Source organism: Camellia sinensis, chromosome 5 (genome assembly GCF_055761805.1).
Source record: "Camellia sinensis isolate YWXY chromosome 5, ASM5576180v1, whole genome shotgun sequence".
In the NCBI taxonomy this organism is placed as follows: domain Eukaryota; kingdom Viridiplantae; phylum Streptophyta; class Magnoliopsida; order Ericales; family Theaceae; genus Camellia; species Camellia sinensis.
The window spans coordinates 69589519-69661607 of record NC_138965.1 but is presented as its reverse complement, the minus strand read 5'-3'; the positions used below and the strand labels follow the sequence as shown (position 1 = coordinate 69661607).

The 72089-nt window shown below is 37.5% G+C and overlaps 2 protein-coding genes across 2 annotated transcripts; both read right to left on the bottom strand.

Annotated features, from left to right (window-relative positions):
* Positions 1 to 39228: 39228 nt before the first annotated feature.
* ELF8 (binding protein) lies at positions 39229 to 69724 on the bottom strand. The gene is made up of 25 exons (XM_082869054.1): positions 69325 to 69724; positions 68949 to 69015; positions 68610 to 68804; positions 64350 to 64450; positions 63512 to 63565; positions 63198 to 63314; positions 63021 to 63084; positions 62614 to 62828; positions 60924 to 61008; positions 60104 to 60204; positions 59888 to 59980; positions 58727 to 58795; positions 52132 to 52224; positions 51713 to 51979; positions 50898 to 50978; positions 50642 to 50800; positions 50312 to 50407; positions 49496 to 49597; positions 49300 to 49407; positions 48950 to 49174; positions 45252 to 45518; positions 45097 to 45168; positions 43127 to 43450; positions 42378 to 42624; positions 39229 to 39507 (listed from the first exon to the last, which is right to left on the bottom strand). The coding sequence occupies exons 1-24, from the start codon at positions 69463 to 69465 to the stop codon at positions 42430 to 42432; spliced, it is 3291 nt and encodes a 1096-aa protein (XP_082725180.1). The 5' UTR covers positions 69466 to 69724; the 3' UTR covers positions 39229 to 39507; positions 42378 to 42429.
* LOC145790684 (cinnamoyl-CoA reductase-like SNL6) lies at positions 54807 to 56284 on the bottom strand. The gene has a single exon (XM_082869053.1). It carries the CDS (start codon positions 55605 to 55607, stop codon positions 55029 to 55031), a length of 579 nt encoding a protein of 192 aa, XP_082725179.1. The 5' UTR covers positions 55608 to 56284; the 3' UTR covers positions 54807 to 55028.
* Positions 69725 to 72089: the final 2365 nt, after the last annotated feature.

Sequence of the window (72089 nt, the reverse complement as noted above, 5' to 3'; positions counted from 1 at the left end):
ACCCAAAATAACATCGAAACCCCTCATAGGCATAACGACAAAGTAAAATGGGATTCTATGATAATCAACCTCTATATCACAACCCCTAACACCTTGTTTCAAAATCAATTCACCCCCAAGAGGTGACACTACACATATAGGAGATGCTAACTGTGCTAACTCCAATTCCAAAACAGATGCAAATGCAGCAGACACAAAGGAATGAGATGCACCCGTATCAATCAAAACATTAGCAACCGAGTTGCAAAACAAGAAGGTACCTCTCACAACTGATGGAGTCGGTACAAGATCCTGCGCGGTAACAGCGTACACGCGCCCAGACGACCTCTGATCAACCTGCTCACCCCTAGGAGCATAAGATTGCTGCACTGTCTGGGACGATGAAGCCCCCTGATTAGCCCTCGAGGCCTGACCCGACTGAGCTGGCTGCTGACCCTGAATCGGCCTCAAACCAGATGCACCAGGTGTGCCACCCAACTGTGGGCAATACCTCTTCATGTGCCCTGGCTGACCACACTGATAACACGAGAGTGGCTGACCTCTACCCTGACTCTGGCTCTGAGATCGAGCCGAAGATGATGCTGCTCTCTGCACTCCTCCCCTCTGAGGACAAACTGGAGACTTGTGGCCCAGCTGGCCACACTTGAAACAGGTAATGTCTCCCTGACTGCCTTTCCCCGAACTAGCACTCGGTACAGGAAAAGTCGATCTCGAAAAGCTACCCTGAGACTGCTGGGGATTAAAACCCTTTTGTCTCCTACCATCACTCTGACTATCCTGACTCCTCTTGGAGCCCTTCTGCCCTTCCTCCTCCTCCTGCATCATGATCTCCATATGGGCTGCAGCATCAACCATACGCCCATAATCCCGAATCATAGTTCCCCCAACTCTCAGCTTGAGGCCACGCCTCAACTTCTTCTCAAACTCAATACAACGGCGTTCCTCAGACGCCACCAACTCAGGTGCAAACCTGGACAAACTAGTAAATGTAGCCTCAAACTCGGCCACTGAAGAACTCGCCTGCATAAGCTGACAAAACTGGTCTCGCAGTTTCTCCTTGACTGCCGGAGATAAAAACTTCTCTTGGAAAGCATTCACAAAAGCCTCCCACGTACCTCCTATACGCCCCTTAGTAAACTTCCACCACTGACCCGCATCCCCCTTCAGCTGGAAAGATGCCAAGGTCACTTTCAACCCCTCGTCTTCGATGCCAAGCATCTCAAACGTCTTCGTTGTCTGTTCGAGCCATTCATCTGCCTTAAGTGGCTCTTTAGGATCACCCACAAATTCATCCGGATTAGACCGGAAGAACTCCCTCTTCAGAAAGGAAGGTCCTGCATCCGCAATAACAGCCTGAGCTTGATTCTCAGCTCTGAGAATGCCTACTGACTCTCTGAATGCCCCTGCTATCTCTCGGGCTAGAGCGCCCATAGCCTGCTGGCCTACTGGCTCGGCCACATTGGCCTGGCCAATTCCCTCTTGAACTGCCGGAATCTCTTCTGGCACAGGCAACTCCTGCCTACCCGGCCTACCACGCCTACCGCGTCCTCGTCCTCGTCCTGACATCCTAATAAAGGAAACAAAGACATTAGCACATTAATAAATGTGCCGAAGCTAAACACTCGCGTCCTAATACAATGGACAACAATAATTCATTCCACATAAGCACATAATCACATAAGCACCTACGAATTTCATTCCCGGATAATGATAGCCCCAATGCGTTACTATAGTTCCGGTTGGAAGCAGCAGTGATCAAGTGCCTTTCCAACAAGACTACTAGAAACTCAAGGGTCCAATCAACATCCAAGAAACTACATTCCATACTCACATAATCACATAAACATGTTATCACGTAAGCATAGAACATTACACTAAGTCTCTATCAAACGAGACGAACCCAATGTGATACTAATCACTTCCCACGTACCCAAAGTATTCAAACCCGGTACGCTCTGATACCAAGTTGTAACGCCCTCAAATTTAACCCATTATATATCATTGACATGCATTATTTTAAGAAGACATTTTATTAATTCATTCATCAGAGTATTACTAAATAATCGAATAAAATGCCCTACAGGCTTACATCTTTCCAAGCCAACACTTGGATACAAAAATACGAGTTCTAACTCAATACAAGAAAAGCCCTAGGCTTGAGTGTTTACATGTACTAACAAATAAAAGCAAACAACAGAAAAAAAAAATAGTCTTCAGAATCCAAGTCCTTCCAAGCTAAGTCCTTGGAGGTAGCTTATCCCCTGAACCTGAAAATGATGTTCCCATAAAGGGTGAGCCACAGCCCAGTAGAAATATACTAAACCACATATAAGTAATGAATAAAGCAATAGCATTCAACAGATGGTTAACCAGGATAATCAATTACTTCATTTTACAGTCTCGTGACACAATTGTCTAAGATACGTTTTACTTCCCAGTTTTATCAACATGGCTCAGAACCTGGCCAAACTTACAACAGTGAATTACATATATCGTATTCACAACCTTCCAATATCAAAAAACAAATGAGACTCAAGCTCAAATAAATCAAAACACTTCATACTTCCAGATTGATACACATTTTAGTGCTGTATCAATAAAACACTTCTATATAAATAAGCACACATAAAAGTGATGCTAATGGAGTCCATCCCCTATCTCCTCCCAAACAAAATCCGGTTTAGAGGTCCATCCCCTATCTTCCCCTAAACCGTGGAGTACATCCCCTATCTCCTCTCACACACAAAACAATGTATGCAAATGCAATGCTCAATCAATACACGTATTTTCTATCAATGCAACAGTCAAAATTTATGACTTAACCAATGTGATTAGTTTCAGTTATTCCTAATCCACATGCAATGTCTACAACAATCACGACTATCCTCCACCGATAGCCCAAAACAGTTATTTCTAAACTGAAAATAACTATGTAAACAATTCAATAGACAAATGATATCAATTACCCAATTACGCCATTTAATCAATGAATTCCCCAATTCCATGAATTTAACCCTCTTTTCCTAATTCCATGAATTACCTATACAAATTAATTCAATAATATAACTAGGGTTTTTTCCCAAAATTTACCAAAGTATCCCCAACATATCAAAATACCAAAACTTAGAACAAAACCTATAAAATGGAGTAGGAAATCCCTACCTCAGAGAAAACAACCCAAATGGTGAAGACAGAGATGAGTGCCCAAAGACCAAAATGCTCCAAATTGCCAAATGTTCAGATTAAATGAAAGCTCTCGACTCCCTCTATCTTTTTAATAAAGCAACTAAGGTTGAAACACTCTCTAAACAGATCAAACCTAAGAGAGAAGGTGAGTAGGGAGAGAGAGAGGTCGAACCTAGGGTTTGGAATCAAAAGAATATGAAAAAGACTGATCAAATCCCGCTGCTGTGTATTTAAACTGGACAGGCTCGCTCGAGCGAAGACTTGGTCGCTCGAGCGACCAGACACAGAGAATCTACGCTCGAGCCAAGGAAGCCTTGCTCGAACCAACAACCCAAAAGCTCGCTCGAGCGAAAGAAAGCTCGATCGAGCGAAGAACTCAAACCCTCAGGTCTGAAACCAGACTCACGCTCGAGCGAAGGAACTATTGCTCGAGCGAAGAACAAACTAACTCGCTCGAGCGAAGAAAAGCTCGCTCGAGCCAAGAATGCAAAGCTACAGGTCCAACCCAGACGCAAACTCTCGCTCGAGCTACCAAACCGCGGCTCGAGCGAAGAACCAAAACAACATCTCGCTCGAGCGACAAACTCCTCGCTCGAGCGAATAACCAAAATTCTGGACAGCAACACTTGGTTTCTAAACCCAACCAACCTGAACAAACCTGCCCAACACATCCTATAATTCCAAATGAGAAAATAAGGAACAACAACAACAACAATTATACATTGACAGAATCTACGGAACAGTCCGGATACAATAATCAAATGGGAAAAGACCTGGGTCGCTATATGCTGGGTAGCTCGAATTTTCCTTAGCCCGAATAGCTCGAAGTGCCAAAACGATGTCCTTTTTTTTTTTCTTGTTGTTTTTTTCCCCTTCCATCTCTTTTCTTCCTCTGTTCTTTCTGAAACCAAACTCAGAATCAAAATCAATTTTTTTTCTTTTTCCTTCCCTCTCTCTTCTTCCTCTTCTTCCTTCCCCCTCTCTTTTTCCTTCCTCTTCTTCCTTTGTTCTTTTCTGAATCCAAATCAAAACCCAAAATCAAAACCAAACCCACAGCCACAGTCGAAGATCTAGCTTCGGCCTCTCCGTCCATGGTAGTGGGTTGGGTTGTGGTGGTTTGACGCAACATGGTTCCTCTATTCCCCAATTCTTCTTCTCAACTCTTTCTCTCTCTCTCTCTCTCTCTCTCTCTCTCTCTCTCTCTCTCCTCTTTATTTCTCTCTCTTTCTCTCAAACTAGTTTCAAAGAGAAAAGGAAGGGGGAAGGAGGAAGGAAAAAGAAAAAAATAAAAATAAAAAAGTGCCAAAACGGTGTCGTTCTGGCACTACCAGGATTTGGGGCATTCGAGCCCCCTCCAATTTCAAGCTACCATGCATTTTTCTTTATACAAGCAATGACAAGTAGATTGCACAAAAACAAATAGAGTTAATTGCCTAAAAGTTTTATTTACAAATGTTATGGCAACTCCGGTCTATCTAAGATTTTTTTGAACCAATAAGTCCTATTTAGTAAAACTGAGAATATTATCAATTTTTCTCAATTTTTAAAATTAAGAACATTATTAATTTTTTATAGTAATGTTTCAGATAATTATTTCACTAACTGATGAAAAAAAAGAGCATGAGATTAAACGCTTTTGTCTTTCTACTTATTGGTTTGATTCAACTATCCAATAAAACTGAGAACATTATCAGTTTTTTCGTTTTTAAAAAAATTTTTTCTTGTTTTGCACATCAATGTTCCATCATCATGCTCCTTTATAGACATAAAATTTTTAGTTTTTCCCAAAAAAATAATTCAGTTTTTTCCAAAAAAAATATTAAATTTTTTTTTTTAGTTTTTTCAATTTGAAAGTTAATGTTTTAAAATTTTGAAAATCAAAATAAATGTCAAATCATCATAAGATAATCATAAATGATGAAAAATCATTATTTGAAGGGTAATTCAGACTATTAAAAATTTAATGGGACTTGAAAATCCAAAAAATCTTCCTTAAGACTTAATAGAATATAAGTTCATAAATTAGGACTTTTATGTAAATGCCCCAAACAAATATTATAACTAAATCACTTTTAATAATTAAAAAGATATACACAATCAGTCATAATCAAGTCCTTGTTCAGGCATAATTAAAAATATTTTGGATAATAATCAAAATAGGTCGTAACTAACACCAAAAATAGGTCATTTGAGGCATAACCAAAACGTCGTACAGTGAATTATTATCCAGTCATAACAAATATCACTGGTAACTAGCAAATGATACACCTCTTTATTTGGAGTTTGTATTATAGAATGTGCATCGCACTAGGGCAGTTGAAGCTTCACTTCTATATTTGATACTCTTTCTATCTATCTATATCTTACACGATGTGCTTCATCTTTAAGCTTAAGAAATTAAGGTTTGGGTTTTGTTCTTGCAAATAGTTTGACAGATTTTGACTTTTTTTTTTTTTTTTGGAGGTCTTGGTTTGAGAGAAGCCTCTGGTGCTTTGTTTTCCTCAGATGAGTTTTTGGTGCTTGTTTCAAATTTATGTTCAATTTATGTCTTTTATATATTTGACAAAATGTCAAAACCAAACATCATATACATGTTCCTCTTGGCCCTACACTCAACAAAGATGATAGAGGGGTGTTACTTGTAACCCAATTTGTGAAAGTAATGATACAACATTATTTATTGGGGGTTTTCCATTTTTTGAAAGGATGATGTGCTCTATGATGATAGGTGATTCTTACAATCATGGAGAAAGAACAGGCACTTCTTAATTTTGGGGCTAATCTGAACTTGCCAACAGAAGAGGTCTCCTATGATATAGCGATCCCGGTTTTCCCTTTCTGTATTGGTTGTATTCCGGACCTTGGTTCCGTGGAGTTGGTGGTTGTATGTTTTCTTGTTATCCTTTAATTCTATGTAGTTTTAGGAAGTGTTGGGCGTGTTTCAAACAGGTAAGTTGAACTTTGGTCTCAAGTGTAGTTGCCCAGGTTTTTGGTGTTACGCTCGAGCGGGTAATTCTACACTCGAGCGGAGTTTGGTTTTTGGTTGTACGCTCGAGCGGGTATTCTTGCGCTCGAGCGGGGTTTTTCACACTCCCAGTATTTCGTGCCTCTGCAAAACTTCTGCAAGTGTGTTTTTCACACTCGAGCGGGTTTGTTTACGCTCGAGCGGGTATGTTAGAGCTTGAGCGGGTAGTGCTTTGTCTGTGAAAGTTCTGGGAGGGGGAAATCTACGCTCGAGCGGACTGGTTTTCGCGCTCGAGCGGATGTACTTCATTCTTGTGTCTTGGCGCTCGAGCGGGCCTTCTTGCGCTCGAGCGTGTTCAGATTTTTGTGCTTGACGCTCGAGCGTTATATTCTCCGCTCGAACGGGAATGTCGTATATCAGATGGCAGCTAGGCATTTTTGAATCACTTTTTACACTCACACTCTCTCTCTTACTTTCTAAAAACCGATTTTGAGAGCTCCTCTCTCTAGAAAATACCTTCTCTCTAGGGATTGATCTAGTTAGAGTGTTCTCCTATCCATCGGCCTTTGTAAAAAGTGTGTTTATCGTTGAGGGCTTTGTTTTGATCCAAAAAGTTTGGAGTTTGGAGCATTTTGGTTTTGGTCTTCTTCTCCATCTGAGCTCTAACTTCGAGGTAGGGATATCCTACTCCATCTTATGAGCTTTGTCTTTAAATTTTAGCATTTTGATATGTTGGGGGTTGTTGGGAAATTTTGAGAAGGTTTTGGGGCATTTGTGAAATTTTCAAAAGATGGGGTTTCAAACATATAAACCTTTATGTATGTAATACATTGGAAAATGGACTTGATGTTGGATTATTGATGGAAAATGGAACCTTAGGGTTGGTGTTGTGAATATGGGAAAAAGCCCTAAATGTTATGATAAATTAATTTGTGTAATTAATTTAGGGAAATGAGAAATTAAATAGGAAATATTGAAATTGGAAAGGTACGGGATCAAAGGGCGTTGTTGGATTAATTTATCGCTCACCTAGATAAAATGTTGATACTTTATCCATTTGGTGCATTTATTTTCTGTTTAGAAATAACTGCTTTGGGCTATCGGTGGAGGATAGTCTTGTGTGTTGTAGACAATGCATGATGATTAGGCAAACTAAAACTAATCCATTGGGGATGCTATCGAATATAGCGGTTGGTATAATACATCAAATGTTGTCTTGGTTGATTGAACTTGTATATGATAATTGTTTATATACATTGTATTGTGTGGGAGGAGATGGGGGATGTACTCCACAGTTTATTGGAAGATGGGGGATGGACCTCTAAACCGGGTTTTGTTTGAGGTTGATGCAGCACTACAATGTGTATCATTTGCGAATTATAGAAGTGTTTTGTTTGACATTGATATAGTACTAAAATGTGTATCACTTGTCTTGATTGATTAAAATTGTATATGATAATTGCTTATATACATTGTATTGTGTGGGAGGAGATGGGGGATATACTCCACGGTTTATTGGAAGATGGGGGATGGACCTCTAAACCGGATTTTGTTTGAGATCGATACAGCACTAAAATGTGTATCATTTGTGAAGTATAAAAGTGTTTGTTTGATTTGATATAGCACTAAAATGTATATCATTATCATTTGTGAAGTATGAAAGTGGTTTTATGTGTTATTGATACAGCACCAAAATGTGTATCCATAATGAATTTTCGAAAGCATTTTAGTGATGAGTTATAATCTCATTAAATTATTTGGCCAGACTCTGAGCCTTGTTTTCAAACTTAATGTCGAATAAGGAATGGAAGATGAAATATAACATGGACATGATTGTCATGAAACAGTAATATGGCATACGTTGGAATATAAGTGTGGACCATCTATTGAATGCTATTATTTTAGTCATTGTTTATAGTTGGTTTAGTATGTTTCTACTGGGCTGTGGCTCACCCTTTATGGGACATCATTTTCAGGTACAGGTAGCATGCCACCTCCAAGGACATAGTTTGGGAGGCTAGAGGCAGACAGATTTTTTTCTGTTGTTTTGTTTTCTTTTGATGTATTACATGTATATCAAGCCAAGGCCTTTCTTTGTATAGAGTTAGTACTCTCTTTTTGTAACCAAGTGTTGACTTGGAAAGTTGTAAGCCCATAGGGCATTTACTTTTGTTGTCAACATGTAATACATTTTGTAACGATTACTCTGATGGGATATATTTATGTTTTATTCTCTTATGTTTAAGCATGCTATTGTTGAATGATTTATGGGTTTTTTTTTTTAGGGCATTACATATGAGGTGGGAACATCTGGAAATAAAGGAATAGTTTCTAGTCCTGCACATCATTGCAAGAAATGCCGGAGAGTTGTTACATTGCAGGAGAATATTGTGGATCATGTTTCAGGAGAATCACAAATCCTTTGGGTGGCATAAGAAGAAAAGTAGCAACCCTTTCAACAAGTGTTATGAGATTGAGTGCTCATCCATCTTTTGTTGAGACTCTACATTTGATGACAACAGGTACAAAACTTTTTAGACCATTCCCTTCTGTTTTGTCTAGAATAAAGATGTAGAATAAATAAACAAATTATGACAAGTGGTCAAAGATTTGGAGTCTTTGGGCCCACATTTGATGGGTATATCCAAGAATCACGTTGATCAGTGGTGCAGCTTGTGAATGATGGTGTTTATGGTTTTGCTAATAGAACATCATTCCTTTTATCCTATTCCCATTATCAATGCTATTCATATTTGTTCAAATGAGAGGCCCATTTCAGGTTCATCTATTGCTGCAGCTCAAAGTCCCTATCTTTTTATTGGTTTTTTTTTTTTTTTTTGTGTCAACTCTATACTATAAACTGTATTCACATGATTTTAAGTTTTAGCTTTTGATTCTTGTTACCCCTTGGCACCAGTTGAAGAAGGTGCCTTAGAGGAGAAGCTTTTATATGTCCATTGTGAAGCTCTCTTGGATTACTTCAATGTCAGGCATCCAATGCAGTTGTGGCAGTTGGATCACCCCAGACTTTTAGCTCTATAAAAGCTGAGTTGACATTAGTAATGTCTGATATTTTTTGAGGCAGAAGAGGTATACCTATCACATTGCTAGAAGATAGAAGATAGTAAAGAGGGGGCTTAAATGAACCAAACATCTACCTAGTAATAAACCTAAATTGTGGTACCAATAATATGAGAGCACAATTTTTGAGTTGAGGGCTGGATGTTTGAGAACTTGCTTACAAGGAACTCCTGTTATACCAATCACGTAACATTTGCGAAGTTCTCTTATGGTGGGAAGGTCAATGTTTTAGGAGGTTAGAGAGAAAGATTTGGAGAGGTGTACCTCTGGTTATGTTATGGTCTATCTAGAAGCACATGAATGATTGTGTGTTCAATGCATCTGTTCCTAATTTGGTGGAGCTGTGTGAAGTGATAAAGGTGAGGATTGCATTATGGATGAAACCTAGTCACTCTAAGTATCATTTTTCAGTGCAAGACTTACTGTTTAATCTAAGGCAAGTGAGATGTTGCCTTAGAGGGAGTAGTGTGTAACACTCAGTTATTTTGAGTTTTGTTCCCTTTGTTGCCTGGGTTTTCTTTTTTTGTTGGGCTCTCTCCAACTTTGGGTGGTGCTAGCATATGATTGGGCTAGCTAGCTTGTGCCAACCTAGTTGGGATTGGCTAGTATAGCTTTGATGCTTTTTGCACCCTCGATCTTTGTTAATGTTCGTCTCGGTAATTGTATTGTTTGATTTTCATCAATAAAGGTTTTTTGGTTGTTTCAAAAAAGAAAAATAAAAAACGTAACGTCTGCAAATTTGTTTTCTTCCTTGAACTGGAATCGGACCTTTGCCTTTGGGGGAGTGATAAGCTGCGAAGGATCCAACTTCCGCTTTCTAATGGGCAAGCGAGACTAGTTGTGTTGAAATGCCATTTCTTTCATCTTCTCAATTGCCATTTCCCTCATTCGTTGCATTATGAAAGGATCGATTGCTTGCATTTTGTATGATGTCTTTGACAATCACCAGCTAGGTAGTGATGCTGTAAGTGCCTGGCCTTCTGTTCATAATATGTGGTTTAAGTGGTTGGTAAGAAAATCTCTTTAGTGAGATTTTGAGTGTCACTTAAACTATTAAAGTTGTTAAAAGTATTTTTATGGTTGTTATATTGTTATTCTATTAATTTCGTTATTTTCTCTTAATTGTCATGATTATTAATCTGATTATTTTCTTTTAAAAAGAATGGTAGGTTTGTTATGTTTCGTACGATGTTGCAAAACTAATGACATATATTTTGTTGCTCTAACGTTTTATGCCAAATTTTGACGAGGAAGGAGTGGAAGTTGAAATTGGAGCCGCTACTAATATAGAGCCTTGGCTAACTTGAAACCATGACTTTAGCAAAATAAAATTTTAATATCTTATGTATTAATGATTAAGGATATTATAATGTTGCTTAATGTTGTATTTGGACTTTTAAATTTTTTTTATTTTTTTTAATTTAGTGTTGTTAACTTTTGGTTGTGTGAGAATTGAAATTTTCCTATTAAGATGTTAAATTTTCAATTTAATAAGCTATTTTGTTATTTAATTTCCTATGATGTTCCAAAAAAAAAAATAAAATAAAATAATTTGGAGTGTCACATTAAATTTCTAGAAGTAGTGTGAGTTCATATATAGGGAGGATCGTTCTCCATTTTTGTTATTGATATTCTATTCAGAACAGGTAGTGAAATGTTACTATCAATTGCCAAATTAACATATTACTGTAAAACAGAATAACATGTTACTGTTTATGTCAATTTCGACAGTAAATATATATATATATTTTTTAAGAATGCCATAGTGAACCTAAATCTTATTTGATAGATCTTAATGAGAAGATTCTAAAAATACTAATTTTATTAAAAACCAATATTTAGATCAAAGGTATATCATTTTAAAGTTTAAAATATTAAATTAGTCATTAGGGATATTTTGTTAATAGTAGTATGTGCTGGACATTTCAAATAAAGTTTTTGTGCTTGTCCTTAATAAATTAAAGTTTTATTATGAGAGGGTTTTGATCAAATCCGCCTTTTTTAAAATAATTTTTAAATTTATAATTCGAATTTTTAAAAATCTTTTAATTAATATTTTTTACTTTTTAGATCCACTTAAGTCTCGTTTTGCATTTGGCTAAAAAAAAAAAATCGACAAGTCACTAAGTTATCATATCATTCTATCTATTTTTTCTACATGTCCATGTGAAAAATCAAAAAATTAATTAAAATAATCAATTATCAAACGAGGCCTTAATTTAAATACACTTAAAAGAATAAAATTTATTTAAAAAATTAAAAATTTACTAAATACTAACAAATATTAAAAAATACAATAACATTGTACATTTTTGTTTTTTTTTTTGTATTTATTGATTTTTTAAAAATATTTATTTACAATTTTTTACTTTTTAATTACATTTACATTAAATTCATTTAACAAATAAAAAAAATGATCAAAATATAAATAAAAAAAATATGAATTTAAAATTCAAAACTAAACAAAATGATTACTGCGGTAATTTGTGCTCTCATATTATTGGTATCATGATTTGTGACAAACACGATTAAATTAATAAATTATAATTAAATGATTATATTTTTTATTTTTATGAATGATATATACAAAAAAAATTTACAAAATGAACGGTTAAAATTATCAAAATGAAATTCATAAGAGTATCTTCAACTGAGTATCTTTTTTTTTTTTTTTTAATACCAAATTTGAGTAAAAACTCCATTTGATATCGAGTGCTCCAACAGAGGATTTTGAACTTGCATTGAAACACCGGTCGACCGAGAGGATGACCAGGCGGATGTTCGGCCGGTCGACCGGCTAGTGTATTTTTTTCACAAATTTTTGCAAAGAGATGGTCATCCAGAGAGACATCTTGTGACACCTGAGTTTTTTGCCCCGCTCGAGCATGGATTATCCTGCTCGACCGTAGATCTTCAGCTCCCAGTAATTGGCATTTTTACAAGCGGGCTGCTTGAGCGTTGCCGCTCGAGCGTGAAGTGCATGCTCCCAGTAGTTCCTCTGTAGCTCTGTAAAAGTTCTGCGACATGTCCTTTTCCGCTCGAGCGAGGGAATCTACACTCAAGCAAGACCACTTAATTGTGCCTTACGCTCGAGCGGCAAAACTCACGCTCGAGCTGCCGGTCTAGGATAGCAGATTTTAAAATAGCGATCCCAAGTCTTTTTCTAGCCACTTTTCCATCCACTCTCTCTCTCTCTAACTCTACTTTTTCTTAGACCCTAGCTCACAAGGACATAGATTTCCATAGATTTGCCCAATCTTAACTCAAGATCTACCTAAGATCTTTCAAGATTAGTTGCAAGAGAAGCCAGATCAACACTCTCCTCGGTTGTTTTGCTAAATCAACGAAGTACAAGCATGTGTGGCAACTCTGGCATCCCAACTTGAGGTAGCGGTGTCTTTAACTCTTTATATCTTTGATTTGAGTAGCTTGTGTGGTATTTTCTCAATCTATTCATGTAAATAGATTTATAAACATATATATATATATATATATATATATATATATATTTGCTTGAGCTTGATGACTATATATTGAGAATGATGATGGTGAAATGTTGTGATTGTTGAAAGATTTGCACTTACCATGGATGAAAATCATTGTTTATGATGGATAATGAACTCAATTTCATAAAAGAGAGAAAAGCCCCACTTTGACTCAAACCCTAGTTTCCAAATTTAATATATAAAAAGGGGTTTTGCTTAATTGATTTCTAAAGCATGAAATTGAGTGTAAATACTTGATTTTGAGATTGAAATATGAGATTGGAGATTCCTTCTTAACGTAAACCTTGAGAAGAGGGTGATGATTGCTTGATGGTAGATCCTTGGATTATGAAATGTGAAGAGGTGGATTTATTATGAATTAACATCATCTTAGGAAAGCAATGTACTGTATATAAATTCATGCATCATATGCATTAATTATTTCTTCTTGGTTCCACCTCGTATAAATGGTTGAAAGTTAGAAGTGGGTAAATAATCTATGAGTCTGGTTAGTGAGTCGGGTTGGCATTGAGTTGTGTATTGAATTTGGTATCCACGTGGGGAGTCAAGGTGCCTAATTGCCCTGTCTGCACTTATCGCTGGACGAATGTGGGAAAGTATTTTGGGGTGTCCACGAGCCCGCCATTTCTGGAGTCGGCAAATGTAGAAACAGGGATGATTTGGGTGTCCACGTCCTCGCCGTTTATGGAGCCGGCAAATATGGAAGGCTATGATGTTTTGGGTGTGCATCGCCCCACTGTTTTTGGAGCCAGCAAATGTGGAATTAATTTCTATATATGTCTACAATTATCTATGTATGTTTGATTTGAACGTTTAACTGTGGATGTCATGGTAGAGTTGTTTTCCCATGAGAATGTGGAAAAGAACGAGTTTTGTTCAATGCATTTGCATTCCATCAATGGCATACTCTAACCTTGTTTTATAGACTTGTCATGCGTACCCATGCATTTGCATTACATAAGCATAAGCTTTTCAAATGATCATATAATTGGTTAAATGCATCACGTACTGAGCTTAAGCTCACCTGAAAAGCTAACAATTTTTCAGGGAATGAGGACAATTTACCATTCAAGCGATGATGTCTATACAGCTAGCATGTTTTTGTTGAAGTTATTCTTGGGGCGTGGGGTTGCTGATTTGTAATTTGTTTTTTTTGGAACTTGATGTCTGTAGTTTTGTCTACGATGGAGTATTGTGATAGGGAAGATGTCCTTATGAGCCTCATGCGTTAACTTCTATCTCTTCCCTTTTGAACTGATTTCCTTATTTTGTATTCCTATTTTGAGGAGTGTAATTGAATACATTTGTAAAACTCCATTTTGGGATTAGTTCAAGAGAAAAGAAAGTTGTGTGTAATTGACTCTATTGTTCTATCTGTTTGGATTATGATTGTTAACAATCCTGGTGGTGTGATTGCATGAGTCGAACTTTTCAGGACGTAACACATCTGGTGGTGAAAATCCAATGTTTATTAACAATGATTTGATAAAAGCTCACAGGCATCCTCAATTTAATGAAAGATTTTTTATATCCTCGATTTGATACTCATTTGATGAAACTATTGGAGCAGGCAAAATTTTGTTTTTTCATCAAATTTAAATTTGATGAAAGAATTGATAAACCATTGGAGATGGTCTAAGAGCATCTCCAACGCTTCATCAAATTTGAATAAAAATTTGTTGAAAATTTTGATCCGATATAATGCACTCCAATAATAAACTTAAAATTTTCATCAAATCTTGTTATAAGTCATGTTGTCCCCGAGGATGTCCTGGCAGACATCCGACCATGAATGAAAATTAATATTCAAATAAAGAAAATTCGATTGTCCGAGAGGACATCAGGTAGACGTCCGGCTCAACGGTCACCTATAAAATTTGATGAAAGATAAAGTTCCTTTGATTTGATGAAAAATTTAATTCTCCGATTATTTGATATCAATTTGATGAAATAATTGAAGCACAGTTTTAACTAATTTTTCATCAAATTTAAATTTGGTAAAACATCTGATGAAAAATTAGAGATGACGTAATAGGTCTCACAAACCTGAATCTGTACTACCATACCGAATCTATGTATGCACTTGTAAATTTCCATGCACTAGTCTTTATAACGTGTTATCTTTAAAGTTTTTCTAGTAGGCACTAAGAGCTTCTCTTTGTAGCAATTTTCAAGGCCTTTCCAACAAGTTTTAAAAATACTTTTATAGTTGAGTTTCCAACAAGTTTAAAAATACTTTTATAGTGTAGATATGGTTTGAGAGTTTCACTTTTCATTTCCTGTATGAATGTTTAGATTTTTTTCAACACCTACAAAATAGTCCCCACTTCAAAGCAACATAAGTATTTAAGGGCAAATAACTGTTCAGTAGTGATTGGAAAAAAATAATTATAAATAAATGGTAAATATTATAAATATTAATAACTATAATTATATTTTTTTATGAATTTGTAATAATTTTTAAAAACTATCACTAAACAGTAATTTTTTCAATATTTAAAGGGGAAATGAACGGGTCTAGTTGAAAAAACAACAAAAAAACACAAAAACAAAAAAACAAAAAAGAGCGGGCAATTTAAATTCTTTTGAAGAGGGGCATTCTGCCTTCCCCATCCATCCCTGATCATGGGAGATATTAGAATTTTAATATAAAATAGAGGTACAGAAAGTAAAATCATACTTCATTCTAATAGAAGAAATCACAAATGTATAAACCAAACGCACAAGAAATCACAAACACTCACATAACACATTTATATTTAAGTTTGCAGGTTAACTTAATAATCACTACACTTATTTTGAAAACACATTCACTCTCGCTCAAATTGACGCAAATATAGAAACTATCTACATATGTGTAGACACCCCATTTTTGACCGACCTTAAGACTCAGACGTCACCAGTTGAGCGTTAGGTGATATTGCATAATATGCTTGTTCAGAAGTTTCAGAGTTGCGGCCGTGAGCCCTGCCTCGGACTTCCGAACCCTCTTTTGTACCTTGTCTCGGTTTGCGAACCAGACTCGGTTTTCTCTGTTTCTTTTCCTGAGGGGAGGGAGAGGTCCAGTAGACCATCTCTCAATGTCCGTAGGCTACATTTGGTGGCCGTAGGCCATTTTTCCCATTTCGGAGTCCGGTTTCTGGTTTTCGGAGCCGTTAGGCCGTGTGCCTCGGTTCGGGACCGCTTAACCATCTCCTATTGCTCTGATTTTTGGCATACATCTTATTTCATCCCTTTTGAGGGACACTGGCGGCTAAGAAACCCATTTCGAGGTCGAATACCATTTTCGGTGCTTAACAGCCCATTTTCGGGACCCCGAACTGCGTGTTTTGGCCCCGGAACGTCCGTTTTGCAACGGTTTTCGTTCATTTTTGGCAGGTACCTCTGTTTTATCACAGGGAAGGTCACTGAAGGGTGAGAGGCCAGCAATTGTTGCAGCAACCAGTTATCTCTCTTCCGGAGCCTCCCGGCGCCCGTTTTTCGCACTTCCGGGCTAATGTTGAATACCTTAGAGCTAGTGTTGCCAACTTTAAACCACATATCTGTGATCTACACATCTGAGAGGCCGCTAAAATTTCATGGCCGGCCATTAAGGTCACCTGACCCTTTTGACCCCTTTCTTCCGGGCTAATGTTGAACCCCTTGGACCTTTTTTCTTGAACTTTGAACCACATATCTGTGATCTACACATCTGAGAGGCCCCTAAAAGTTCATGGCCGGCCAGTAAGTCAACTTGACCCTTTTGACCCCCTCTTTCCGAGCCATTGTTGAACCCCTTGGGCCCACTTTCTTGGAATTTCAACTACATGGTTGTGTTGTACACACATAGGGGTACCTCTCCAATATCTGGCCGGCCAGAAAAGCTCCTTGACCCTTTTGACCCCTAGCCGGCCGGCTAGGGGGTGTGGCCGGCCGGCCACCTCCAGCAAAAGTATGAGGCCGGCCTGCTTCCTTGCACTGTACCCTTTCCAGCTGTGGGGCAATATCCCCCAGATATTTTCTGTATCCGGGGGATATTTTGTGGGGGAGTTTTGCTCTCCATCTCCCCCACCTTTTACACCCCCTTTTGGCCCTTTTAACCAGCTGATGGCCTCCTCTACAAGGGTTAGAAAAATTATCCTTCAAAGCTCCATAGCCATCTCCATCTTCTTCTCTCTCAATTCTCCAAAAAACCCTAACCCCCTAACCATCATTCCTTCTACACCACCAAGCTCTACCACCACCATCTCATTTCCAGCAACAAGGGAGGATTCTTGAAGGCTAAAGAAGCTGCAAATCAACCCAAGAAGCAACAAAAGTTTGGATCTTCAAGGGTAAGTTACACTTTGATCCTTTTGACCCTTTTCCTTGATCTATTTCTAAGCCTCATTTCTTTTTGGTTTCAAGCTTCGGCCCTAACTGAAAAGGACCATATTTTGAGCTCATCTTCACTTCTCATTAAGGGCTCAACCATGTTTGAGCCCTCCATAATACACTTGCTTCATTGATCATCTTGTATGTCATGATTTTGCATGCTATCTTTGGACCATGAGCAATCTGTTTTCGAGCATGTTATAAACTGATATTAGGATTATTTTGAGCCCCTCTTCAACATTGGAGAAGGGCTCAACATTGTTTGGTGTCTCCATGTGTCACTTGTAGTTCAATCCCTTATTTGGCCTCATTTTTGCATAAGTTGATAGCCCTCTTTGCTTCTGTTTTTGGACCTTGGTCCGAACTGAAAGTGGCCTTGTTTTGGCCTATACTTCATGTTTCATTCACATTTTGTTCCTGTTTGGTGATTATTTTGTATACTTCATGTTTTAGCATCTTTTGAGCCTTATTTTGCATCATATTTTTAGCATGTTTGTATACTGATTTTGAGGCTTCTATATACTGTAAATGTTCATATTTTTGGTCCATCTTCAGTGTTGTAGAAGGAAATTTTTCAGTTTGGGTTTTGCTTATACCCCTTACTTCATTACCCCTCTTTTGGCCCCTATCTTGCATGCTACTTTTTCCATGTCTATACTTGCTGTTTGGCCATGTTTATAACTGTAAAAGTGCATCTTTTGGGACTGTATAGCTTCTGTCTTTGCATTGCATGTCCATATTGTGCCTGTTTAGCATAGCTATAGGCCATTTCGGGTGCCTAATGTTGCATTTCGGGACATTTCCTTGCATTTTATGTCATTTCGTTTCGTTTCGGGACTGTTTTCCCCCATATTTTGTTGCTGAAATTCCATTAGTATGCTTGCATATCATTTTTGCCACATTTCATCACATTTTATCATTGCCTCGGTTTGCGTGCCCGTGTGCACGCATTTCGAGGCACTCCATTTTTCTGCCATCGGCATCCTATGTGAGTGTGGCTGAGGCCCTCTCATGTTGGTATAAGCCCATTTGTCATTTCCATGTCATTTCATGCCATTTTATCATTGCCTCGGTTTGCGTGCCCGTGTGCACGCATTTCGAGGCACTCCATTTTTCTGCCATCGGCATCCTATGTGAGTGTGGCTGAGGCCCTCTCATGTTGGTATAAGCCCATTTGTCATTTCCATGTCATTTCATGCCATTTTGTCATCGCCTCGGTTTGCGTGCCCGTGTGCACACATTTCGAGGCACTCCATTTTTCTGCCATCGGCATCCTATGTGAGTGTGGCTGAGGCCCTCTCATGTTGGTATAAGCCCATTTGTCATTTCCATGTCATTTCATGCCATTTTGTCATCGCCTCGGTTTGCGTGCCCGTGTGCACGCATTTCGAGGCACTTCATTTTTCTGCCATCGGCATCCTATGTGAGTGTGGCTGAGGCCCTCTCATGTTGGTATAAGCCCATTTGTCATTTCCATGTCATTTCATGCCATTTTGTCATCGCCTCGGTTTGCGTGCCCGTGTGCACGCATTTCGAGGCACTCCATTTTTCTGCCATCGGCATCCTATGTGAGTGTGGCTGAGGCCCTCTCATGTTGGTATAAGCCCATTTGTCATTTCCATGTCGTTTCATGCCATTTTATCATTGCCTCGGTTTGCGTGCCCGTGTGCACGCATTTCGAGGCACTCCATTTTTCTGCCATCGACATCCTATGTGAGTGTGGCTGAGGCCCTCTCATGTTGGTATAAGCCCATTTGTCATTTCCATGTCATTTCATGCCATTTTGTCATCGCCTCGGTTTGCGTGCCCGCGTGCACGTATTTCGAGACACATATTATCGCCTCGGTTTGCGTGCCCGCGTGCACGCATTTCGAGGCATCTTATTTTCATAGCATTCTGTGTGTTAGGATTGCATCTTAGTTGCATTTCATGCATATCATGCATATTGCATCGTGTCCGGAATATGAGTTAGCCTGGGCGCGGGAAACGAGGTACATTTCGTACTCCGAGTGACGGAATGTGTCTCAATTCCCCAGTCACCGACACTCCAGATTACCCATGGTGGAGTTAGGTTTTTTTAGCTGTAGTTTCATGTGCATTCATCCTATATTGAGTTGTGCATTTCGACTCCTCGGCCATCATGCCTCGGTATGCTTGATTGGTGGCACGAGGATCGAGACATGCATATATTTGTGCAAATACATTGCTATGCCCCTTTTCTGCTCTCTGTTGCAGCAAAACGAGGAATCAGCAACTTTTTGAAACTTGGCACGCACTTCAAGAACAGGTGTAAACAGAGGCTAATTGGGGCATTCCGGTGGATTTCCGCGCAAGACAGTCCGGACATGCATCATCCATCAGGAGCAAGGCAGTCCCTGGCTTGCACACCAGTTTTATTTGCTTTCTAGTTAATTCATTAATTAATCAGAGTTTTGTAATATTTTTGGACTGTAATATTCTTTTATTTGGGGACTGTAATATTTGGACTGTATATTTATTCGGACCCTCCGAGTGAGGGCGCAACTGTAATAAGTGTGGGTGAGTGTGATGTATGTCTTCCAACCCCACGTCTTTCTCCCTTTTATTTATCCGCTTACGATGGTTAGATTAGGGCATATTTCAATTAGCATACAGTATGACAGCATGTTTGCATCATTCATCTGTATTGCATGCATCGGGCTCGGCACATCATACTAACTGCATTGTACTTTCAATTCCAAATTGAATACATGGTAGTTATAGCATTCCATATGCCATCTTAGAATAACCGAGCCTGCTATAGTTGCATTTTGCATGTGTTGCATTAGGCATTTCTGTACACTTAGGATCATGCATGATTTCTAATATAGTTTCTATTTTGGCTTGGAGTACTCGGTGAGTTTTATGCTTTAGCATCCTTGCATGCGTGTGAGTGAATGCCATGATAGCATGCTTACCATGAGGCTATGTGCTTATATGATATAACTGCCTGAATGCCTGTGGGTGAAGGTCGGGTTATCTGAATTGGAGTAAATCATCAAATGTTTCAAGCCTACCTGCGGGTAGCAAAACCTCTTTCAAAAAAGGCAAACACGAAATGTTTTGTTCCAATTCGGGCGACCCGGTCTATACTTATATGCTGTGCGCATCACATAGTAACCTAGGCTAATAACCGGAATAAGAACTCACAATGTTTTCAAAAATTGATATCACGGTTAGTAGAGGCCGGTCTATGACCGGGCGAGCGGGGGTGCTCACGAAGTGACCTTCCCCAATCGTACCCAAGTTCCCGAGCCGAGGCAACTTTGGTGATGACGGACACGTGGCCTTTTGGCACCGAGTCAGGGTTTCCTAAATTTCCCAAAATAAAATATTTAGGTGGCGACTCTGTATCTGGCAAAGCAGTCCATGTTTGGCACTTCTATCAAAAATCTGTTTTCTTAAAACGATTTGCCGGATTTGGACTCTTTGGTTCAGATTTAGAACCGTGACTACAACAAAGTCGAGTCCAAGCTGTAGCGAGGTCCCCCGCGGGCTTGTCTACAATATGCATATACAAAATATTTTGTTGAAATAAAAATAGTGGATGACAGGGTGGTGGCCTAAGCAAATAACATCAGATCAGTGTCGGGATGGAGTGAAATAATAATTGTAATTAGGGCAATGACAGTCTGTGTAAGAGTGAGAAGAAGGAGAAAAGCAGCTGCAATAGTGGCAACAGTGACCCATATATTTGTGAAGTAATCACGCTTCAATGAAGCTACTCCTCTGTTCCACCTTCTCTTGCAATGAGCGTTCACTTTGCGGCACTATTCAGCGTAGTAGAACTTGTCCGAAACGAACACTCCTTTACCCAGGTTGTTGAACATAAGTGCTACCTCTTCGTCATCACCAAGCCAGTTGTCAAGAACTTCATTGCGACAAAGTTCGTTCACATCTTCTTTGGTGTTGATAAGTTTATCCATGAAATGTGTATAATCACTGAAATATTTGGGTTCATTATCTGTAAAGACCCCAAAATGCGTATAAGAAATCATTGGTATTTAATTATGAGATGAGGTGTTTAATTTAATTATATCTTTTGGAATTGAAGCATTATCTAATGAGTTACGGATTTAAAATTGAAATTACCGACCTATATGGGTTCAGAAATCAAAATTAAGTACTTGAATATGTTAATGGGAATTTTTGGAACTATATGGGACAATTAATTGGAAATCTAATTTGTCTGATTCGTTAATGCACGTTTGGGTAGTTAACTTTATACTACAAATTGAAGGCATTAGAGGCTTCAGAAACCAGAACATGGGACATATTTATGATCCTCATAATTTTTAGAGTTATCTGAGAAGTTTAATTGAAATTTGATTTCGTACGAATCGTAAGGCCATGTTTGGCTCTCTCTATTGTGTTATGTTGGTGTGTATATTTATACTTATATTATAGGCGCCTTATGAGTGGATGGACTCATCTCTTAGAATCAAAAAAAAAATATCTAGAGGAAAGGGGGAGCCACGTGAGAGAGGGAGAGATAGAGAACTCAAGGAGAAGAAGGAAGGAAGAGCTTGAGAATGAAGAGGAAAGATGGGAAAAATGATGGAATTACTTTAAGAGATTGGCTCTAGGTATGTGAAATCAACTTAACCCCTTAAGATTGATCTATTACTAGTTTAAATTCATGATCTCAAATGAAGAGAAACCACCTAATTGAGTTGGGGTTGATAGATATAAGTTTAGATGAACTCTTTTCATGAATTGAACCTTGATTCCTTAAGAGTTGGTTAATTGAAGAATTAAAGTCATTAAATTTGTTTATTTTGAGGTTATGATGTTTGATGGAGAATAATAATGTGAAATTGGTCATGTATTAAAGGGTTTTGGGCTTTGATTTACATGTAATTAAGGTTTGATTTTGAAAATGAGAAGTCCCAAATTTTCAGCCATTTTCGGACTGCAAACTGTCCAGGGCCGCACGTGCGGCACTGTTTCCCCGCACGTGCGAAGACAGCTCTGTCCAGCCAACTTTGAACAAGCATATTTTTGCATCCGGACTCCGTTTTGAGTGATTCTTGAGCCTAAAATCAAGCCCCGGAAGTCTAGCTTCCAATGGTGGTGGTCTCACTCCCAAATTCTAAATACAAAAATAGTTATGCCCAAATTAGTGATGACTGTTCACTTTCTGTTTACCGGTTTGTACCGTTTCTTCGTCTGAACCTTTCTCCTATCGATTCCTCCTATCTTATGAGGCATGGATTATAACCTATGGAGGACTAATGAGTCTAGAACCAGTATAGCTATTGAGTGAAGAATAAAAAGATATTGGTTTTATTCTCATAATCTGTTATATGCATTGTGTTTGTAGGTCAAGACGAGGACATCGTTCCACCGCTATCAGAGACCTACCGCTGTGAGTAGTAGTACTATAGTCGCACGTTCAAGTATTGTTAATGATTCTCATTGTTAACATTCTGTCCCTTGCAAGTAATTAAGTTAACAATATGTTGATTGGAAAATCTAGAGGCATTATTGAGCAGTCCATTATGTTTACTGTTGACAATGAATACTAACTTTCTGTTATTTGCAAGATAGCTATAGTGATTCATGACGAACAAATAGAACGTATGAGACTATGGTATTCCGGTATCTCTAGAATCATTCAATCGGTAAAATGTGTTTTCCTTTCATTAATAATTATCAAGAACGTTCTGTTAAACTTAAGTTAACTGCATTAACTCATGTGAATGATGCAATGGTTACTATTAGTACTCTGTTAATTGCAAGTCAACCATGTTAACATATATGAACGATTAAACAAAGGTGTATGTTACTGATTAATAGCTCAAGTGAACCATGTCATTTCTTAATGAATAAAGAGAATTTGTGTTCATCTTCGAAAAATCAGAATAATTGGAAAGTTATGTGAATCCATATGAATCTGAAGTTATTTTGTTGTGTTACATATGAACTCGAAGTTATTCAGAATCTACGACATGAACGCAAAAGTTTAACATCATTATGTGACCCACATAAGAATGTGAATTATTCTATTTTGTTAAGCGCATGGTAATGACATGATATACCAAGAAATGCTCTATTTTATGATATGTTACGTTATGAATTAATGAATGATTATCCATATATGTAAAAGTATTCATGGCATCCTTAGCACAAGGCCCTTACCCGATGGTAATAATACTGTGGTTCAAGTATGTTACAAGATATCTCTTGCCACCGACGGTCTTGTACGGGTGGGTTATGTTTTTCCATCGACGGTCTTGTACGGATGGTACCACCAACGGTCTTGTACGGGTGGATTATGTTTTTCCATCGACAGTCTTGTACGGATGGTACCACCAACGGTCTTGTACGGGTGGATTATGTTTTGCCATCGACGGTCTTGTACGGATAGTACCACCGACGGTCTTGTACGGGTGGATTATGTTTTGCCATCGACGGTCTTGTACGGGTGGATTATGTTTTACCATCGACGGTCTTGTACGGATGGGTTATGATCAAGCATGAACTCTGATTTCTGTTTCTGATTCAAGCATAAGTAAGAATATGTATGAATATGTTTCTATTTATCCGTTCCGTTTATGCTATGTTATAACATGATATGAATTGATCGGTCTTTAAGACCTAATGATTTCTGGTATGGAACCAAGTGCTGTACGGAACTAAGTGCTGCAATACGAGTCACCTCTAGAATCCATACGAGCCACCTCTTGAGTCCATGCATATGTTCAAGGGCTTAATGCCAACTTTTCAAGGGCTTCATGCCATATGTACAAGGGCTTTATGCCATATGTTTAAGGGCTTCATGCCATATGTTCAAGGGCTATATGCCAACATGTGTAAAAGCTTAATGTTAAAACTTTTCAAGGGCTATCGCCAATCCATTCAAAGGCTTAAAGCCATTATGTTTCAAGATTGGGCCTAAGGCCGTTCTGAAATTAGTACAGAATCAGATTAATTATATGATCTCCGCATTTACATACGCATTGATATGTATTATGATTAAGTTGAATATTGAATCATTTATGTACTATTATTCACTGAGCTTCACTCACTTTGTGTTATGTCTGTTCTGTAGGTAATTACTTTGGGAGTCTGTCTTAACCCTTGATGCTCACCCTTCAATTGTCAACCTCAGTATGCCCAGACTCCCAGACCAAGCCCATGCATTTATGTGAAGTTTTGTTAAGATTTTGGCTTGCACTTTAATTATTTACTTAAGGTTAAAATGTATGTATATACCCCCTTTCTTTACCAATGTTCGGATATACGCTCATTTATATGTATGGGTATGTATATAGATAAATGGTCTCACATATATGATCCTGGCATGTTAGTTTTAGCTCAATGGATGTTATTCTATGTTACTTTGTAATATTAAATGCTTCCGTTCAAGCCCCGTACATTATGTATATCAGGTCATGTGTCCGTATCTACATAGGTCATGCCCGAACTTTTAGGGGTGAGTTTGGGGCTTGACATTATCTTCTGATGAGGAATGTTGTTCATAGGCAATAATGTTACGTAAGAATGTTTCTGTATCATTAGCGATGCTAAACTTCGGCATTTTAAAATGACCATGGTCGAAGCGTATATTGAACATGTTGAGGTTGAGCTCATCATCATCATTCTCTACTGCCTCAAACTTGACACCAGCGTCCTTAAGCTCCATCACACACGGCAATTTATGGCAAGTTCTCTAATTCTTGTTTTGGTGGTCATTTGACTTATCACTGGTGGAGGAGGAGGAAGAGGAGGAGGGAAGAAAAACATTATGCACCAAGTCAAGAAAATGCTTGCTTTCAAGTACTGACGCCTTTTCTAAATCTATTTTGGAAATGTCAATCTCTCCTGGTATATTCTCAAAGACGATAGGCATAGCCAGCATCATGAGGATGGCTTTCGGGTTGAGGGTGGGGGTGCGGGTGGGGTCAAGATGATTCTGGTTTGGATTTTGTACCACCGTCATGCCGTAGCTCATGTAAAAAAATTCAGATAAAACAAAGAATGGAAGTTGGTTTTCAAGTAGCATCAAGTCATTGCAAATTTGTCTTCTCTTCCATAGTACTTTGACTTCATCACCCACATGTGATTGTTGATGTTTATCCTCAAATGCATAAAACTCAAACAGACCAAAAAGAAACTCAATAACAAAGCAAGCATCATATAGCATCATTTTCACAAATTCATCACTGTCGAGGTGGTCAACTGGGTTTGCATAATACTTGCGAGCACTTTTTTCTAATTTCTTCATAGATTCTAAATAATTCTCCTTAGGCCGATTGTTACGTTGAAGGAGCAATTCCAAATAATGCTCTTTACGTTTTTCCATAGCAAGTAGTTTGGGTTGACCACGGTGGTAAGGTCCTATTGAAATTATAATAGGCGTGTATGCCTTTTCATTTACATTACGCAATCCTTCATGCACTCTGAAGATACAAGGCTCATCAGAATCCCTACTGTCTTCTTCTTTTCGAGGTTGATTTGAGGAGGTCTGAGGAGGTGGAAACTCTGACAAGCCCAAACCAACATTTCTTCTGGTAGCCAATTTTTTTATATAGGCTGTTGACTTTCTGTCGATCCCATTTTCAATCGTATATTGACTTGGGTCAATGTATGACGGCCATTGTGTTTGATCTATCACAACGATGCATTCTTCTTTTTGCTGATGTTCTCTTTCGTCAATGTTGATTCTATGTTGTTCCATTGTTCTATCGCTCAACCTTTCAAATATAAACTATAAAAAAATTAAGAAAAATTTTGACAAGCGACTTTACTCCTTTATGGATGATTACATTAGCAAGAGAAGTTATAAAAGATCTTTCAAATTCCCTCCGTACTGGATGCAATTAACGTAAAGAATTCAAGACTAATCAGTCTACAAGAAGCTTGGAATAAAGAGATTAAGAGATACCATAAACTTTCAAAAGTTAATGAATTTTCAAAAGTTAAAGATGCCATAAACTAGTTCACAAGAAACATAATCTAATCTAAATTACAGATCGGATTTAATATAGATTATGGAAGGCACAAATAATCTAGATTATGTTTGTGAACTGGTTTTAGAGTTTCTTTCCAAAATCTATTACTTACTTTTGTTACATGTCTTCCCTCATTCTCTTTATTCTAGGCTTCTAACACGTCAATTACTCTTGAATTCCAGGAAATTTTGAATTGTTATCAGGGACAGACAGCTTTTTGAGGGTTGCCATCCAGCCGAGATAATAACCTTTGTTGCTGGCCTGGTTCACTTGTTTCTTGTAATGGTCCTGAACATCGGCTTGCCCCTGCTCATAAGCCTTCTTGTCAGCATCCCTGATCTCAGCATCCTTCGTCTCCAGTGCTGACTTGAGCTTGACCTCAACCTCAGCAGCCTTAGCCTCAACCTCAACGTACTTCACCTCGGCCACCTTGACAGCGTCCTCAGCCTCCTTCGCAATGACCTCTACCTTATTTTGAGCAGTTTTGGCAGCGTTGGCTTTGTCTATCAGACTTTGAATATGGGTCTTGGCTTTGTTAAGTGAAGTAAGGAGACCTGCAGCTTCTTATGTCTTTTTAGTAAGGTCCTTCTTCACCAACTCAGCCTTAACCGCATGGGAGTGGGCATGTTAGATGGCCTGCAACAGAAGAAGCAAGTTAGAAAATTTGGCTAAGTACAAGAGACTGAAATGCAAAACAGTAAAGGAAAAAGAGGAGTTAACAAACTTACCAAAATCGAGTGTTACATCATCATGGCAAAGTTCTTGTACTGGTTGAAGTTGGCTATCTAGTTCATGTCGACCAACAGGAGAACAGCTCGTTAACAAAGCAGCGCCGACTTCAAGGCTCTCGATGGCGCTGTCACTGGCCTTGAGAGGTCAATCTCCAACCAGAACCTCGAGTGTCACGACCCCATTCCGCCCCTAGTAGAATGGTGCCGTGATGGCCAGTAATCCGAGATTACCGAAGGCCAACTTTCAAAATTCACACACAATCAGAGTATAATATATGGGGCTTACTTGTGCGGAAGTAATATGTGTAAATCAATTAGTCCATAAGAGCTGTGCTTAGATCAAATGAAATGACATACATCTTTACATAGCTTTACAACTTGAATACATATAAAGTGAAATACATTTTTTATCTTGATCAAAAGGCTTCTCAAGCCGACATAACAAAATACATGAAGTACAAGTCAAGAAGCATAATCTTCAAGATTGCCGACATAACATGGATCAAACATCACATCTCGGCGTCACCGCCTTCATGCTTGTTACCTACATATATATAAGGAGAGAGTGAGCTTGGATACTCAGTGAATGGTATAAGTAATAAAGGGGCTAAATAAATGATTCCCGAGGTCCTTGTCAAAACAATACATAGCATAACTTGTATCAAAACATGTATTTGGCATAACTTGTATCAAAACATGTGATGAAGCCAGTTCATCAAACTTGGGCTTTCAAATGTTGTTGGGATGTTTAATAACATCTACTTAATACTTGGGGTGATGACATTCCGAACAAAACAAGGATTAATCGCCACGGAATCGAGCACACCCGTCCATAGACCGTCGGTGGCCGATGTCTTCAAACATGATGCTACTTAGGCTTAGAGTCCCCTAGCATGGGAGGACTTGTGCCACAAATGCTTAAAGTCCCCTGGCATGTACGGACTATGCTACCTAGGCTTAATGTCCCCTAGCACGGAAGGACGGGGTCATCTGTTCATAGACCGTCGATGACTTGTGCTACAAAAGCTTAGAGTCCCCTAGCACGTACGGACTTGTGCCACAAAAGCTTATAGTCCCCTGGCACGTACGGACTTGTGCTACAAATGCTTATAGTCCCCTAGCACATACGGACTGGTGCCACAAATGCTTAAAGTCCCCTGGCACGTACGGGCTTCCCGAGAATGTCATCCAAAGCAATGCTTATACTTGATACGCAAAACTTATACTTGGTACACAAAACAGGGATAATCATTCATGCTTAACAAATACTTTTACAAAACGAAGCAAAGCTTTATCAAAACTTTATAACATAGCTTTATTAAAAATACCACTCACATAGTTCTTGGGACGTCGGGATCAAAGCAAAGGTCCAAGTCCTACAAACACATGGCAAAGTCTACTGAATGCACTTCTCAAAACAAGTCTCACATGCATGCAAATGATCTCGGGAAAACATGCTGGGTACTAACCAGGTCTTTGCCGAGGTCCCACACCTCCTTGCCGAGGTGTGGTCCCGATGGCCACATACAGGGAAATGAAGTCGGGAAAATCTGGGTTTCCCTCTTGATGAACATGAAGAACATGAGCATGAAGAACATAAAGAACATGAATGCTAAAATCATGACTTGTTTATACAAAATCTGGGATTTCATGCTATGGGTTCGAAAACATGGACCTGGGCACCCATACTTGAAGATCTTGGGAAAACAAACACAAAAACATGGATCTTAATGCAAGCCTTCGGATCAAATCATGACTTTCCCTCAAGAACACATGAATATCATATTCTCTTTCTAAAATCGAATTTCAAGGCAATGCATGGCTTACAAATCATGCTCGATCATGCAATGCAGCTAGATGATCAATAAGAATAACAAGAATAGATTAAGAATCTAACCTCAAAGCACGGATCTAACGGCTCAACTCTAAGGATCAAGCTTGGGATCTACTTCTCTCTCTAAAGACTTCTTCTTCTTCTTCTAGAGCTTCTCTCTCCTCAAGAACAAAGACATATAGCAAATGATACATTTCTCTCTCTGTTGGCTGATTTAACACTCAGCTCGGACAAGTGGCACTACCGGGTTAGTTCTCCTGAAAAGGTGATTGAAAGACATGACATGTGTAAGGCAAAGTGTATTCAACAAGCTAGACGGCCTGGACACTCCGGCGAGTAATGACTCGGCTAAGGACGAGGCATCGGCAAGTAAGGGAACAATGATCTCGGCTAGGAAGGACAACACTTGGCCTAGCTGTGCCACACCTCGGCCTAGATGTGCCACACCTCGGTCTAGGTCGTACCAATCCAGGAACAAGATCACTTAGGCGCAAAGGTAACATCTCGGCCTAGATAATACATATCTCGGCCTTGGTGATACACACCTCGGCCTAGATGATGACATCTCGGCTAATATGTTAGGGCAAAGGTGGTAGTCAACCGGAAATGGTTCCAAGATAGTTCTAGGCTTAAGGTGACCTCATCTTGGATTAACCTAGGCTTAACACGACTTAGGCTTGGCATGACTTAGGCTTGGGATCAGCAAGGAAGGAACAAAGCATGCAACACACTTACGCAAAACAAGGCAAGATTGGCAATGCAACTTAACATGGCAAAACATATAAATGCATGCAAGCATGACTAAGACATGAATGTGGGTTGTTACATCGAGAGCCCAGGTTTCCTCAGGGTGGAAACCACTCCTACCCTCTAGACCATCAAATCTCAGCTTCTTCGGCAGCGGTGCATCGGACGACTCAGGCTCGGCCGACCTCTTCTTGGCATCGACTAGTTTGGATATTGGGACTGTATCCTCAAGATCCATTTCGGAATCTGAGGTATGGTGGTGACTTTAGCCTTAGCCTTGGCCTTCTTCACCCTCTTTGGCTTTTGGACAGACTGAGGGGAATGAGTGGATTGAATTGTAACAATGTCGGCCAAAAGGTCCTCGACAATGGGTGGTTTGCGATCCATTTCTTCAGAAGTTACAGCGATAGTTACTCTTGGGCCAAGTCTGAAAGCTAGTAGGGCAATCGGTAGATTTGCTGGGTCAGGCGCCGAGACGTCTAAACCTTGGCGCTTTCAGCTTCGAGTTCTACCAGCAAGAGCATTTGGAGGTCGGCAACGGCATTGACGGTGTGATGGAGAAATAAGTTGAGTTGGACTAGAGGTGGATTGCGTGTTCACTAGATCAGACGTGGATGCTTGATCTGGCCTTGGTGAGGAAGTTACTACGGGAGTTGAAGTTGATGATGGAATTTTGCTCCTTCTGAGGACGTCGGGGAGTGGAGAGTGATATGTCAGCACGTAATTCAAAAGGATTGGAGCCTTGCGGACTTCGATAGCTAAACTTGGAAGCTGGATGAGATCTTGACTCGAGATGTAGGTCTGGCAGAAATTCTTCGAAGGCTGAGGCAATGCTACAAAGAACAATAAGAAAACATTAGAACATCAAAGAGAAATGAATTCATAAGCATTAAAAAGAAATGGGACTTTAGGATGACTAAGTTCTTACCATCATCTTCCCTAAAGACTCCTTGGCGTAGAGGGTAGAGATGAAGATCATCGTCTAGCGTGAACTCCCAATTGCCTGAGATAATCAGGTAATCATCTCTAACGCTTTTGTTGGAGTCAGGAAGGTCAGCTATCAATTTGTACTTGGTAAATCTGGGTTTGAGATAGTAAGTATAGCCGCTGGCAGATTTGAGGCCACACATGGTGTAGCAGTATTGGATATCAGATAGTGTTATCCTAGCTTTTTGCCGACGTGCCAACTCAGCAATACCATTGATGACCCTAAATGTGTTTACTGCTAGTTGCATGAGGTTAAGTTTGTAAAAATGTATTACTTCCCTAAAAAGAATGTCAATGGGGAGTCTAATTCCGCCCTCAATAATGGACACCACAGGGAAAGGCGTATAGGGTTCTCCAAAAATGATAGAGTCCTTCTTTCCAGCCAACCTAAGATGAACGATGGTTGGAATGTTAAACTCCTAATGAAAGTACTCAAGCTTATTGGGTGACTATACCCTCCATTTAAACATCCCCATGACCTCGACTAGGGCGAATTTGATAAAATTACTATGGAAAAATGGACTATATGGGTTAAAGGACCTCGACGAAACCCTAAAGAGTAATGGGGTATCAGTTTCAGGGTTCTGAGCAGAGTTTGGGGGCAAAACTTGTTTTAGTTCTCCTAAGTGTGGTTTCTAGCAAATCCCAAACCTAAGTCTATGCAAATGTACAATAATGAAAGGCAAGAATCAGCAAAAAAGCAAGAAAAACAGAAATGAGACATGATTCAAAGTCAAGGTAAAGGCAAAGAAGAACACAAATATGATCAGTGCAATGTGTGCACGAAATGTGAACAAAACAGAGCACAAGAAAGTGAAACCAGGAGCATGAGGAACAATGGACAAATCAAGAGATGAAAAGAAGGTTTGAATATGAATAAAGATCTACTGGCGACACAGATGCAGTTACAATGTGTGTAATGGTTGGGGGAAAATTTACTTGAGAACAATAAAGCATTCGAAGTAAAAACATCATCTAAGGTTGGCGACATCTCACCAAATGGTAGATAAAACGTGTTTGTCTATGGCTGCCATTTTTCCACAAAGGCTAAAACTATAACTTTGTTTACAAATTTATATGAGCAACTCACTAAAGAAATTAACCCTGAATCCATAATTAAACCATGAAATTTGGACCGCTCATTTTCTTCCAAGTTGAATGACTATTGTAGACACCCCATTTTTGACCGTCCTCAAGACTTGGACGTCACCATTGGAACACTTGGTGATTACCCTTGTTTGTGTTCGTTTGGAGTTCCCGGAGGTCTCGGCTACGCGCCCTGCCTCAGGATCTCCGAACTTGACCGTTTTGTGTCTGGTTTTGCACCAAACACTTGTGTTTTGCCTTGGAGGGGCAGGGAATGCCTTGTGAGGCATCCCCACACACCACCGGCAGTGGCTAGAGGTCACCGGCTAGTTTTTGCTGCCATCGGCACTTTTTGTTGCCGGTCGGCACTATTTGTTGCCGGTCGGCACTCATTTTTGCCAAAATGGCATCTTTGGCCGGCCGACTACTGTGCATCTGCTTTTGCAGATATTTTATCACAGCTGTCTTGCTTTTGGCTCCCCTCCATACACGTGTATGGAGGGATCTCTCTATTTAGAAGCTTGTCTTGTAAGCTTTACAAGACAAAAGGCTCTATAAGAGAGAGCCTTCTCTCTTGGCTTGAGGGTTAACACTTGAGACACCTTAGATATTTTTAGATAGCCATTTTTAGGGTTTTGAGTTCTAGGGTTAGAATCCATACACTTTCTATCTCTATATCTCCCACTTTGTATGTGTTTAAGTGTGTTTGTGTCTTATTATTGCACACAAACACATAGTATTTCACCTTCACTTAGCTACTGAGGTTCTAAGAGGTTGGTTTTGAAGTTTTGGAGCTGTTTTCAACCTAAAAGGGGCTGTTGGAGCATCATTGTTGAAGAAGTCAACAAGGGTAACAATCTTGCCTTTATATTCCTCATTTTTGCATTGTATTTTGACCTGTCTTAAAATCATTTTTGGGCTTGGTGTATAATACAAAAAAGTTCTGTTTTTTAACCCTCTTGATTGTTTATTAAGAGTGTTTTGTGGTTTGGAGGTGTTTGACCCCTCTTAGGCCTTAAAAGGCCCCATTTTGAGTGAGTTTCGAGACTTTGGTGTTTGGGCCTCTTCACCACTGAAATCTTGAGGGATTTTAGTGGTGGATATGGTGCCTTGAAGTCTCCAAAAGGGGAGGGCCACCCCCTCTCCTTGTTGTCCTTGAAAGGGACCCTTTTTGGCCTCTTGAGATAGCATCATGTTAGAGTGTGTATTGATCATGTCTTGGATGTTTTCCATGCTTATTATGCCATGATATAACCTTGTTGTGTGTTGGTTTTGGTACACCATGCATGCTTAGCATACCTACCATGTAATGCCATGTCATCGCCTTAATATGCCTTAGGTTGTTAGCCTTTGTTCTAGCATGTTTTAGGCTTAGCCTTGTGAAGGTTTTGTGCTCATTTTGCCATGTTTAAGGTCTGTCCTAGGTTGTTTGGGTCGGATTTGGCATGCTTAGTATAGCCCCTTTGCATTTTGGCTTGTTGGCCTTAAGTGTATGAATGTATAGCATGACATTCTTGCATTGATTTAGTGGGTTGGGATCATTTGTTACGTAATTTTAGTCCCTTCAACATGCCTATATGCTTGCCTTGGACACCTCTTTAATGCTTTGAAAGCTTGTGTAGCATGTTCCATGTTTTGGCCATTGTACATGCCTTTGAATTTGAGCCATTTAGATGCCATCTAGAGGGTCCCCTTTGTATGGTCTAGGTCTGCCTTGAACCTATTTTAAGTCCTCTTAGCCTTGTTAGGCTTGGTTGGCTTGGTCATGGTTCAAGCCCCTTTGATTTGCTTCAAGCACTTGGGCCATTTGTTACATGTTTAGCTTGACTTGTTGCTTGGTTTGGCACCATGTTTTAACATGATTTTCAATGCTTACCTTGCATTCCATATGTCCATGATTATGCCTCTTTCAAGTGTGCTTGGGAATTGCCTTTTTATGCTTAAGTGTTGGTCCTTGTGTGCATGCATGTTTGCATGTCATTTAGCCCTCATTTTATAGCACTATGGCCACTGTTTTAGACCTATTTAGAGTTGCCTAAATCATGTATAAGTCCACCTTTCCATCAATTTGCATTGCCTCATGTTTGCTTGTGTGCTTGCATAAGTGTCTTGCCATGCCATGTTGCATCCTTAGCTCGCATGCCTAGGTTGCATTGCATCTTGCATGCATGCCTTATTCCTTGACTTGGTGATAGGAATTGGGCCTTGGTTTGTTTGTTTGGTTTGCATTTCATTTGACATGAAAGTTGCACACTTGATTCTTTGGGCTGTCATGCATGGAAATGCGTGATTGGCGGTCCGAGAATCGAGACAATATGTCCTTTTGAGTCACAAACATGATAGGGGACATGATTGGTGCATACATTGCTTGAATTGTATTACCATGCAAGTTCTGTCCTCTGCTGCTGTGAGTTGCAGGTTCTGCAGGCATTCTTTGCCGACCGGCAGTATACATTGTCGACCGACATTAAATCACTAGCCGATGGATTCATTTTGTGCCGGTGATCACATACCACTGCCGGTGGTGATTCTACTCAGCCGGTGGTGATTCCCAGTATCCAGAGAAGCATCCTTGAGACTCTGGTAGTCTTCAGAGAGGCAGAGCAGGGAAAACAGAGGCAGACTATGCATGGCCGTGCACTTCCGAGCGGGACCCGAGCGTGCGCTGCATCTGGCTCTCCTCCCGAGGCGGTTTACTGCTTTTTCTAGCTTAGTTAGTTTGTTAGCTGATTAGGCAATTTGTAATATTTAATTAGCTTGCGTAGTTAATTAATTTGTATTATTTATTTGGTCCCTCCGGGCGAGGGCAAATCTGTAATAAGTGTGTGTGAGTGGGGTGTATGTCTTCCAATCCCACGTCTTTCTTCCCTTTTATTTACCTGCTTATGATGGTAGACTAGGGCATATTTAAAATTAGCATACCTTATGCAATGCATGCGTGCATTCATTCATTTGTCCTGCATGCACCGGGCTCAGTACATCATGCTAACTGCATTTGTATTTCAATTCCAAATTGAATACGTGCATCAATTGGTTGCATTTCACATGTCATCGTAGATTAGCCGAGCATACTCTAATTGCATCTTGCATGTGTTGCATTAGTCAATTTGACATGAACTAGGATCATGCATGTTTGCTAACTGGTTTATTGTTTTGGCACGGAGTACGATGTAAGTATTTATGCTTTAGCATACCGCATGCGTGTGAATGCTATCATGACAGTATGCTTACCATGTGGCTAGATGCCTATGTGATAAACTGTTTGAATGCCTGTGGGTGAAGGTTAGATTGTTTGAGTTGGAAAAACTCGTTGAAATCCATATTTTAGCCTACTTGCGAGTAGCAAATTCCAAAACATTTTCCAAAACAAACGGATATGCAATGTTTCTTTTCAAATTAGGCAATCTAGTCTATACTTATTTGCTGTGTGCATAACATAGTAATTCTAGGCTAACAATTGGAATAAGAACACATAATATTTTCAAAAACGGATATCATGGTTAGTAGAGGCCGATCTTCGGATCGGGTGAGAGGGGGTGCTCATAGCTGACCTTCCCCAATCGTACCCTAGCTCCCGAGCCGAGACAACTCCGGTGATGACGGACATGTGGCCTTCGGCACCGAGTCAGGGTTTCCTAAATTCCCCCATAAAAAATATTTAGGTGGCGACTCTGTATCTGCCAAAGCAGTCCATGTTTGGCACTTCTTTTCAAAATCTGTTTCTCAAAACGATTTGCCAGATTTGGACTCTTTGGTTCAAGATTAAGAACCGTGACACAAATCGAGTCCGAACAGTAGCGAGGGCCCCACGCGGGCGCGTCTACAACTATTCACCAACTTTAAAACCATGATTTTAAGCATTTAAGTATTTTGCACTCCTGCAACATAGAATAAAAAAAAAGAATTAGTAAAGTTGAAACAAAATTTAAAATATTAAATTAATCTAAGAAAATAAATTACATCATTATGCCAAACTTTTGCTGCTACGTGACAATGAAAACTCTTCAAAATTAAACGATCATTTGGCCCCCTAGGAAAAAGTCCAATAAGATCTTCTGAAACTTTTTCAGTTGTATCTGTTGGTTGGTCTTCATAGTCACCCATGTCTATCAGTTCATCACCCATGTCTATTGGTTCATTATCCGGTTCATCACCCATGTCTATTGGTTCATCACCCATATCACTAACATTCAGTTGATTGCCCCCAATATTTTCAACCTCAACCATTTCTTCTAGAGCTGCACCTATGTCATTCATGTCATGTTCATTAACTCCACCACCCTGATCCTTATTCTTAAGGGTGCGTCGAGATCTCTTAGCCACTTTTTCAAAAATTACAACATTAGACGCCGTTGGGCAATCTTGAGCAGTTTCCACCATAGTTGTCCACCAAGTAAAATTAAATGTTAGTCAATGACAATGTAAGCAAACATACAAGGCAATTCAACTTCCAGAACTAAGATACACAATCACTTACGCTTTTACTAATCTTGATATTGAATGTTTAATTTATTTATACTAACTTAAATATTAGAATATCCTTTGGCCGATTACTCCAACCATCAAATACTCATCATGCTTGTGGTTTACAAACTATTTATAATTAATTTTCAAAGTTTGTACTCTTCTTCACAACTAGTTTTAATAGATTTTTCATAAAAGACTATAATGAAAAACACATTCTATCCAAACATGAAACTAGGACACCATGGTTGGTAACATGTCATCTAATTGTTATTTCAAAACTTAAATTATCCAAAGCATTTTCATATTTTATATACATATTTGTAACTATCACTGATAGCGAAACATACGAATTGAGATAAGGTTAATTTTGTGGGCAAGAGTCTTAGGTCCACAACTTTAATGGTCAATATAATAATTTCATAATTCTATTTCCCAAGTAAAAGAAGGTAGGCAGATTGGCAATATGCATTCAATAGTTTAAAAAACTCATTTTTGTGCGAAGGCATTCAATAGTTTAAAAAACAAAATTCCACTTCTCAAAGGCTTAGATAAAATGAAGTAACACTGCTTCTGGTCCCAAAATGGAGGGAGTTACCATCCAACTTTTCACTACTGAAACAAGGTGATGTTGGTTCAGGGTTTTTTCAGGGAGACTCTAAAGGATAGATCTTACCACTATACTTTTTGCCCCCTTCATTCCTAAACCTAATCTCAGAACAAAATTTGCAAAACTTCCCTAGCATCCGCAGTGCTTTTTGTATCACCTAAAACAACACCCAAAGAACCATAGCCCCATGCACAATTCGCACATAATTCTATCACCACTTCGGCAATGGAACTTAAGGCAATTGTCTGTGAAGTTCAATTCAAACTCACAATAGTCGCAACAAATTTTGGTATTGTTCATCTCAAATTCACTAGACAAAGAAACTAAAGCAACTTCTTTATCAAATCTAGTAGTGGACTATCAGGGTATTCCCACAGAAAGCAATGACCCAACAAGTACACCCCACCCTCTCGTCCAAGACCAAAAAAAAAAAATTAGTCACTCTTAGCACTAGTTACATAAATGAAATCGTTCGAACACAGGGTGTCGTGTTTCAATATTTTGTTCAGCACTGGTATGCCAAACGATTCAATTTTGTAGAGTCAACAATAGAATGTGTTTTTCGTGAGGGTTTTCCTCTAAAACCTCCTTTTACGCCGAAATAAACCAAAAAACAAAAATGTGATGGGGAGTCGGTATTTACCTAAGAGGAATTTTCTATTTGCAGCCGCAATGGTGGACTAAATTTCCATCACAATGAGGGTTTTTCCCTCATACTGTCGAGTCGATTTGCAACCGCAATGAGGGTTTTTCCTCCTTTTTGACGAGTTTCGATGCAATGCAATGGTGTTTAACACCAAGGAACCATCGGTGTTCTCTTCAACAGATGGACAGTCATCAATAGGGGAAGGAGAGGGTGTGCAAAATTGAGTGTGTGTGCACTTGGGTGTGATAATATTATGAATATGGGTAAATTTGATATTAAATGGGGTGTTCAAAAAAATCTTATTGAAATTTAAGGCTTAGGGTGGGGGTTCAAAGAAATGGAGGGTGCAAAGATATTAAGCAGGTGCTAATAGCAACCTCTAATAATATTCCTCAAATTTTAGAAAAAAAAATATACATCAAGTCCCATAAATTTGGAGCAAGTTCCCGAGAATTTGTTATTTTGCGTTGTATTTTAGAAAACACTATAAAATATGTTTATTACTTCAAAAGCACCTAATTATTTTTTCAACAAAGATTAGAGGGAGGGTTGTGAATACAGAAATTAGATGTGTTAGAATTTAGTAAACTCCCTTTCTCAAAAATAAATAAATAAATAAATAAAAAGTAAATTCCAACTCAATATAACACCAATATTTTTGAGATATTTACCAATTCTTTAGCTAATTTTTTGTCACATATTCATTTCTTTTCTTTTTCTTTTTCCCGTCCACAAACCCTTCTTTTAAATCCTTAATGCAAACACAACATCAAGATGTTACCATAAGAGGGGAAGGGATTGTCGTGCCTCCAACTCATATGCTAATGAGCTGTAATTAGAATGCTTTCTCATCTGCATTTAGAAATACTTATTTTATTCAATTTTTTTTAAGATAGAAACTATCACATAGGTTCGATTGTTAGTGGCGTCAATAACAATGTGACGCTGCAAATTTTAGAACATCCTGAGATATTAAGGAAGTTATAAGGTAGTAATGAGATGGTTAAGCACATTTGCAATATTCATGTTCCATTGGAAGGAAGGGAGGATCAGCTAATTTGGCATTTATCTAAACATGGGAGGTATTCGGTTAAGTCAGGGTATTATAAGGTTGTTTCCGAAAAGGGTAATGCTAGGGATATCAAATTGCGGATCTCACATCCATGTGAGACATTTGGTCATTTATTTGATAAAAAATTTGAAATCTATAGCATTTTCTTTCCGAAAATCCTGTTCTTTCTACACATAGACAAAGGGGCTGACAGAGCTGTTGGAAGGATCTATGGAATTTACATATTCCACCCAAATGGGCCATCTTTATATGGAAAGTTCTCCATAGGATTTTACAGGTTGGGGTTCTTTTAGGTCTCGAGGAATAGAGATTGATGTAGCTTGCCCAAGGTGCTTTGTTGAAGATGAAACTTCAGAGCATCTTCGTTTCCACTGCCCTTTTTCGAAACACATTTGGCCAGGATTTAGGTTGGGATTGAATTTTGATGTGGGAGAGGTGATGTTAGTTCATGAATGATTGAAGTGTCGGTTTCAACAAGCAACAAATAAAGAAGCAGGTCTGGAATCTGTTGGAGTCCTGTGGTGTATATGTAAACACAGAAATAATGCTGTGTATGAGGGGGTAATAGATGAACCATGCATGTTATGCATGCCATTACTCAATTGTCTTGGAGTACTAATGAAGTTGGGTGTAATGGATTGAGGGAATGGACTTTTGACTTCACTTTGCAATACTTGTTCTTGTTCTGATAATCATTTTATTGTTATTAACGATATGTTTTGGCAGCCAGATTGTTGTTTTGACAGGATAATCATTGATGGATCATGCTGAAGTCTACAAACCAAGCGGGCGCTGCATGGATTGCCATGGACTGTTGACAGAATGTTATAGCACATAAACAATACTCTTTAGTGGCAAGTTCTGCACTTATGGCTGAAGCAAAAACATGTTTTGAGGCTCTTCACTAGAAGTTATAACTTGTATTTTATTTATTAATGCTTTTTATCTTTTCTCAACCACCAAACGAAAAAAAAAAAAGAGGAAGTTATAAGGTAACTAAAATATAAAGTTGAAGACTGTACCGTTAAAAGTTTAATATTTACAGAATAAAAATCAAGTTCCATAATATCACTCAGTACAAAAATAAAAAAATTATTTGGCTACATTCTAAATCTAACATCAAAACAAAGTACGACTCTAAGAATTTAAAACTACAAAAGAAAGGTAATGTAATGCCACTATGGTATTTACCCTCAAGGCAACCAATTGTCTCCGGCATCGCCTGCTCATGGATCTAAGTCAGCTACTCATTTGCCTTCAAAACCTGGCATAACACGTTGTGAGGTGCAAAGCCCAATAGAAAACAAACAAGGGAGAACTACATGAAGGTGGGAGTTGGAGAAAATATTGACGAACACATGGGGGTTGCAAGTGTGTTTGTGATTGGGTGCAAATGAAAAATTGTGGAACTGCAAGTGTCACTTGTACCTCTCTCCATGTATTGATAAAAAAAATTTCCAACTCACACTTGCATGTAGTTTCCCAACAAACAAACCCAAAGAAAACCACACCAATAAAAGTAGTGAAATAAAACATAATAGTTAAGTACAATAATAAGAAGAAAAATATCAAGTACTGTTTAAAAATTTCCAAGGTTTAATTATCTAAGTGCATCTAGTTAATTCCTCGTGAAATACCCAATCACTAAACCATAGCCACAGGCAATTCGAAACTCCCCTTTCGTCACATTTACAAGGTTACCACAGTAACAACCACGGATGCCTACGCCCAGAGTTGCATACCCAAGTAGTGACATCAATAATCTGCCCCAAGAGAACAGTCTACTAGTGGTATACTCCCTATCGTGTTACCCACACATCCACCATTATTCTAAAAGCAAATACTAATATCATAATTTAGTGTTTAATCGATAACTTGGTGTTTAATCGAAATATTTCCTTAGTATCTCATGATGTGCCGAAATTTGGAGCGTCACAAACATGGTGAGTGAAGAGGGAGTGGGTCCCAAGCCGTGAGAGCTTTGTGAAAACTGCCCAGCCTTACCCACTCAGAGCTGTGGGCAGCATGGCATGGGCATGTCATGTTCTTCAAAGCCTCATTCAAACATTACACTGGGGAAAGTTCATTATTATACATCTTGATCTTGCAGTTAATCACCCACCCACCACAGTACTCTTACAATTTCAATGTCAGACCCCTCTTTTTTGCGTGAATAATGTCAGAAATAAATAAATAAATAAATAAAATAAAAATAAAATCAAGTAGGTATAAAAAGCATGATTCAACATCGGATCTATTTATTACACAATTTAGACAAAAATGGAATTGTGTTGCTGGGACACAATTTAGACAAAAATGGAATTGTGTTGCTGGGATCTTGGGTAGAGATGGGGATAATTTTAGTAGGTAAATTAACGCCCCAGATGGTGAAAGAATCGCCATATGCTTCGGAAGCTAGATTATTACGAGCCATACTTGGCATTCAGGTATTTACTTCAAAGGAAACTTGCCTTATGCCACCGACAGAGTCATGCCATGCATTAATTTCACATGTTATGTATATAGTAAATTTTTTTACATTTGAAGATATATATATATAGTGGCTATGAAATTTAAATCACGTTTATGTAGATGTTTGTGAATGAAATGAACTGTTGTCTTCAACAAACTGAGGAAGAACCCGTGTGGACACAGCCATGGAAGGCAGCAGGCCGAAAAGAGGAACCATTAGTTTACAAAAACAAAAAGTTAGGGTTAATTACACTTTTCATCTTTACGGTTTAACTCAAATTTCACTTTAGTCTCTACAGTTTGAAATTGAATAATTTGATCTCTACAATTTAAATCTAATTTCAATTTAGTTATTATGTTCAAGTTGGAGGTTAAAATTAACGAATATAGAACACTTATCAATCTCCTAAAGTGTACACAACCAAAATTAACATAAATTTAGAAAGAATAAATTGAATATAAAGTTAAAGTGCATGGATCAAGTTGATCAATTGGAATTACTGAGACCAATGTGAAATTTAAGTCAAAGTACAAGGGTTAAAAGTGTAATTGACCCTAAAAGTCTGACCAAACTTGTAATTAACCACTTCCAGTTTTTCAATTTAATACAAAAAAAGATACACCACACACTTTTAACACATACTTTAAATAAATTAAAACAAAACAAAAAAAAACCTATACACCCCCTGAATTATAATTTCTGATATTACTACATTATTGTCATTTTTACTGCTGCTCAAGTAAAAGAATCGTGATAAAATCATTCCAAATTGGCTGTATAGAGAGAGTGAGTAGTACTCTCACTCATCCTCAGTAGTCTCCAGTAACTGACCCACAAATACCCAGTAGAAATAGAAATGGGCCACAGGATGGCACGACAATCTGAAACTATTTTGTTGTACCCAAATTCAACTTTCCATCTAAATCTAGGCTCTGTTTGGAGGCCAATAATGGGGGACCATTCAAAACCACCATATGATGAAACAACTCCTAACCCCTAACCTCACAAATCTGCAATAATCATTTGTACACTTGATTTGAAATTCTGAGCTTATTTAGATGACTTGAAGTCACCAGTTTCATCCCTGATTTTAAAAATCGTGTTCTTAAGATCGCATACAATAATTAACAATATTATATTAACAAGTTCAAGGGCTGGGAACACGTATATAGATAGAGTCGTAGACCAAATATCTGAATGATATATATGTTAGACACTTCACTTGTTACCAAAGGAAGTAAAATAATACAACCATCCTGGACAACTTTGACAAAAACTTGGGAGGCCCAGAAAGAAGGAGCACAAGAGAAAAAACTAGGGAAGGCAAGATGATGAGATGTGTAAATGTGAAAAATGCTTTTCAGTAACTCAATATTAAGTTGTATGACCTAAAAAATACGGGGAACACAAACACAGCATCTCTAAACAATGCCCACATTCCGCGGCAAAACAGGTTTTCAACATTGAGAAGATGAGCATATATATACAAAAACAGTTTCAGGCAAGGAAAATAGAATTTGAGAACTTCACTTAAATCACTTCTAAATCACAGCTATAACTTATTCATTTCTAAGTCACAGCTACAAACCAATTTGTAATTTCAGAAGCAAAGATATCTCTAATCCCTGCTGTGTACATAGAATTGGATTGAAAATGCTGACCTGCTAATCAGTTTATTTCTGGCCTTGTGGGGCTTTTCTTGGCATGTTTGGTCTAGTCGTCGTCTTCATCAGCAGCAGCAGCATCTCCATTCAGCCTGTCATCATCTCCCCCAACTTCCCCATCACTTACCTGCATCTCAGTAGAGTCATCTCCATTAGGGCTGAGTTGTGGCTGCCTTTGTTGTGGTTCATCATCATCTGACTCTGACCACGCACCCCTCCGTCGAATTGGATTTGAAGGTGCAGCCTTCATCCAAAATACAAATAAACATAAAAACCTTGGTCAGAAAGATGAATATGTAATGAAAAAGCAAATGTACAAACCTTGGTGGAAAAAGATGAGTGACACCAATTCACCATTGACAAACACTAACATAAGGTGGATTTCCTGGTTAGTATCCATACTTGATGAAATTCTGGCTGACACTAGACCAACTGGGATTGGTTTAACAAAAATTTGTCAATAATGCTATGTCGCCAAAATTCATTCCAGGTGTGATCATGACTCGTTGTGACCACACCCACAATGAAATTGGGCCACACCCTTTTTTTTTTTTTTTCCCTGCACGTAGCACTACTGAATTTATTCCAAGTCTAGATAACTTTGTTTAGCGAACTATCTTGTGCAGCAGACCAAATGATATCTGATCCAAGAAAGTTCAAAATAGCTTGAAACTGCTGCACATAGCCATCTTTCCAGCAAGTTTAACACAACAACAATTTGAGATAACCACACACACACAGATTACCATGTCATCCTCAGCATCAGAATCTTCAAGCCCAGCTGCTGCAAGTAGATCCTGAGCATTTTCTTCCCCTTCATCTTCTTGATTATTCATCTGATTTGAGGGCTCCCTATAGTTGATGTTGGCATCTTCGTCCTCCATTTCTTCCTGATCATCCACAATGTCAGCTTCTGCTTCGTCCGTCTCATAACGTGACTTTGATCCCTTATCCCTCTTTCTTCTCTTCCCCCCCTTTTTCCTCCTCTTCTCACTATGCCCACCCTCCTCGTCTTCATACTGGGACCTATCCTTCCGCTTGCTGGCAGGAGTGCTACTCTTCCATTGTTCCTGGAGACAAAGCAAAAAATTAATCCACAGAATTCAAAGACAAACAGATATGGACAAATGCAGAAACATAAAAATTAAAGCATGTGTCAATTCAAGATAGCTGGTCAATTTCTGATAACTAGATGAAGATTGGATGAAACAAGTTTAAGATAGATACCAAAAGGTATATTCACTGGGATGCCAATAACACAAACGTTTTGCCAACAGACAAAATTCAGCAAGGCATCATATCAAGTTTAATGCAGGATCATAACAATAAGACACTAACTGCCTAAGACAACCTACAGCACTCCAAAATCTCTACACATCAAAATTCAAACCAAACCAGGATCCTTTCGCAAGATTTCTCATATTTTATGTTTGGACTGTCAACAATACTCATGCATTCTCCAATATCTACCACAGCAGTTAGTTTTTCAGTGCAAACAAGAAATTCTTCCATTTAAAAGCTACCCAGTAAAATGATTGACCTCTTCCAAAAACAAAGCCCCCACTGCAACCCCTTCCCTTCCCTATAAGAAAAATGGATAACAATTTTTTTTTTAAATCAAAAGAAAAAAGAAAAACAGTGCAAGTTGATTTTTCCCTCCTGATATAGGATTTAGTATTAGTATGTTTGCAATTTCCATACAAAAAAACATGGGCTAGTTGTATACAGGTTTTCTCCAAGTAATGAAGATTGTAAAGTATGCTCTGATCTAATCTCAAGTAAAATTTCATGAACATATTGTATTAGTTTACGACACATTTTGACATAGTATCTAGTGCTCATATGGGAGTCAAAGTGAGTCAAAAAGTAAAACTTCTAATAGTTAGTTTCCGTGGACTGTGAAAGAATAAAACATCGAATGTTTGTTTGGTTTGATTTTTCAAAAACTCATTTTAGATGAGTTCTCGTTTATTTTTAGTATATTTTATTTTATTTTTTTATATTTTAATCAATTTTTTGTACTTTTTAGATGCACCTACTCAAGATGGATCTAAAAAGTAAAACAAATTGACTAAAATATTAAAACAAATCACTAAAAAAACAAAAATCTGTGTATTTTCGTTCGGGTTTTTGTTTGTTTTTCGTAAATTTTTTTCGTATTTTAGTTACACTTTTTTACTTTTTAGATACATCTAATCTTGATGTATCTAAAAAGTACATTAAAACTAAAACAAAAACAAAAAACAAAAAAACAAAAAAAAAGGATAAGAAAAAAGAAGATTAAAATATCAAAAAAGTTCAAAACAATCGAAAACCCATCTAATAATAATTTCCAAAACTATAACCAAACAAAGCCCAAATCTCCTAAATCAATCTATTTGCATATTTGTAATGTGGAACTAAAAATAGGGTCTAGAATATTCTAAGGCAAAATACAATACATATTTGGGAAGTCGCTACTTTTAGCCACTCTTAAGATTCTGTCGCATAAAAAAAAATTGTTCGTCACATCTCTCTCTCATATGTCAAGAATTTGGTATAATTTGCACATTGTTAAAGTCAAAAATTACTTTAAAAGGTGAATTATAATAGAAGATTATACAGTGAATAACAGAATCATAGGCCAAAAGAATACAAAAACAACTATGCTCCTAAAATAGAGCTTGCCAGTGAAGACAGGAACCAAGCTGCAGGTGACATAGGTAACAACCCATACCTTTATACGCTCTAAATGTTCCTCTTGTTGCCTCACTTGCTTTAGCTCATCTTCTTGTTTCCTTCTCTCCATCTGTTCCCCATAGTAGAATGAGCGAAGGCTCAAAGCAAAAATGATCGATGTACTATACATCAAGTGAATTAACACCAGCTAACCTGAAATTTCCTCTGTTCTTCGGCTTTTCGACGGGCTTCCTCAGCTAACGTGACCTGACGTGCAAGTTCTATTCTCTGCTTATTCTGCTGCTCTTCACGCTCAGCTGCCTCACAGTGAACTTTTGCAGCCTCAAGCAAGTGCTTGCAATAATTGACATGGGTATCAATTTTCTTCTCATCAAACCCATGAAATTGAAGGTTTGAAGCAGCAGACAATTGACTAAATACCCGGACTGCATTCTTAAGCTCAGCCACAGTTGAACGCACCTATTATTAGAACGAGTGCAAGGAGAGAAAGAGAATGAAAGAAAACAGCATATTAAATAATGCAGCAAGATTTCCAGCATTATTACATTTGCATATCTGTTTGACATGGATAAATGTAAACACTGATTCATGGTGCAACTAGCGACAGTATACAACAGCCATTACAAATCTAGATAAAGGATATCAGCATGGTTCTACAATGAATAAGCATCAAGAATTTCTGTTATGCATATATAAAGGATATCATCAAGCGGCTAAAGTCACACACACTCCCACTTGTGACTACAACATTGCAGCTCCCCACTCTGTAGTGACAATAGATACTACTCAAGCTAGCAGCTCCTGGTAAGATATATCAGATGTATTATCGTCAGGTGACACAATTCATGGAACAATGTCAGCAACCTTAGCAGCAACAACTCACTAATCCTGGAAGTTACCTCCCAATTTTACCATCCAGAATTAGGAAAAGCCAAAAGGTAACAATTGGAATAATAATGACAACACAACAAGCCCTCAGTTGAGAATATCTAGTGAGTTTAAACAAATTCCTATTCACCGGTAAGCTCCATCTATAGCCTAATCTTCTGATAAATCATTGACCACAGTTATTTATTCCTCCAGCCCCATACCCAAGTACTATTCAACCTTTTTTCCCATATTCTACACCTTCACCACAAACTTCTTTTTTTTTTTTTTTTTATTTCGAAAAATAACTTCACCTCAAACTATAATAGTGCAGTCAGGGCTTTAGCAGCATGGTTAATCGATCTTAATTGACCTCATCAGTCTTGTACTTACTTGGCACTAATTCTATACATCTCAATGTCCAAACAAATAAAAAAGAACAGTAAAAAATCGAAGTGCTAGAACTTAAATGCTTTTAATTCTATTGCTCTCATTTTGCAGATTTTTCTTCATATTTTCATGTATGATGAAAGGCACTCTTTTAAAATTTTGGGCCAATAGGGGCCAAAAAGACATCTATTTGTCCAAAACGACACCTCTGTCCAGCTGCCACTGCCACAAAATTTTCTGGTGGCTTTTCCGGCACGGGCAACTTTTACAGCATGTCATATCCCACCATGACTTTGGACTTCTCAGCAATAAACCCTATGATGAACTCATTTATTGAAGCCCCAGATGTGAGAACTTAATTAAAAACATGAATCATTTGCTCAGAGTCAGCTATAAAGCCAGATAAGTGTGGACAGCTATGATGACAAATGGATCTTAGGGGATCTTTTTTTTCTTTTCTTTTTTTTTAATCAGCAACAAAAGAAGAATTTTATTAAAATAGAGAAAAAAGGAGAGAAAAATGCAAAGGAGGACAAGAACTCCTCAAAAGTGAAAACCAAAAACAGAAAAAGAAGAACTAAGAAACACACAAGGCCTCCCAATCGCTAGAAATTAACAAAAGCGGGATTTCCTTAAATGGGGGAGCAACCGAAGCCCAAAAAGATGCCAAAAATCTTATTTTCTCCGACATCAAACAGACGTCAATACTTTTGTCCTCAAAGATCCTCCCATTCCTTTTCAACCAAATGACCTAGAAAAGAGCAAAAACTGCACAAAGCCCCAGCACCTTGCTTTTTTGTTACAGCCCAGAAATCAAAAATCAATAGAAAGCATAAAACTACTTGATTCGGGTGCCACCAAGCAAGGCCTCCCCATGCAAAAAACTGCAGCCACAAACATACTGGGCAGTGCAAGAAAAGGTGATTCAGAATTTCCCCCTCTTCCTTACACATAATGCACCATTGAGGAGAAAGACAATGATTAGGCCTCCTCCTTTGAAGAACATCATTGGTCAAAATGCTTCCATGAACCAATGACCGTACAAAAGACCATCTTAGGGGATCTGGAAATGCCTCTCCAATTGTGAATTGAAAATAATTGCATAAGAAAACTCTATGGGAACACCCTGTGAAACATACTTTTCATTGTTACTCTCCAGCCAATTTGGAAGGATCAACTTCAAAACCAATGTGTGAAATATTTTACTACCAGGGGAGTGGGAAACTCATCCTAGAGTATGCTCATGTGATTCAAGAGACTTTCTAGTCCTCTATATCTACTGGTCTAGAACTCATTAAACTAATTAAGTAGTCCTTTCCAGGCACAGGGAAAATAAAGCTCAACATAGATGGCTGTGCAAAAGAGAATCCAAGACTAGGTGGTTTAAGTTGCCTATTCAGAGATGAAGCTGAGATGTGGGTTTGTAGCTACTATGGGAAGCTTGAAAATTGCACCAGCTTGGAGGCAAAAATTTTGGGTGTCTAACTATAGTTTGGACCAGGGGCTGAATGTTGTTATTGAAAGAGACTGACAGATGGTGAACTTCATCAAGGCACTCCTCTTAACTTTCCACACAGGCGTAGTTTGAAGACTCCAGATTCCTTTTTCAAAGGTGCAATTACTCCATTCAACACGCACTTGGGGAAGGGAACCAATGTGCATGTACTTGCCAATCTTGGAGCTGATCAAGAGGAGCTGTCTGTGTAGTGATGGATGATTTACCCGATTTAATCAAGAATCAGCTAATTGTAGACATGATGGGGACAGCATATGAGAGGGGCTTAACCCTCCCTCCTGTTGCATTTTTTGTTTGTCTTCTAATTTCTAAAGTGCCAAAAAAAATGTTATGAACCATAAAGCACGGCTATTTTTCTATCCATATTACTATGTGTTTCATGTAACTCCATTGGTAAATGAAATAACCCCCATGCTACAAGGACTGTTCTATTTCCCCAAAATAACAGTGTCCACCAGATACGACAAGGGTGTGGATGTGTCCAACACCCATATCGAATTTCAACATTTGGATCCTCTAATTTGTTATGATGTATGACGAAGAAGTAAAGAAACATCTCTAGCCTCTCAAACGAATGAGATAGAAATTCCACATTTTTCCTAAATTCTATTTAATTTCAAATACATTTCTACATAATTTGTAACATCTTATTTAATAATATTATGCAATATGCAATATACAATATATATGTATCATGGCGTATCCTCGAAGCCGCATCCAACTTTTAGATACATATCACAGTATCCTAAAATTTAGGTTTATGAAGCTCTCACGCTTGGACACACAACTGATACTCATACTTGAGTCCATGTAACACATTCTGAGATGGCAGTAGCAGCAACTCTTCAAAATAAAAAATATTGAAAACACACCAAAATGTTTTGCTATGTCAGCCAAGAAAAAAAATTAGACCAATGAAGAAGTGACATGGTCCACAGAGCGGCACTGCTAGGGGAAAGGAAAGAGTCAGGGTTCTTGGAATATTAGCACCAGATGACCCTAACAGAAAGCAGATGTGGTTGAAAGGAAAGTAAATATCACGGTCTAATCGTTCCAGTTTCGTTAAGATGAAACACAAAGTAAGAAAACTACAAGGGAAGGGTTCATAATTATTAACCTCATCCACAGTTCTCTTTTGCTTTTGTAATGTCGATGCTGAGAACTTTTGCATTGCAACACCTGCATCAAACTTCAATGTGTAATTTGAAGGTGCCAAGTGAATGGCTCGCAGTAAAGTCTTTTTGCAGTCTTGCCACTGTTCAGCTTCATAATGAGTACGAGCTAGATAGAGAAGAACTTGACTGTCTGTACTATAGTAAAACTTCCGCAAGCAATTTTGATACTGCAAATCAGGAAGTGCCACCAACACACATTCAGTAAAAAGGGGTAAAACAAGATATTTTAAAATTTCCAAATTAAATAAATAAATAAATAAAAAGAAGCAGAAGAAGATTGTTTGTACTGAACCATTTTCACAGCCAATGGAAAATTTCCTTGAGCAAAATACACATGAGCCAAATTTATCCACACATCTGGCATCTGAACAAAAACACTTCCACTTGCAGCTTCTTGGACCTACAATAGAGGAAAAGCAATGAGGAACTCAAACATCCTATGAGATTTTTCCCTTTGATCATGGCCCAAATGAAACAACTCAGCTAACCTGTGTAAAAAGATCCTTTGAAACATCAAAGTGACCTTTTTCTGCCAAGACCACTCCAGCACCATTGGCAGCATACAAATTAGCATTATGATCAAACAGAACCTGTTAGAATAAAAATTATAGAATTCAATCACAGATCAGAAGGAATTTTATCAGGATATAAATGCCTCAACAAAATTACATAAAGCAAAAACTAGAGAGATGCTCCAAAGGGCACCTAAATGAGCATAAGGAAACCAGAGGTTGAACTTCAACTGACATCTCTTTACACCGAAACTTTACAAGAAATTATTCAAAATAGTGTACCAAATCTGGATAAAGGCTAATGCACAAAAGCCAACCATTAAAAGCAGTTCCAATCTTCATGCATTGGAAGATCACATTTCTCCTGGTGTGGTACCAGACCTAGGATCAATTCCAGCCTTCATCCGGGTTTGGGGGATTTCTAGGTTGTATAGCCCCCATCACCGTTAGACCCACAACAAATCAACAAACCACATTTCTCCATTTCCTTTGATCCCATGCTCTTTTCTAATTTTTTTCAATTTTTGTTTCAATGAACAAAACTATAAATCTTCCTTCTCAAAGAAAGGGTAGATATTGACCATATTGACCTTCAGTTTATAAGTGGTATTAAGTACAAAAAAAATTGTAGAAAGTCTAAAATGAGATGAGATAACTCTGCTGCAAGACCATAATTAAATGCAACTTATTACTGCATGAGGCTTTCTAAACAAAAGCTTTAAGAGAAAAAAGTGCACAAGTTACAGTAGCAATAGCAAAGAATCAGTCTTAAGTAAAGTCAATATATCATACTTTTGTGTAGAGCTCCTTAGCTTTTTCTAGATGGGTGGCTTCCAACTTAGGAGCTCTTTTCTCTGAGCGAACTGCTGCAAAATAGTTCCAGTTTCCCTAACAATGTCAAAGCAAGCAGATGAGCTACTGATATTTTAGTCGATATTAACAGAAAATAAGATAATTGAAGACAATGACAATATAACCCAAAGCAACTCCATGACATTGGTTATTAAATAATTTAATACAATTCCCTTCAGGTTCACAAAAGATGTAGAAGTTGGGGAAGATCGTAATAGTAAAATTGGTTTCAAGAACGAAAGATGAATGTAATCTGAATATCGTATTCACCAGACACAGAGTAGCATAAGAATCTTTTCTATCACTTGAATCCTTAGCAGCCTTGAAGGTATCTTTTGCCTTAACCCAGTCATCATTTTTTAGCTCCAAGTCACCAAGCATCAGTAATGCATTTGGGCACTTGTCATCGACCTTCAGAGCATCAGCGATCTATGCAAAAACACATTATGGATAAACAATCTACAACATAAAAACATACAATAAAATGTAAATTGCAGAATATGAATGTATGAAGGGGAATAACAACCAGCTCAATGCTTATCTGAATATTATTTCGATCTTTTGCAATGGCAGCAAGCCTCAGATAAGCATCTATATAATCTGGATACTGTAAAAAAGTAAAACATAGTTAGACAAAATGGAAAAATATGGACATATTCATGGGCATCAAACAAAATTCACAAAAAAAGCCATAAAACATTCATGTTAAATGATGTTTGGGACAAAGTTTTCTGAAGTTAAGGATCTTTAACAACAGGGTTAACCAACTAACTACTTTGCAAAAATTCTGTTGCCTATCACCAATACAAATTTGCAACAATATCTGTAACCATGGATGACAACAAAACCACTATTAAAAATGTGTCGCACCATCTCAAATCAGCATTACAAACATATGAATTCAAGACACAAAACAGCTACCTTAATGTGACAAAATAATCAAGTATAGACCAAGGACTTTGCCGAGGCAGTCACTATAAGAATGTCCAGTGCAAATAAGAAGCAACGCAGTCCAACTCAGGCAACTCAACAGAACAGATCAAACGTAAAGTCCAAAAGTGAGCAAAAAAACAGAGCAATCCTTAATAAAGGGTGTGGAACATTATTCATGTGGCTGATCCTCAAAATGGTTGGGGATCTAGGGAAAACACCTGAACCATGATGAGCTCAAATTCACCATGAGGCATAAAAAAGGCATAGCTAGAAAAATAAACACATAGCAAAAAAATCACAAAAAATGGCAGAATAAATGACAGTTCTATGATAACTTGAAGTTTCATTACTATGAGATTTGCCAAGGGCAGGTGGATAATTGCAATACCCAGGGATGAACACACATACCTTAAACAAGATCAAACGGTATAAAATGCTCGCCATTTCAATATTATGTGACTGCTCGAATAGTCTAGCCAGGTTAAATAGTATTGAGATTTTGTTCCAAGGTACTTCCACAGCAAAACCTTCTTCCTCAAGTCGATGGAATAATTGCATGTCCTTGTACTGATGGATATATGCACTGGCATCAATAGGATAGGGTTGTGCTTTACCATCAATTAAGGTATGCCATATGCCATCACCTAGAGCCTCCACAAAAGTTCGTTCAGCCAGCTGAAAATTAAAATAACATCATAAATGATTTTGACAGATATTATAAATTCATTTTATGTATCAAATTGAAAAATGTATGGAAGGGAAAACATATACATGGATTTTTCTACTAGTGTGGAACTCAAACAAAAGCTCAAACAAATTATGCAAACCTCAAACTCTCCCCTTTCAAAATGTAGGACTCCAATATTGTTTAGCAACTCTGTTGGTACTTCTTCACGTCCCTTGTCCAAAAGACCACGTGCCTGTAAACAACATACAAAATCTAAATTATCTCCCCCTAGACAAAAAAAAAAAAAAAAGACTGAAGAAAGATGGAAAAAAATATTTTTAAAAAAAAGAGGTGATAATACAACATATGCTAATAGTTAAGGTAAAGAGAAAAAAGTGATTCAAATGTGATAGTTAAGCCTTAATGCCATTGGAAATGACTCATGGCACCCCCAAAATTGATAGTGCCACTAACAACTATTTAAGGTAATATTAAATATCTACAGGAATTTCTGAAACCAGCAGGAAGCACAGGTTGGGATCCAAACTGCCCTTCTGCCCCTCCCTTGTACATACAACACCAGGCGTTATAGACCCAGAAATACATATGCTATACGATTTTCTTTATAATTTGATCGAGATGAAGAAGAAATGAAATGCAAAATGCACATGACATACATAACAGTCACAATAGTACAAGACCTACGAATCAAAAACACAAAGCTGGGCCCAATGATGTTAACAGAAGTAAGATGGTGTAAACTCCTCAAAAAAAGAAGACCATAAGTCACAACAACCACCTGTGACAACCACACCATGCATATCATCTTTGCATTTATTTAATTATGTGAATTTCAAATTTTGTTTGCATATTATGTGTTTGATTTGTATATGATACGTTGTTAGGAATTTTAATTTTAATCAGGAATTTTTAAATCAAAAATTGAAAGCCTAAAATGATTTAGAAAATTCTAGGTGACGAGCTTAATTAGGTTAGTTTAATGTATAGAGCCTCATGGGAATTTAATTAAAATTTTGATTCAGATTAATAAAAATTTGCGATGATCAAATCAGACATAATAATGATTAATTAGCCTTAAGTTTTAATTAATTAAACCAAATGAGTAATTAGTGTATTAGGTTAATCTAATTCTAAGTCATACATATAAAATAAGAAGAGGAGAGTTGAGTTCATTCTTCATTTTGTGCTGGAGAGTTTTAGAGAGAGGGAAAGCTCAATCTTAGAGAGAGAAGGCTCAAGAATTGACAGGAGCAGAGAAACTAAGGGGAAATCAACATAATTTCTAGAATTCAAGTAGAAGGTATGCAATTGAAGTCTAGTTCTTGTAGTTAATCCGCCTAAAAGTTGAATTCAAGAGGTTATTAGAATCATTTGCATGTAATTTGTAAGGAATTGTCAAGAAGATAATGAAAATTAAGCTTGGTGCATGTTCATGGTTAGTTATGTAATGTTTCATCATTTTGAGCATAATTTTCATCACCAATGTTGTATTTAGTGTTTAAATTACACATGCATCATGGATTTCCAAGGTTTTGAAGGTTAACTCCATGAATTCATACATTCAAGTTCATGTTTTGTTCATTAATGAAAAAGAAATTTGAAAATCCGTTCATGCATGGCATTTTGATTCCAATTTTGTTAAATTGATGAGATTTTGAGCAAATGGTTTATAAATGATCATGTATTTATGTTTTTTAAAGTGTTGTCATGTTTTTGAACAAGCCATGCAAGACCTCAAGCTTTGAATTTGTGTTTGGAACTCATTTCTTTAGTTTTTAAAAAACAGATTTCGCACAGACCGCTCAAGCAGTCAATTTACCACTCGAGCCTACATTTGAACCATCCAGAATCTCATTTTGCAGACCAAACTTCTGTGAACTCACATTCACCGCTCAAGCGATGAAGTGACCGCTCGAGTGGTCACCTTGTTTTCAACATATTTTGGAAAACACTCTTATGTGCATATTTTTGTTCCCCTCTTCTTCTGAGCACTCTTAGGCATGGTTTAAGCCTCATTGACGGAGTAATAAGCTAGAAACCAAAATAAGAAAATGGTTTAGATAAGAGAAGTATTCGATTGGATGGTGCGATTCAATGGGTACATTTATGTGCATTGTGTAGGTTGGACACCCGAGGACTAACAACCGAATCAAGCCCACTGTGAGTAATGTCTCTATAAAGTTATGTTTGAAATATATTTTGAAAATGATTCGAGAATGATGTTTTATCAAATCTTATTTTGTATAAATGAATGAATGTCCCTTTTGTTCAATATATTCGTGGCATCCTTTAATGAGACCCCACCTTGGGGGATATAATACCATGGCCCTTTGAATATTTGATTTATAGAGATCTCTGATGCTTTGACCTAAGTGGTCCCTTCGTTTAGACCTGAATGGTCCCTTTGAAATAGACCTGAGTGGTCCCTTTGATATAGGCCTGAATGGCCCTTTTGCTTTGCGCTATTGGATATTACCACTTATCATGCTTTGTTAATGCAATTCGTTTGTATCAAATGCTTTGTTTCAAGAAAATAATGAATTTCGTTTGTAACAAATACTTTGTTTATGAATTCGATACATGATTCGTTTTGTGAATATAAGATATGTTTTGCAAATATGATTGGACTTCATCCATTAACCACCTTATATTGATGTTACTCATTGGGCTTTAACTCACCCCCTTTGTTAGAATCTACCATCACCTACCACACACTTACCATCACCTACCACACACTCACCTACTACACTCACCTACCACCACCAACCACTACACCTACATCTATATAAGGAACCATTTGTAATTGTAATATATAGAACAAAACAATCAGATATCAATCAATAATACATATATTTTTACATGGTATCAGAGCAAGGTTAAGCAGTTCGTATTTTTCGCTTCACCGGCGGGCGGCAACCTCGCCTTGGCCGCCCGCCGGACCTCAACCTATTCCGCTGTCATCTCTATCAATACATATAGCTTCCAGTTCGCCGCCACCAGAGGCGACTTCTCTACCTACAAAGATCAACCATTAATTTATTCAATTTCTTGTTGCTTATTTTCTGCTGGATCATCCTCATGTCCTGGTCTTTGAGGTTGTGGAGATGCAGGAGCAGGATCTAGCATTTGGGCCATCTTGATGGCGTCCTCAGTGCTATTGATCACGTGGCTGAAGCACAAATAACGACCATATGATGAGACATCTTCGAAGACACAGATGTGGGCATCGACCAAGAAATTTAGATCAACGGTCACAAACACCCCGTCTTCGTACATCTCAGCCGCTCCTTTCAAGTATGGGTTGGTGATCGATAGTTCGGGACCCATCAGCAATCCTGCGTTGATACACACCAGATTCATCCCTCTGTCCATTGCCAAAGCCCAGGCAGTCTTCTCTGCTAGTGTCTTGGATAGGGCATGCCACAACTTAGATTTACGGCAAAAATTAATGTCGGCGGCCCAATGTCTCTCGTCGAAATCGGACGATGAAGATTTACGATCGTCTCTCCAAATAACGGCGGTGGCAGAGGAAGTAAATACAACCTTGTTTATGGTCTCTGTTTGGGCACACGCTTCCAACACATTGTGCGTTGCCCTTGCTTCCACTTCCGCCATTAACTCATCATAGGTGGGTTGATCTTGAGGAGGCTGGAATGAGATTTACTGTCTTGCTTTCTCTTCATCTGCACAATGGCTCGCTGCCTCAAGCGCTAAGGGAACTGTCTTGTATTCCGCCTGAAACTAGATTCAAGATCATTAGGGATCGAGAGATCACGCAGCGCATCTGAACCAAACTTGTCTACTGCACCTGCTGTTTCATCTCTTTCCTTTATTAAAGGAAGGATGTAATTATATTGTTGCTTTTGGCCACGAGAAAGACACTGTACCAAAGAAATGGTGGTCTGCACCACTTGAAGATTCGCACTGATGCTCTCTCTCTCTCTCTCTCCCTTTAAACCCTCTCTTTTCCTTTCTTTTTCTTTTAATATTTACCTCCACTATCTTTTGTCTTTCAAATAAAGCCATCACCCCCACACCAGCACTCACTTCCCTCTTTTATTTATTTCTTTTAAACACTATTCCACGGAAAGTGAGCCAGCCCTTTTCAAATACTTTTCCATTATATTTTTTTTTCCCAAAAAATAAACTCAAAAAAAAAACAATTTCCAAATTTGCCCAACAGCCCATCTTTTATTCATGTCGGGGCTCACCCTGATCACCATTTTACATCACAAAAAAAAAAAACAAAAAAAAAAAAAAAAAAAACCAACACAAAACAAAACAAACAAAAAAAAAAAAAAAAAAACCCAACACACACAACCCAAACAACCACATCCACAGGCGGGATTTTTCTTCTCTACTCTGCAGCCGGTCTCTTCTTCTTGCCTCCGTCCTGGCCGGCCCTTGACGGTGTTGCCTCCGTGCTTCCTAGACCACCAAGCAAGTTGCCTCCTCCCTGCTCCTCCACTGCAGCATATGGCGGCCCTCCAACTCGGAACATCACGGTGGCCTTCCGCTTCAGCTCCTTGTTTTCTGCCCTTAGCACGCTTATCTCTGCTCGCGCATCCTTATACATGCGTTGGAGCAGAGCCAGCTGGGAGTTTAAATGCTGCACCTCATTTGTCCTACTCTGCAGCCGGTTCGACAGGTTTGTGACCGCCGTCATGCTTTCCACACATGCCTTCAGAGTATACTGATTGGCCTCCACATCCGACTGCCCTGCCATTCTTTGCTCCACCGACCGCATCGGAAAGTTCAACGGAGCAAACTCCGGGGCGCTTGGTTGAGGTTCCAGTGCCACCGCACCAGTTCTCTCTCTCGTTGACTCGTTGAGGTCGGGAAAGAGGGTGAGCAGTCCGCGGGAAGACGATGAAGCCATTTTCTAGGCAACAGAGTGTTATACAGAATCTCTCTCAGAAATCTCTCTCAGCACCAGGAACTCTCTTTCTCAGCAACACGAAGGATTTTTCAGAGGTTTCTCTCAGTTTTTCTCTGCCTCAGCCTCTGCCTTCGTCTTGGTTATATAGCCAAGGCAGCCACGCGCATCGCGCGCCTCTTGACGCCCGACAAACTAGCACGCCTTTTCATGGCACATCTTTTGATAAAGTGGGCACGCCTTTTGATGGCACGCCTTTTGAAAAATTGGGCGCACCTTTTGAGGATGCGATTTTTTAATGGGTCCGACAAGACTCTGTAAACTGTCCCGACATTGATTCCGGTTAGCTCCTTTATGGGTCCGACAAGACTCTGTAAACTGTCCCGACATAGATTCCGGTTAGTTTCTACAAGGGTCCGACAAGACTCTGTAAACTGTCCCGACATTGATTCCGGTTAGTTTCTACAAGGGTCCAGCAAGACTCCGTAAACTGTCACAACATTGTCTTCTACAACGGTCCGACATGACCCCATAAACTGTCTTCTACAACGGTCCGACATGACCCCATAAACTGTCTTCTACAACGGTCCGACATGACCCCATAAACTGTCTTCTACATCGGTCAAACGGTCCGACATGACCCCATAAACTGTCTTCTACAACGGTCCGACATGACCCCATAAACTGTCTTCTACATCGGTCTGACACCACCATACAGTGTCCTCTACAACGTTATGACACCCCATACAGTGTCTTCACCAACGGTCTGACACGACCATACAGTGTCTCCTATCTTTATTTTATTTTTTATGTATTTTCTTGTTTTGTTCCTCTCTCCAAACTCAAGTTGGTTAGTTTCTATCCTCCTTGAGTTTGCGGGGGGCTGTTAGAATCTACCATCACCTACCACACACTTACCATCACCTACCACACACTCACCTACTACACTCACCTACCACCACCAACCACTACACCTACATCTATATAAGGAACCATTTGTAATTGTAATATATAGAACAAAACAATCAGATATCAATCAATAATACATATATTTTTACACCCTTCCCCTATATGTATGTAGGTTAGCATCAGGAAGATCAACCATACAGTTTGCTTTGGGGGTCCACAGTTTTGTAAAGCCAATCGTGGGAGTGCCTCCATGGAGAGGCGTTTGCTTTTGATTTTGTTTTGACCAAGCTTTTGTCAAGTCATTATGTTTGATCTTATGTTTGTATCAGATTAAGTTTGTACTCATTGTAAATATTATAAGTTATGCTATAATGTTTTCTGAATGTTTGTGGTTCATCATATAAGCACGGCTCAATGGATTCGTTTTATTTTCTATTTGGTTTCCGCTTCAGGCCCCAATATATGTTAAATATTTTGTGTTCTGATTAAGAGGCCATAGTAATCTATGATTATTGGCCGGTCATGTCCCTAACCTCTAGGGGAGGGTTGGAGTCATGACACCACCCCCACTCCTCCTGACAGGGCCAACACACAAACGTCCACAACCGCAATGAAGACATATGTCTTCAGCACAAACAGTGTTAGAGACTAGAGCTTAATAAAAAATCTTTAAATATCTCCTTGCCACGGGTCCAACGGAGAATCCCAAAATTATTTTCCATAGCTTAATAGCTTTACTTTCTCAACCATTCAATTACCAAACAACACGGTTACAGTAAATAGAATACCATTCTAGTCTCTGATTAAGAGCACAATCACCAGTAATCAATCTACAGACTGACGCAGATCAGATACCCCATAAGTTAACCAGATCAATTTTTCTTTTTTTGGGGGTCAGAAACCCAAAACATTAACAATCCATTAAAGATTAAAAAGGGAAGGCCCTTACTGTTTTGAAGGCTTCTAAAGCTGCTCCTGAATCAGTTGAAATAAGCAATTCTCCCAAATCCAGAAATGCCTGCATTAAGGTTAGATGATTGAAAGAATGCAAAAGTATCACCAAAGAATGTCTTTGGCAAACATGCAAATGCCAGAGCAAAATGTCATGTGGCCAAAATGACTTAAGTATTGTAATTGGTAGATAATCATGAACAGAGAATAAATTAATAAACAAAATAAAGAAAAAAATAATAATAATGAACAAAATAAAGATGAAAACATATGTTAATACATTCTAATAACAAAATAATTTTGCATTCTTAAAGGGACCCAGCACCTTCAGTGACATTATGGAACTAATACTACACTTTCACCAACAAACTCAGATAATAAGCAGAAGCAGCAAATAAGAAGTTCAAGGTTTTGCAAGTCAGTTTGCACTCTGTTTTACTAGACTCTGGAAATTGATTTCCATTCCTCATTCCTATTAATGGCAAAGCCATTGAATCCTGCTAATATATGTAAACATCATTTTTGAGCATGTAACAGTGAATTAGATTCAGGTTATTTCCAGTTTTATTTCTCAACATAATTAACTTCAGCAATGATCAGAAAGGGAAAAACTATTCTTGACTTCAATCGATGATTACAGCCCCATAGCAATTCTCTAACTAATTACCAATAAAAGTGATATGGAAATATCACAGCAGATTCCAAATTGTTGACAAACCAGTAGATCTGAACGATGGCATATAAAAAATTCAATGATACATACAGAGCATATCACGCATATTAAGATAATAAAGTTGTTCCAAATTATATTTCAGTAGTCAACACAGTAACTTGGTTTCAGTAGCTTTAGTTGGCAAGTCAAAAAAAAAAAAAACACTCATACATACATGTTCAAGTGACTTTCTTCTGGGGAAAATGCACTATCATCCTAACTAAAGTTCTATACACACCTTCGTGAAATTTGACTGCTATAATTCAACTGATAATCTCATCAAAAAGCAAAGATAATTTCCTAATACTTTTCATGCATGTGTTTCCAAAACATGCAAGACACGGACATGTGTTTCCAAAACATCTTAAATATAACATGTATTGACAATACGACCATCTTAATACAGAAATTAAAGCATAAAAAGAAGAATTAAACAAGATAATTGACCTGGGCATCACGCGGATCAATCTTAGTAGCTTTCTTGAGAAACTCCTGTGCCTTTTCAGTCTGTCCAAGCTGAACATAAATATACCCAATAGCCTACATCACAGAAAACCGAAATTCAGTCACTATGAGAAATTGAGAATAGGACAGAGAACAAAAACTTGGAGACAGGTTAAAATTTAAAGCAATTGCCAACATTTTTTCATTAATCTAACTTACTTTCATTGTCTCGCAATTCTCAGGGTAAACCTCCAAAACCTTTTCAAAGTTCGAAAGCGAACTTTTAAAATCTCCCAATTTCAATTGTACTTGTCCCAAACCTGTTTCAAAGTAACCAAACATTTAAAATGAACAGGTAGTCGAGTGAAGATGGATCTAATGATGATTGACATGAAGCCCACACAACAAATTCCAAATGATGAACCGTGGTGAAGGTACCATGGTAACTTACATATGATACACACAATGGTAAACAATATAACATTAATGGGCCCACCCAGTGATCTTATGCATATTAACCGGTGGTTCCAAGCACATTTACGCACTACAACACAAGTTTGGATCTCAAAGGCACATATCACCATTGTCCTTCCATTTGTTTCTAAACAAAATAATACTAATAACAGGGGAAATGCATGGGATATGCCAAAGCCAGCATATTCTAGGAAATCAATAAAAGACAGCCAGTTTGGCGGTGTTTTCATTATTGGTTTTTGGTTTTCATTTTTTTAAAAATAAACAAAACTTGTTTGGTGAACTATTTCCAAAAAATTGCTTTCAGAAAAATAATGGGGAAAATAAAAAAAGAAAACCCACTTTTTAGGAAACACCAAAAGTTTTTTTAAATTTTCAAACAAAAATGAAAAATACGAGTGTTTTCAAACATTTCATTACTTTTGTTTCAAAAACGAAAACATAACCAAACAGGCTAGAAGAGACACTGCAACTTCTTGCATTACCATCAAACATTAGCAAAGCACAGTAAATGAAATATGGAAAACATAAGAATGTATTATAACACATTGGAAAATCTACAGACCGTAATAAGGTAATACAAATTCTTGAGGCTTATTGCTTTCCTTCACAGATGCCATGTAGTAGAGTCCAGCTTTTTCATAGTCACCCTACAGTCAAGATATAGCAGCATTTGTAACCATTATCATACAAAAAAGGCCAAAGAATTAGTACAAGCTTGGCAATTAAAAGGGAATAGTCAACGACCAAAACAGGGGAGTGAAAGTATGGTTTTAAATTATGGTATGGGGCCGACATAACGGTCACGGCTGCGTGTAACGGATATTGGGAGTATCAAACAATGTGCAATGGGAATCGGAAACCAAAGTCATGAATTTTTTACGAGCACTAACAAATGCCAAAAAATACTTGATAAGCATGTTCTGACCTTATTTATCAAAATTTGAATGCTTGTAATGATTTTTAATCAAAACTGTGGCACCTAAAAGCATGCCTCTCTCTCTCTCTCTCTCTCTCTCTCTCTCTCTCTCTCAAACAAACATAAATGTTATTTTATTAAATAAAATATAATGGCCTTGTTTGGTTTGTTTTTGAGAGAGTAATGTTGAAAAAAAAAATTTAAAATTTTGTTTGGTTTAGTGATTTTGAAAAAAAATTTCCAAAATCACTCTCTCCTACACATCAATCAATCACTTTTTCTCTCTCATCTCTCATTCTCAATCATTTTTTCTCTCACACGCATCTACTCAACTACAATAAAATATCAAATCATCCCAAGCTCCCATACTCCAAAACTATTTTCAAAATATACAACTAAACAAACTAAAAAAATTCGTAAACTCTCTCCCCAAAAAATTTTTTAAAAATTTATCTCCCAAAACCAAACCAAACCAAACCAAACCAAACCAAACACACCCAATAAATTTTATTCAAACATAATAATGATTGTGTTTTAAAAAATATCACTCCACTACTTTTATTGGCTCTATGTTTTACAGATACAAGAATATGACTCCATTAGTTTTATTGGTCTGTGTGTTTTAATGATAGTATTAATGAGAATGAATTAAAATATCATATATTATTATAATGAATTTTTATTTGCTATTCATTTTTAAAAAATATTTTTTATGTTGTATTTAATTAATTAAATATTAAATAAAAATAAAGAAATTTAAATAACCTATATATGTGTTAATTAAAAATTTTAAAGATGTTTATATAAATAAATTAAAAATATTTCAATAAAAATAATATATAAACGCTCCCAAACTATGATTCCTTTACTTGGCCACGCTCCCACTCCCGCTCCCGCTCCCGTTTCGTGCAACTAAGATCAATATGCAAGGGCATTCAGCAGTAATTCTTGTCCAAGCATATTTGGGGCATCGGGAGCATGACAACTTTACCAGACATGAGAACTTTATAAAAGGTCAAGTGCCATGGAAGTAATCAGCCAAATAAAATACAAAATCTTAACCAGAAAAGTCATTCAGGCCAAAAAAAATAGGCTGACTTTGTGGAAGATGACAAATGAGGATGGTAGAATTACAAGGATAATAAGAGATATTCCTTTAATTGTTTCCGTGTTTCGGCAAAAAAAATAAAAAAACAAATGATATGCTGCACATTTTTATGTGCAACCAAAAAATGCACAAAGGACACGGTTAGAATTTTTTTTTATAAAAAATAAATAAATAAACAAAAAGAGAAGAACGAGAAGAGTGAAAGAAAAAAAGAATGGTATGCCTTACCTTGCTTTGGTATGATCGTGCCAAATTGTAGTAAGAATGTGCCTTTGTTGGCCCATGATTAGATACAGCGAGCGCAGTTTCAGTCAGTTGTTCAACTAGAAAATGTTGACCAGTGAAGAAGAAGTGATTGGCTAGATAATTCAGTGCCATTGCACAGTAAGGGTATATCTCAAAAGCCCTTTGCATTTTTTCCATTCCTCCCCTAATACCAGCAGCTGCATAGATAATTGAAGCACTAGAGTTACAAAACAAGATTGCAGTTGTTTTCAGTTCCAAACAAAAAAAAAATTTGTTCAAACAGATTAAAAAATAAATGAAACAGTACCAACAATTAGGATAATTATGTATTTATAAATGTAAGTATGTTTTACATAAGTGCATGCACTTTTTTATATTGAAGAACTAACCTTCATTTGTATGCAAATCCAAAATTCCAAGTGCCACAAGAGCCTCAACATTTTCTGGGTCTAGCTACAATTATTAATATTTTGACACAATTCGACACCAGCATCAGTCAAAACTTGCAGCTAGTGCAGCAGATAAGACATTATTCATACACAAACATCTATGCACTATTGACTTGCCTGCAAAACACGCTGAAATGCTTGCTTTGCCTTATCATATTGACCCAATTTGTAGCGACAGAGACCTATGCCAAGCCTTACAGCTCCAGGACATTGTGGATACACTTGCAAAGCCCTCTTAAAAAACGTATGCAAGTTAACAGCAACATCAAAATTGGGTCCAGAACTGAGATAATATCAACAGAACTACAATATGACGTGGGATAAAGCATTTTTCATGACCCTAACTAAGACAAGCTTGGGTATGGAATGCCATAAACTAAAAAATTTTGCATTAACACCCAAGATGCAATTAAAAAGAGCAACTAGCAAACCTTGTACAACTCTAATGAATCAGAGTATCGCGCACGGCTAAATTGAACACAAGCCTGCAAAGATCCAAGGCTAGTCAATTGCAGTTAAAAAAAAACAAAACAAAACAAAACAAAAAAACAAAAATTGTATGCATCCTGATAAAATATTTGAAAAATGATTTGCTTTTGGAGATGGGTTTCAATATAATTTTTTTTTTTTTTAAATAACTTGGCAAGCCCTGGAAGTAGGGGTAGGGTTATGTTGCATCAAGTGAGTCTGAAATCACATCATATAGAGAGTAGTGCACTACAGATCAATTTACAAGCCGAACATGACTACTGTGTTTTGTAGTTATTGGACATAATGATGGAACCCAGACCACACATATTAATCGTTGCAGAACTAGTCTTCAGCTTATAAGCCAGCCTGTAATTCATTTTCCGTAATATAATTTATAACAATCCTAATCCAGAGAAACCAGGGGGAAAGAAGAAAAATTAAACACTATTTAATCAAGAAAACTAACTACATCGAAAGAGAAGATTTCCTTGTTGACCAAATACTCTGAAGGTGTCACCACAGGACATCAGATTATGAATTTTGGGGAAGAAAAAACCATTTTTGAAATGTATCATCTCCTGTACCTTGCAACAATTATGAGTACTTTGTTCATGAGTTCTTTGTTTGCAAACAAGGAAAGATTTCCTTGGTTGACCAACTACTGCAGCATGTCACCATTGAAACTTTGGGATAGCACAAACCATCCGCATACTAATATAACTTCAAACAAATTATCTACAATGCTTAATGAAGATCTTAAGTAGGTTGTCTGTAAATAAGGATAACAATTGAAACCACCTGACCAAGAAGAGCAGGAATGTTATCTCGATCACCATCCAATACAATCTTGAATGCAGCAAATGCCTGTTCCAGATCACCCTTAGCCAGTAAAAGCTGACCTGTGACCAGATGTGATTAAAATTTCTACAGTGCATTATCTAGAAACATAATTCTAAACTGGTACACAGTTTAGATTGTAATACTACAATTACATGATCAGACACATCCCACAAGAGAACTATCCAGCAATGCATTAATGAGGTAGCATTTGGTAACATTTATGTTTTTTGTTTATGTTTCATAAAAATTTATAAACAGGCTTTTGTTTATTTTTTGACAAACAAAAACTATAAACACGTTTGGTTTGAACAAAATGTTCGAAAACTTTTAAAAACAAAATATTAAAAAACATGTTTGTTAAAACATCGTTTGCATTAACATTGGGTGGAATACACGGACCAAGATTGGGTGAAATACACAGAACAACAACAACAACAATTCTGTAAATTACTTCAAGAACTACAGAAAACTTGCATTTTGGAATAAAAAACCTATAAACCATTAAACAGAAAATCAGAAAACCCATGCTACCCATTAATCCATTAGCCATTAACCAGATCTGTGCTTTACCATTAACCAGAAAACTATTCGCAGAAAACTATTCGCAGAAAACCCATCAACCTATTAACCAGAAAATAAATAGATTTGGGCTTGTGGACAAAGACTAGTGCTTGATCGGTCGATGCTGGTTGTGGAAGAAGATCGGTGTCAGATCAATCGATGCTGGTTGTAGATGAAGACCAGTAACAGATTGATAACAGAAGTTTGCAGGATGGATATAGGGAAGATGAAGAGAGAAATGCTGTATTCTCTTTACGTTATATTGCTCCTAACAAGAGTTGAAACCGAATCAAAGTTGCTGAGTACTGTTCATCCACATTCCTCCACTTTTTTTGGTCCCATCATGAGTTTATAAATTAATGAATCCATTAGCCATTAACCAGATCTGTGCTTAACCACTAACCAGAAAACTATTTGCCAGAAAACCCATTAACCGATTAACCAGAAAATAAATAGATTTGGGCTCATGGACAAAGACCAGTGCTTGATCGATCGATGCTGGTTGTGGAAGAAGATCAGTGTCGGATCAATCAATGCTGGTTGTAGATGAAGACCAGTAACAGATTGATAATTGAGGTTTGCAGGATGGATATAGGGATGATGAAGAGACAAATGTTGAATTCTCTTTATGTTACATTGCTCCTAACAAGAGTCGAAACCAAATCAAAGTTGCTGAGTACTGTTCATCCTCATTCCTCCACTTTTTTTGGTTCCGTCGTGAGTTTATAAATCAATGAAACCAGCTTTTTCTTGTTTACAGAATTCGCCCAAATTTACAAACTGATTACAATAATTTATAAACAAAAAGTTTGCCAAACATTTTTAAATGGTAGTTCTAAAAAATGAAATGCTAAATATTTAAAACAATTGAAATGACTAAAAAATGAAAAAATTGAAATGTTACCAAACAGCCCGAGTAATGACTAAAAAATTGAAATGCTAAATATTTAAAACAATTTAAATTCATTTAAAGGTGTTACTGCACCTGCCAGAAAAAGGGGAAATTAAAATTTTAATCTGATTTATTTGAACAAGCATTCGCAATTTTTTTGGATGGTGACGGATGAGGAAGGACAGACAAATAAACAAATATAAGAATTTTTGAAATGTTGCATTGCATGGGTTATTAGCCTTGGAAGTGGAAGCTGGACCCAGCTACCTTTTGCTGTCAGAAATGCACAGGAAGTGGGAGAATCAGATACGAAATATTCATTACTGATAATAATTATGATTTCAACAAGTACAACCTCTCAACATTCTTGGTTGTCAACTCTCCTCACTTCTCATTGTCTCTTCTACATTCTCAAGGTAGCACCCCTCTTGTTGAAACCAAGCTCTCACATATAATGAAAGTATTTCATCAGTTTCACTACCAATTTCTGACTACCCAATACAGTTTTATGACAATTAAGTTACACTTATCTCACATCCAATAAGTTTTAAAACTAACTCATATTCATGATTTTATAGTCAACACTTATCGCACAAGTCTCTTGTATCCCTATATTCTAGATACGTCATGGTACAGAATTATATGGGCTACAAAATTAATCCCGATTTTAAAGCAAGATTTGACAAGTAATAATCAACAAATTGGTATCCACTTATCAACAGATTTTTTTTCCTTCCATTTGAGCTCATTTCAATAATTCTTTTAGTTGCTTTAATAGGTGCAATCGTTGTAGCTCATCAATACTAAATCTTTAGAGCATAACTAGGAATCTAAATTAAACTTTTTTTTCTAGATTATCATATTCATTTCTCTTTTATGTCTAAAATAGAACAATGTTTTTATTTAGTTCAATCTATTACCAATAGAAAATTTGTTCCATACTTGTTTTGTTATATTATCATGTGAAGTTCCTTCGGGGGATGGATCTATAAGAATTCACCTATCCCACTAACAAAAAAATCCTGACAGGGAAGATTTGGTAGCTATCCAAGCAAGAAAGCAACCCGTCTTTGCTCAATGGATAGCAAAACACCCATGCTTTGGTGCTTGGTGCAATGGCTCCTGGTGCAACAACAAGCACCAATTTAACTTGGATGCAGGGGACAAGCGCAAAATATATACAAACCAAACTAAGCCTTATGTCCCAATCAAGTAGGGTCGGCTTCATGATTCTTTTTTCAACGTTCTACCCTTTCAAGGGCTATATGCTCAATTTAATTAGATAAATAGATATCTATTTTTACTACTGCATCATACGCCAATTTTAAGTCTTCCCTCCCCCAAACATTTATATTTTTGTTGATCATATCGCTTCAATTAGGCTTAAGAGGCCGGCCCGGCTAGCTTTTTGCATCATCGTTGCATAAATAGGTCTTCGTTGTACATGAATCACCTTACATGTTCTCTCTCAACTTATCTAATTGATATTACTCCTACCATTTCACAAATATATTCCTTTTTAATTCTTAGTCATACCACACATGCATCCAAGCATTCTTTTCTCAGCTACACTCATTTTATGAACATATTATTTCTCAGTTGCTCAACATTTTGTCCTATAAAGCATCAATAGCCTTATAGTTGTTCAATAAAATGTCCCTTTCAAGTTTGTTAGTATTTGTCGATTGCATAATATGCCAAATGCACTCCTCCAATTGATCCAGCCTACTTCAATCATCATCTCCAACCTAACCATAATAGATAACTAAGTTAACAAAAATATTCACTATTTGTTATCTCCTGATTTTCAATCTTCACTTCCCCATTATTTCTACTTCTACTAACACTAAAGTTACATTCCATATATTCAATTTTATTTTCACTAATTTTAAACCCTAACTCAAGTGCTTCTCTCCAATTTTTACTAAACATGAGCACTGATGTAGCACCTCTTACCCATTTTTCAAAATGCCTGAAGGCAGGCGCAATGCACCGTTTACAAGGAATGCCTTAGCCCTTACTCGCACATTCATATTAGGATTCATGTTCATAAGGGATCTGACAGGAATTTTTATGTGTTGGTTATCAGGCTACCTAACACACAACCCTCCTCATAATTTTATAAATTTATTATATGTCATGTGTAAGGATAAGCAATAATTATATATCATGTATACGAATATTTAATTCAAAGATAATAACAAAATCTTATTTAAATCAAAAGGAAGAGAATACGTATAAAAAAATTTAAAAAAAAATTCATCATCAAATTCCAAGTTATTTTATTCAACTTGTAATGTGCTTCGCGTCTGTTTAAATGATAAACACATATGTTCTCTAAGTGTCTGATCCGATTTTAATCTTTTTTTAATAATACTAGGGATCATGAAAAAAATATCATGAAATACATTATGAAGATTTTTCATTCTTTGATTAGTGTGTGGTGTTTTATTGTATTTGTAATCCAAAGATAGAGAATTTTTCAGGATCATTTTCATGATATTTTTTTCATGATCCCTAGCATTACTTTTTTTAAAATAGTAGGAGATGTTTGAGCCTGTGTCCAACAAGTGTCGTCACAACACGACACCTTGGTAGAAGTGTCTGTGATTCTAAGCTTCTCAGCATCCATAACTCACAATTGCAAAAATAGTCTTACAAGTGCTAGTCTCTCACTGTGAATGCACCCAAAAAATAAGAATAGCCATCTAAAGGGAATTTTGCAACTCTGTTGTCAATATCATAAGCAGACAAATTATGCTGACCTTTGCCAACCCAAGTAGAAGGTTCATGCATGTCGATTCTCGATGCTTTGTTATAGTATTGAGTTGCCATAATAAAATGCTCTTCCTTTTCTCTGTGTTTTGTCTCGATTTTTCCAAGGTAGCTATAATAAGCCCCTAAAGCATTTAGGATGGCAATCCTCTCATATCTCACATCTGCATAATATTCATCAATTTCTGCAATACAGTAATGCTAGAATTAGATCATACATACGGTTTTCCATAAAATAAAATCATGCTCTAATCAAGCTGAGACACTACTATAAAACTCAAGTAATAAATACAGTGAAGGGACTGCCAAAATGGGCAAAAAATAAGTACCAGGACTAGAACCTTCCTCCAGAATTTGGCGGAATTGCTCGATTTTGCCTTGTTTGAAGTACTCCCTCTGCATCAACACCAAAAAATTAGCAATAAAACAGCCAAACCTAAGTCAAGCCTGAAATTTCAAACTAACAACCAAATTTTTATTTTTATTTTTTACCTTTGATCAGCCAAACCAAACAAACAATGTACATTACACACCAAAAAAATAAAAATTGGAATAAAATTAACAATTCAAAAAAAAAAAAACAACAACAACATCAACAATTTGTGTGGGCAATCTCACTTTGAACACCATTAATATACACATTACATATGCATCCATGTATACACAACAGGCAGATACACAAACAATATATACATATATATATACCGCGATGATGAGCCAGAGATCGAGGGGGGCTTGTTCGGCCTTGAGAATGTCAAGAATATCAGAAGCATCTCTGGGGAGCTGGTCGAGCACAACCCTGACCTCCTCCTCCGAATTCTGCACCGGAATGTACACGCTCGCCATTCGATCTTCGGTGCCTATCCAAAGATACGCAATTTTTTCTCCTGAAGAAGAAAAAGCCCGAAGCCCGAAGCCCTAGCTCTCTGTGGCTATAGATTTTGATAGTTTTTTAGCCCAACAGAAAGTAACAATCGAACGAGTGAGTCCTTGACCTTGTTCGCTTTGGAGTGTCGTTTACATACAGATATACATGCGTCTCTCTGTATTTGGGATCCGGATTCTCTCTCCCAATATTGGGAACAGAAGAACACTCCCCCCCCCCCCCCCAAATATTTATATTGGTATAAATTAAGTAAGCGTATTTTTTAGATTTGATATGATGTGGTAGAGAGATAATATAATTTAAATAAAATGATGTGATTTAAATAAATTAATAATTTTTTAATTTTTTTACTTTTTTTTTTTTTATTATGCTAAACTAAGCCTTACTCCCTTATGTTGCTACAATTTTATAATGATCTTACCTTTTAAACTGACCTTTCAATACCAATGGCTTCAATATCTCACATAATGTTTGTTTGGGAAGTGATTTTTTTTAGGTTTTTTAGCTTTTTGATTATTTTAATAGGTTATTGTAGTTTTTGTGTTTGAGAAGTTGAGTTAAATTTTTAGGTTGATTGTTGTATTGAAAAATGTATTTGAAATGATATTTAAAATTGAAATGACAAATTTGTCCCTAACCTTATTTTTTTCAAAATTGATCTAAAGGGGTAAAATGGTCATTTAACTTTCTCTGGGATGGCAATGGTAGCCTCGGCCTACATTGTGTTGGTGACAATGCAGGCTGTCTGTGCTGCTGACAGTTGTTTTTTTTTTTTTTTAAATCAATAGGTTAAGCGAGGCAATTTGAGGCTAAAAGGCTTTTTTGCAATGACTAAGGCTTATTTTGGGAAGATGGTAAAAAGTGACTTTTTGGCTTTTAACCAAGCTTTTGATTTTTTTAGACAAATGATTTGGGAAGTTGGTAAAAACTGACTTTTGACTTTTTTCATTAATATTTGTTTATAATGTCAAATCATAATGAAATGACCAAAGTATCCCTAACTAATTGAAAAATTACACATTTTTACCCTTTCATTTTCCATATATGGAGGGTAATTTCGTAATTTTTCTTTTGGCTTATAACCAACATCCCAAATCAATTTATGGCAAAAAAAAAGTCACTTTTTGCATTTTGGCTTGCCAAAACGCCACTTATAACTTTCTTCTCAAATTGAGCCTAAAATAGCCAGTCTAAAAGGTTCCCAAACCCATAATAACGTAGTAATTTTTTTTTTTTTTTCTACCTTATATTTCTCTCAAAGTTCTCGTATCGCCTGAACGATTAGATTTACTCTAAATGTCATTAAAATTATAGATTAAGGCCTCGTTTGAGAAGCGACCGGTTTAGCCAAAAAGTCAAAAAGCCAACAACCCATACAAAAAAGTCAAAGATTCTATTTTCTCTCTACTTTTTGCACATCTTTTCGTAAAAAGTCAAAAAGTCATCCCAAATATACTAGTTTTCTTTAATTCATATTTTAACCAAATAACCAAAAAGTTACTAAATTAGCATATTCTCAAACGAGGCCTAAGACTTTGAACATATAATAAAAAAATAATATCTTTTAAATTTGTGCGTTCAGGATTCACCAAGTCTCTGTCTTCTTCTTCCGCTATCGAAAAGTCAGCTATTGCCTTTTAAAATGCTTCAAAAATTCATCTTTAAGCTCTTCTTTCTTTTCTCCTTTGCTAAACTCATTTTTAGATCTTAAACGCTAAGTAATCCTTTGAATTAACAAAGTTCTTGAACATCACTGCTATTTATTATCTTCATTTTGAAAATGAAATTTAACTTATACTCCTTTATGAAGTAGAATGGCGCGTAAATAGGTTAGAAGGTAACAACTACTTGCACGCAGATAAACAAAGACTTTAGTTCAATTGGATTTTCATAAGACAATCTAATGTATATATGAAATGACTACAAAGGTTTTACACATTGCTCTATATGAAATATTCGAAGGCCTCGTTTGAGAACAGGTTAATTTAACAACTTTTTGGTTATTTGACTAAAAAAGTAAGTAAAAAAATTTATATATTTTGGATGACTTTTTGGCTAATTACGAAAAGATGTGCAAAAAGGTAGAGAGAAAAGAGAATCTTTGACTTTTTTGTATGAGTTGTTGGCTTTTTGACTAAAAGAGTAACTTTTTGACTTTTGGCTAAAAAAGTAAGGCCTAGTTTGGCATCTCTAAAAAAATCTAAAAAGTCAAAAAATCACTATCCTATTTAAGTCACATCATCTTATTTAAGTCACATCACCTCTCTAACACATCACTTCAAACCCAACTCATATTTCATAAAAAGTCAAAAAGTACACTTATTTAGATCATCCCAAACTACCCCTAAGTCCCCAAACGGGGCCTAAGTTGTCATATAAACAACACAAACTCTAGTCCAGATAGGAAAGAGGTTTACATCTCTATACAATGTTGATAGCCTCTTATAAAGGTCGAACTTCAATTTTTTTTACAAATTATTTGGAATCTAAAACCAAAGCATATTGTCAAACAAAAACAAGACACTCAAATAAAATTGAAAGAAACAATACATTTATGCTCTGTTTGGTTGGGGATTTTGGGAGG

Excerpts from the sequence above, each read along its gene's own strand:
- ELF8 (XM_082869054.1), bottom strand. The coding sequence starts at position 69,465 with ATGGCGAGCGTGTACATTCCGGTGCAGAATTCGGAGGAGGAGGTCAGG. Across the intron at positions 60,205-60,923 it reads ATTTGTATTACCTTATTACG|GTTTGGGACAAGTACAATTG; the intron begins GTCTGTAGATTT and ends ACTTTGAAACAG. Across the intron at positions 49,175-49,299 it reads TTCCATTGGCTGTGAAAATG|TATCAAAATTGCTTGCGGAA; the intron begins GTTCAGTACAAA and ends CCTGATTTGCAG.
- LOC145790684 (XM_082869053.1), bottom strand. The coding sequence starts at position 55,607 with ATGGCGGAAGTGGAAGCAAGGGCAACGCACAATGTGTTGGAAGCGTGT.